This window comes from Capsicum annuum, chromosome 1 (genome assembly GCF_002878395.1).
Source record: "Capsicum annuum cultivar UCD-10X-F1 chromosome 1, UCD10Xv1.1, whole genome shotgun sequence".
In the NCBI taxonomy this organism is placed as follows: domain Eukaryota; kingdom Viridiplantae; phylum Streptophyta; class Magnoliopsida; order Solanales; family Solanaceae; genus Capsicum; species Capsicum annuum.
The window spans coordinates 207,950,262-208,022,350 of record NC_061111.1 but is presented as its reverse complement, the minus strand read 5'-3'; the positions used below and the strand labels follow the sequence as shown (position 1 = coordinate 208,022,350).

At 32.3% G+C, this 72,089-nt stretch overlaps 1 protein-coding gene across 1 annotated transcript; it reads right to left on the bottom strand.

The window, feature by feature from the left end:
- Positions 1-11,635: 11,635 nt before the first annotated feature.
- On the bottom strand, positions 11,636-56,155 carry LOC107848492. Its single transcript, XM_016693271.2, has 6 exons — positions 55,703-56,155; positions 54,928-55,007; positions 54,239-54,324; positions 26,994-27,127; positions 12,938-13,306; positions 11,636-11,830 (listed from the first exon to the last, which is right to left on the bottom strand). Exons 1-6 carry the CDS (start codon positions 56,021-56,023, stop codon positions 11,801-11,803), a joined length of 1,020 nt encoding a protein of 339 aa, XP_016548757.1. The 5' UTR covers positions 56,024-56,155; the 3' UTR covers positions 11,636-11,800.
- Between the last annotated feature and the right edge of the window lie 15,934 nt (positions 56,156-72,089).

Here is a 72,089-nt window from a genome sequence, read left to right as displayed (position 1 = left end):
AAGTATTGGGAGGAAGAAGAATGAGGATGATGTATCTACTATTGTAGTTAGACAGCGGACACGGTCAAGAAGACCAAGTTGCTGTTACCCTCAGGCTCAAACCCAAGTTCATGCCCAAGCTCCACAGAATCACTCCCAAAATTCATTATGCTCCATTCCTTCACCTCCATATCTAGTGTATAGCGCACAACCATATGTTCAACCCTCATCTTACCTATAATGGCATGCACCAACTCTTCAGAGTCACCCTCTAACTCCACAAATATACCAAAGCCCTTTTAAGTTTGATTTTTATCCAAGACAAATAATGAAATGGGGCAGAAGTCAAGAGATAGCTTCACACCAATTAAAGAGTCGTATACCAGTTTATTTTAGAGACTAGTACAACAGGGCATGATCAGTTCTCTCCCAGGGTATACTCCTGACCCGAATTCAAGAAGTTTTGATCCTTATGTATAATGTGCATATCCTTCTGATGTTCAGGGTCACAATATTAAAGATTGTCGTTCTTTGAAAAGAGAAATATAAAAGATGATTCAAGATAAATCAATTATGGTGTAGAATATTGATAGTGAGGAAAGTTTTTGTCATGCTGATATACAAACCAGTGACTAAGATCTCAAGCTCAACAATTGGGAGTCACTCCTCTCCTTATTAGGAAGGGCTCTGGTATTTTGTTTTATTTTCTTTTCTGTTATCCGAATTATTTTAGGATTGTAGTTCGGGATCTATCTTATTTTACCCATTTGTCATTTATATTCAAACTCTTTTACCATCTATTTCAACTAAATAGAGTGTCATTTTTCCCATTGTGTTTTAAATATGTGTTGTTTGTTTGTTTTCTTTACATAGTACATTTTATGTTGGCTCTAGTGATATGACATGCTTGCCAAATTTTCAGCTAGATTTTAAAATCCAATTTGAGCATGAACATTGAATCAGAGGGCTGAAGTTAGAAAAAAACATCTGAGTAAATAGGTAGAGTGGACACATTTGGTGACCATGTTGAAGTCTTCTTTCAAAATTAAGACAATTATTTTGAGAATCACAAAAATAACTTAGTCACCAATTGAAAATCATAGCTCAATCAGGTATCAAATAGTGGACGCGTGTTCCCTATATCAAGAGAAAAAAAAATCATCAGCTCCATGAAAGCATGGATCATTCGATGTGAGGGATATACAACAAAGACGGAGTTGTATGTTTGACAAGTGTTGAGGAAGAAGTAGCACACATGCTCAATTAAAGTTAATGTTGTAAAAGCCGTCACAAATGATCTTCATCTTTCACTTTCATATTGCATGATGTGTACTTTCATTTTTAAAGATTGATATAACAAAGGCATTTCATAATGTTATCCAAACATTGTGTCATCCTTTGTTTACCCCATTTGAGATTTAGTCTTATTTTCTTTCATACACCTCTTTTGGAATCAAAATAAAGTCAGTAAAGCTCAAAAGAAAAGTGTTGAGCAAAAGAATGGAGTCAGAAAAGTTTTAGAAAAAAATGTGTTAAGAGAAAAAAAATAAAGAGTGTAAAAAAAAAATAGAGTCAGAACGGTCCAAAAAAAAAAGAAAACAAAAATCAAAATCAAGCAAAAGAACAAGTTGTTGAAACTACATGAGACCTGATTCTCCTCTCTGGGGGTTAAGATACGTAAGGTGCCCTAATCTGGGCTTGGTCCAACCAAATAAATAATTTACAGTTACCCAGCCAAAAGAAACTGGAGCATAAGTTAATCCTCATTGTTTGAGTCGATTCCAAAAGTTGTAAATTCTACCTCACTTCAAGTGTTGTTTGAGTCTCATGCCATCCTTTATTTCTAACCTTATCCAAAAGCCAAGTTACAACCAAAGAAAGACCTTTAGATCAATCTTTGAGAATGTTAAGACTAAGCATGCAATGGATATGATAACGCATTTTGAGTATTACTTGTCTACCTCAGCATAAGGAATTAGTAGAGAAATAAAATTGAGAGAGTCCTATTGGTGAAAACCCTCACGGGCACCATAAGACGATGGTAAGTCGAGAGATATAAAAATGAGAGAGTCTTATCGGTGAAAACCCTCACGAGCACCATAAAATGACTGTGAGTTGAGAGAAATGAAAATAAGAGAGTCTCATTGGTGAAAACCCTCACCAAAACCATAGGGCAATGGTGAGTTGAGAGAAAGAAAATGAGAGAGGCTTGCTGGCAAAAACTCTTCAAGGCGCCACTAGCTGAATAAGACCTTCGAATGCAATTGGCCCAAGAAAGTAACTCGATTTCAAGGTCATTAACTCAAGAACAATTAGTAGAAAGTTTGGATGGAAAGATCAGACAGCTTAATCCAAAATTCATGGCATAATCATTAGAGATGACTTTCTTTTTTAGATAAATTTTTCGTTTCTTTATTTCAAATGGGGACATTCATTGTCTTTTCTTTCTTATTTTTATTTTTATTTTATTTTCTTGAGTCAGTTATCCAAATAAGAAAATCATTGTTATTTTTTCTTGTGTCTTTGAGTTAAGTCCATGTCAAAACAAGTGAGAAAAAATTTTAAAATTGGCTACCAGCTTCTTCAATTGGACAAAGCAAGACAAAAGTCAGCACATACAAGAGACATAATTGTGGGCCAAAATAAGACATGCAGGAAGTTTTGTCAACAGATAAGTCTGGGAACTCATGAAAATACCAAGTTTCAAAGGGGTTTATCTAAGAAACATGGCAAAGCATAAATACTGTGTTTGTTTTAGAGTCACTCTTAATAATCTGAGTTTGGGTCAATGATACAGCAAGTCAATGACATATGCTAATGGTTGGAAGCAAGATTAAATGTGAATGAGGGTACAAGCGATTGCTGCGAAAGCTAAAGCCATAAACCAGCCACCATATTTTAAACTCACAAGTTTTCTTTGATGAAACAGGAAATATGTCATCTTCAAATCAAGGACTTCAAATCCTAAACATCAAAGTTTTTAATCTCTCATATCTACAAATGCAAGATACAATATTGTTGCACAGGTTTGGTAATCAAAATCATGGTAAAAATCATAATCCAATATCTCTAGGAGACACACTTCCTTGTTCGGGAGACGCATTTCCTTGGCTAATTCAAGTGACATTTGTAGGAGATGCATTTCCTTGGGAAATTCAAGTCACATTTGTAAGGAGACACACTTCCTTGTTTGGATAATTTAAGCGGTATTTGTAAGGAGACGCATTTCCTTGTTTGGGTAATTCAAGCGATATTTGTAAGGAGATGCACTTCTTTGTTCAGGTAATTCAAGTGACATTTGTAAGGAGACGCTTGTAAGGAGACACACTTCTTTGTTTGGAAAATTCAAGCAACATTTGTAAGGAGACACACTTCCTTGTTTGGGCAATTCAAGCGACATTTGTGAGGAGATCGATGCACTTCCTTGTTTGGGTAATTCAAGAAACATTTGTAAGGAAACACACTTCCTTGTTTGGGCAATTAAAGCGATATTTGTGAGGAGATGCACTTTCTTATTTGGGTAATCCAAGCAACATTTGTAAGAAGACACACTTCCTTGTTTGGGTAATTCAAGCAACATTTGTAAGGAGACACACTTTCTTATTTGGGCAATTCAAGCGATATTTGTGAAAAGATGCACTTCCTTGTTTGGGCAATTCAAGCAGCATTTGTGAGGAGACTCACTTCCTTGTTTGGGTAATTCAAGCAACATTTGTAAGGAGACGCATTTCCTTGGGTAATTTAAGTGACATTTGTAAGGAGACATATTTCCTTGTTCGGGTAATTCAAGCAACATTGGTAAAGAAACGTACTTCCTTGTTTGGTAATTTAATCGGCATTGGAAGGAGATGCTCTTCCTTGTTTGGTAATTCAAGCGGCATTGGTAAGGATATGCACTTCCATGTTTGGATAATTCAAATGGCATTGGTAAGGAGACACACTTCCTTGTTTGGTAATTCGAGCGACATTTGTAAAAAGACACTTCCTTATTTGGGTAATTCGAGCGACATTGGTAAGGAGACGCACTTCCTTGTTTGGTAATTCGAATGGCATTTGTAAGAAGACACAATTCCTTGTTTGGGTAATTTAAGCGGCATTGGTAAGGATACGCACTTCTTTATTTTGGTAATTCAAGCGGCATTTGTAAGGAGACGCACTTCCTTGTTTGGGTAATTCAAACAATATTGGTAAGGAGACGCCCTTTCTTATTTTGGTAATTCAAGCGGCATTGGTAAGCAAGGGTAATTCAAATTTTATTGTTAAGTGATGTACTTCCTAACTTAAACCTTCATCTCTAGAAAACACACTTTTTAGTAGGAATTCCTCACTTTAATTCTTAGGAGATGCACTTCCTAGTCATGGTTATTTAATTTTACTCTCAACAGATGCATTTCTTGGTCAGAATCTAGATTCATCATTGAAACATGTAAGTAGTTATGATTGGATTTGACATTCACAAAAGTTTTCTAATAATAATTTGGGGCAAAAATTTAATTTATGTTATTGAAAGCATCATTTAGGATCCTCTTGAAAAATAAGACTTTATTTTTAAAAGTGAGATTTCCATCATAACATTTTTTTAGGATAATTCTCTTTCTAGTTTTGATGTAATTGCAGGAGCTCGCCTGAAGAACGGGGCGAATAAATTAAAAGTCAACAAGTTGAAAATAGCAAGTCAAGAGCCCTCCTGGGAACAGGGTGAAGAAAATGAAAGTCAAGCAACAAGGTGAAGAAGTTGAAAGTCAAGCAATAAGGTGATGCAATTGCAAGTCAGGAGTCCGCCTGAAGAACAAAGTGATCAAACTCAAGTCAAGAGTCCATAAGAAGCTGCATAGATAGGATTTTTGTAATTTTATTTATGTTTTAACTTATAATTTTTCTTTTTAATGTAATGACAGAGTCGCAAACCAGAACCACGAAGGGACCTCACTCGACTCTCCAACTCGGTTGTACTTCTTCCTTCTATTTCTTCCTTTGAATAATGGTCGGATCAAAATTCTGTCTCGTTGTCTACTTTTTTGTCTGAAAACACTTTGCGTTACACCCAAAAAGGGGCATGATGTATACACCTAATTTTTTCCCTCCTAAAATCCAATTTATCCATTTCTTTACCTCACGTTATCGTACACTCTCACCCATGTGATTATACCCTACAAAAATATAAAAAAATAACAAAACTTCAGTAAATCCCTAACAAATTAAATCTTTAATATTCCCTTATCCTAACAAACCTTATCCTAACCAACCCACACACACCCTACCCTCACCTCACCATCACTACCCCGACCCTCTAGCCTTCACATTTTTTGGATTCCTTTTAACAGAATAAGGGACACATATTCAGGGAAATAGAGACAAAAATAGGCCCACGTCACAAATAAAAGAGGCCCACGGAATATTCACACAGCAACAACAAACATGCACCATCTACACTACATAATTTCCATTTTGATTTTTATCTCTTAACAGACGCACACAAAACATAACATTCTCTCCATTTTTATATATACACATACACACTGCCAAGATAGGGGATAGACAATCTTCCATAGAGAGCACAAAAATATATAAGAGAGACTCCATTTTTTCTTCTCTTCTACACAATAAACACACACACCACACACTCAGGGGCGGATGTACAACATAAAGTGCGGGTTCCCAAAAATCCATAACTTTTGTCTGGTTCTTGAATTTATATTGAAAAAACTAGTAAATATATAAGAATTATAAGTTGGGAACCCACAAACAAAGTGTGTTATTGGTCTAGTGGTAAAAATTATAAGTTGGGAACCCACAACCTTTAAATTCTAGATCTGCCTCTTCACACTCTATACTCATAATCTAGAGAACACACATCACCTTTCATTAAAACACACATACAGCTTCATAAATGCGCACAGTAAATAGAGAGCTGGTTGGAGTGAGCAAAATAAAGAGATGGGAAGGTGAGAGAAACGAAATGAAAGAGAGAGAGCAGATCAGTGAAGAAAAGGTAAGAAATGGGAGAGATATAGAGAGAATCGAGAGAGAGGGATAAAAGAGGAAAATAGTTTTTTCGGTGACAATGTCACCGGAATAGTGGCCTCATCACAAATTCCGGCCACCCTTCATCAAAATTTGTCGGAAAACAGCCATTTCATTATTGCTGGAGCTTCGGCGAGCCACTAGTTTCATCCCACCACAAACACGGCTAAATTAATTTTTTTTGCGTTCAAAATTTGTCGGGTCTCATCGGAAGCCAACAAGCTCGACCCACACTCACCCATCCGTAATTAAGAAAAATGGCAGAAGTCACGACGGGCCCGTAGCATCAAAGTTTTCGAATGGGTTTCTGTTCGAATAATAGATTTGGGAGTTCATGATTAAGGTTCAAATAGAGGTTCTTTGGTACGGATTCTGTCATGTCATTGAAGTATTATTGAATTTCAAAATCTTTGAATCGAGGTCTAATTCTATTCCTTCCCTATTTTATTTTGTTGTTTGTTATATTCAATACATTGAATTGAACATGATGTGTTAGTTGATTTGTGATGATGTGAATTGTTGGTTGTTTTGATTCCGAGTTTGATCTACTTGATTGGTGGATTGTGTATTGAATTGGTTTAATCATGTTGAGAATGGATTTGGAGGATGGGAATCGAAAATTGATAGAAGTGAATATTGTGGTATTTTAATTCATTGTTGAATGTGTCTTGAATGTTTTCTAGTTTATTGTACTTGATTCAAGTTTATTCATTTTGACGGGGAATGCCCTGAAGTACCTGTATTATTTTATTTGGAGAATGCCCCAAGAAATTTGTATTTGAAGAAGGCATACGATCAAGGCTCGGAACGTCGGGTGGAGTTTAGTCTAAGACTAGTTTAGAATAGGATTTATATTTTTTCGTATTTTTCTAATTTGGAATGTATAATTGGACTGAATACTATATTTTGAATTTGTTTTGTTTTAATTTTTTGCTTGATTGTTTTATGTGCTTTTATGTGGTTTATACATTCGTAGTGTCAAAATAGCCGCTATACTCCAACGTGGTGGAACCACGGGATCAAAGGGTGCCTAACACCTTTTCCTCGGTCAACAGAATTCCTTAATCGAAATCTCTGTTCGCAAATAAGTTTTAAAGAGTCAAACAGTTTTGAATAGGATTTTTAAGTGTGACTTGGCACACTGAGTTTATGTCAAGTGATGACTCTAAATAAAAGATGTACATAATTCTTTTTCGAAATAAATTTTTATCTTTTGTTATTTTGATAATAAAACTCCTTTTGAACTTAAAATTATAATCTTTTTGGTTAAAAAGGGGTGGGACAACTTAGTGTATCAAAGATGAGATACATGAAAAGATAATATACTTCCCTACACTCACATTCAATTGGTGAAAGGTGTGGTACTTTAGATTGTATCAATTCATTGGAAAATCTTTTTATCTGTGAGAAAAAATTAATTTTACTTATTGTTGGGTTCGAAATGGAGAGGGCGTCATGCGGAAGCTTAAAGTTTGCAAACCAAGACGGTGATAATTCAAATGACAAATAAAAATATACTAAAAACATATTATTGAATATAGTTTGGCCAATTGACCTACATATTAAAAACTAATATTATTAAAAAAACATGAAAACAATGGGGAAGTCTCCCCTAAACAAGACTATTTTAAGGACTATATTGTGGATGTTATTGTCTTATGGTATGAGAAGGGGGTCTTCTATTTATAGATGTCTAAAACCTTTCCTCCAAGAAAGAGGTTAGCCAAATATGGAAAAAAATTATATTTTTTTCTTTCAGGAAAAGTAAAACTAATTATGGTAACTTTTATTTTCCTTCTGAGAAAAATAAAACTTAAACATAATAAGAAAATCGGGGCAAAAACCCTAACAAATCTCTCCTTTTTGGCTTGATTTTCTTCACTTGATCCGTCTTCTCTTCATATCATATGCATGAACTTCGTTCTTGATATAATCTTCATAACTGTTGCTTGCCATGGTTAAAAATAAGGTTTAAAATATCATGGTTAAAAATTAATGTAAAAGTAATATTTTATTTTTATTTTTAAAGATGCAGCAGTAGAAGTGTTGAAAATATGGTTGAAACTTGTTCTCCACATGTAGTTCGACAAAAATCTTCATTATCATCCAAATTGTTGCAGCTTGATTTTAAAACCGCTTTGAACCTGTTTAATCTCATCTCACCACATCATTGAACCATTGAACCATAAGCTCTAATACCAATTCTTGGGTTCGAAATCGAGAGGGCGTCATACGAAAGCTTAAAGTTGGTAAACCAAGATGGTGATAATTCAGATGAAAAATAAAAATATACTAAAAACATATTATTGAATATAGTTTGGTCAATTGGCCTGCATATTAAAAACTAATATTATTAAAAAACATGAAAATAATGGGGAAGTCTCCCCTAAACAAGACTCTTTTAAGGACTACATTGTGGATGCTACTGTGTTATGGTATGAGAAGGGAGTCTTCTATTTATAGATTTTCTTTCCTCCAAGAAAGAGGTTAGCCAAATATGAAAAAGAATTATATTTTTTTTTCAGGAAAAGTAAAAGTAATTATGGTAACTTTTATTTTCCTTCTGAAAAAAAATAAAACTTAAATATTGTAAGAAAATCAGGACAAAAATCCTAACACTTATTTGTGCAATTAATATTTCAAACAAATTCTTTTATAACATGTATTGATAGAAATATTTTAATAAATATCGATAGACAATACACGTGTCCAGAAACTAGTTTTTATATAAGGTTGATACATTATGCAAAATAAAGGTATATTTCATCCGACCTAATTTATGTGACACAAATAAAATTTTGAGAGTCAGCCAAAAAGTTCGACCGAAATTTTTTTATATGTCCTTTATATATTTCAAGTTGTTAATTTTATAGTACTTTTTACATAGTTTTTAAATATGTAAATTTTATTTATAAAATCTTAACGCTTTTATGCCCGAATTCACATCAAACTTTGAATCTTGAAAATTTTATTATGTCACATAAATTGGGATAATAGAGGGAGTTATATTATATATCGAGTGAATAAAAACTATTTTGAAAAAAAAAATGGTCATACGATTGTACCGGCTCCAGCGACTAGATTGAAAGTGTGATTGAGTTGATCCATAGGATTCAAACGTGAGTTTAATATGTTGTATTGGACGTATGTTCTAAAAAAACATAAAATAATTAATATAGGATTAGCTAGCCCTTGAAGCTAATATAAAACTCAGGAATAAATACGTAAGACTATTAGCAACACTATGTAACACCCCATTTTTTCGGACTAGAATTTAAACCGTCATTTCTATGTGTATAGACTCGAACCCAATAATTCTTTGTCAATATATGCGTGATGATCAAATCTAAAGTGTGGTAACATCTTTGGAGGTCAATTACGATCATAAAAATCCCTAAAAACGAGTTGAAAACCTTTCAATCGGTTGAGCTTTTAGTGGATGTTTCAACTTAGGTTAGCTTACAATGACTATTACTCAAGGAATATAGTGAGTTACCTGGCCTGCTATATATCAAATGAAAGATCTTCGGATCTTCTTTCTAATGCATCTGATTTTACCTTTATCCGATATCAGAGTAGAAAGTTAAGATCATTTTACTTCGAAGTGTCTGTCTGTCAACTAGGTGACGACTAAGCTGACAAGCCGTCACTTAGGTGACGACTAAGCTGACGAATCATCAACTAAGTTATGACATATCATCTCTAGTCGTCAGCCTAGGTCAGTAAATGGTAAATCCCAACCTGAAAGTGACGACTAGGGTGACGTGCCGTCACCTAACTGACGGATTGTCAACCTTGTTGTCAACTGAAGAATTTCTGTAATTTATTTTTGTTTTTTTAGGGATATTTTGATCTTTTTCTCACCTCAAACCCCAACCCCCATGAATTAAAAACACTCTTTAAATGTCATTTGCCTATTATATGTCAGTTTCTCATAGTTCATTCTCCTGTCCACTCTCAAGAGAGAAAAAGTTAGAGTTTATTTAAAAACTCATGCTTCCAAGGCTTAGATTCAAGAAATCTCAAATTTTTGTTCATAAAAAAAGGTGTGTGGGACTATCTCAAATCTCATAGGCATGATTTATCGTTTTGCAAGCTTTAAGAATATATAGTTACGTAGACGCAATAGGTTTTGAAATTATTGAAGAGCATCTCCATTTTATGATGAAATCTTGTTTAAATCATGGGGAGTTTCCCTAAATTTGAATTATATTCTTGTGTTTATACGTTGTATTGTTTCAAGAATTGATATGAGAGCAAGATTTATTAAATTTCCCTCTCAACATGAAATTTATCTGATTTAATAAGTTATGGGTTGTTTAATTGCATATCCTAAAGAATGAGCCAAATATTTTATTTTTATTTATGGACTTTCCGTTGGTTATGATTTGATGAGAGGGTGTTCTCTTGTTATATATAAGTGCTCTTTGTGTTAAATGAAAGAATTGCATGCGTTTAATGAAAGAGTTGACCACCTTATGTTGAAATCTTGAAAATATGATATCTTTACAGAGGTTTTGATAAGCTTTTGAAATAAGAACTCTCATGTGATTTGATAAATCCTTTGTTGGTGGTCATTAATGTGCTTTTGAATAAAAAGGGTTATGGATGCGATATGATATGATATGAATTACTTACAAGTGTGGGTATGATGATACCCTGTTATGATATGCCCTTAATAGAACTCTGAAGTAAGCCTTTTTATAAGCATGAAAAGCATGTTTTTAAGAGGCTAAAATCGAAATTAAAGAGGGCTAGCTGGTTACCCAAAAAAGGCACGAGTTCAAACAACTCATTGTCTGAAACCATATTTTGTTGACACGGGTTTATGATGTCCCAAATAGGGATTATACGTTTACTTTGTGCTTTTGGCATATTAGATATCAGAAATTCCAGCCCTTACGGCAAACTTGGGTTGGGGGCTTGGCCGACGAGTTAATGACGGACCCATATCGCCCGTGGGTACTAAGTTGTAGGGCGTACCATCTCGCTCAGAACTAAAATAAAGATGGTTGAGTTTATGTTTTACTAAAATGAATCGAAGCCTTTGAATCATGCCCATGTTTATATATATATATATGTGTGTGTATGTGTGTGTGTGTGTGTGTGTGTAAAGAGAGAGAGAGAGAGAGAGAGAGATAGATATTATGCTAAATTGTTTTCACAATGCCCTCAATTACTTTATATGAAATATATGTGATTTTTTGGTTAGTTCTGCATACCAATACATTTCGGGTATTGCCCGTCCTTCGTGGTAGTTACATTGTCTCATAATGTAGGTTTTGAGGCACAGTCGTGTGGTCCATCACATCAGTAGAACATTTGGATACGACAGAGTTGGTGAGCCATCCATCTTTCGGAGGGCATTTATTCATATGTTGACTTATTTCAGTTTATGGTCCAACCAGGGGCCTTATACTGATCTAGACAATTAGTTTTTAATAGAGGCTTCGTGGACAGAGATTGAGTATTATATAGTCATAACATTTTCAACATAATTTGATTATAAGAGTTTTCTTGATTTCACTATATCTTTCGCACTTGGATGCATGTATGAATTGTATTCATGATAGCATGTTATGGGGTCTCTCGGACCTTCGTGGCTCGGAATACCTATCTCGACTAGGACCTCAGCTCGAATCGTGACACGTTATTAATTCAAATTTATATCCCAAATACAATACTTTTACTACAATATTCATACAATATTAGCATTACCTTTGATGTAAATAAATTGTTTAATATAAAACAACATCAAGAATATATCAGGCTTTGTTATGGCTGCTCCTTCTAAAGCTCAATCACGGAAATAATTCTTAATGGCATCCTGGAAATAAGTGAAAAAAAGAAGACTCAACTTTGACATTAATTTAAGAAAATTGCTAGTAATTGATTACTTGTATTAAAATAATGGTTCACTAATTTATAATAAATAAATAAATTGGAAATCCAGTTAAGTGATGTAGTACCAGATTATTAGTTGTTTGGCCAAACTTCTAAAATAAACTTCGTTTGAAAAACGTTTATTTCAAAAGTAATTTTATTTGGCAAAAAGATCACTTTTGGTGAGAAATACTTTATGTTTGACCATTAAATTTAAAAAGCATTTTTGAACAATAATTAATATTTAATCAAACTTTTTAAAATAATTTTTAAGTGTATTTTTATCAAAGTGCTTTCTAAATAAGCATTTTTAGAAAAAAAATCTTTTTAACTTATGAAAAATAACTTTTTCTAGAAGTACTTATTTTCTCTGGAAGCTTGACCAAACACTTCATCCCTTTTTTTAAATGAAGTAATTATTAGAAAAGATACGTACTTCTTGGAAACGTTAAGCTTGGCCACACACTTCATTCCTTTTTTAAAACGAAGTAATTTTTAGAGAATATAAGTGCTTCTGGGAAACGTTAAAGCTTGGCCAAACTGTATATGATTTTGATTTGGAATCACAAAATTTTCATATATTTCGAATCACACTTGATTCCTTTTAAAATGAAATTAATACTCCCTCCATTTCGAAATAAGTAAATTGTTAGGGTATTTATTGGTATTTCATAATAAGTAAATCCTTGAATTTTTTTTTAAATTTATCTTTATGATTTGACAACCAATCAATTTTTGAAAAGATATTACAAGGTCAGTTTTTTCTTTTTGGGGCTAAAAATGAAAAGTTATGTTAAATTTATGTCTTTATAATATTTTTTTCTTAATATGTATGCCAAAATCTAATAATTTATTTATTATGAAACGGAGGGAGTATAAGAGTTTATGTTTTGTCAAATGGAATTAATATAAGAGTTTAAGTTTTGTCCGTTATAAAATATTTTATACTATCAGATAAATTTGATATGGTATTAAAGATAACTAAACCTACGATAACAAGTCAAGTTTAACTGATAGTATAGAATATTTTATACGGTGCACAAGTACGTACCTCTACGAGGTAGGTAGGGTCTATTGGTCGTAATTCCTCGCTTAATTCACCGGTATATCCTCCTCCTTTCACCGATTGAGGTAGTTGTACCCTTTCATAGTCGAACCGAATAAAGTGCTTTACAGGTTCTCCAAATCCATCTATTAGAAATTTTTCGAACTCTTGCTCTATTAATTTGATGCTTTTTTCATGTTTATCAACATAATCTGGTGTGTGTGTCCTCAGAAAGTACCAAAGATCTTCACTTTTCTCCTTCTCCTTTGCTTCATGAGTAATCTTGTCGATCGCTTTAGTTAATTTTTGACGAAAATGCAGAGGAGACTCATGATGAAACTCATGATGAGACTCATGATTATCATTCACTTTAACCTGTTAAGCACGTACAATATCAGTACTAGCTACACACAAAAAAAAATAAGAATAGAATGTACAGTTTCATATAATAGGAATTTGAGAGGATCGAATGTACTTTGTGTATAATAGACCATCCACAATATAGTGTTCAAACAAAAAAAACATTAGATATCGTGCAGGTATTTTTTGTTTGTATGAGACATCAAGAGAGGGGAATTTTTTTGCTTTTTAAGTTCTGATATTATGAGATTTGAAATTTGTGATTCTAATCTTTTTATTTGTTTATTAATTTGATGTTCGAAATTTACTAATTTGGGTAATCTGAATTTTCTTACTATCCAATCTCAAAGCTTTAACTTGAAATTCCAAAGGACCAAGTGAAAGGATCTCGTATAATTTTAATCAACTTGATTGGAGCTAAGACATAGCTATAATTATTGTTGTTGTGTACATCTTGATGCTCCTGTTTGTGGATCTTTGGGATAAAACTATTTATATACCTCCCAACTTTATTTTAAAAATTAAATTTATCCCCTCAATTTTGAATAATAGACATTCTCTCCACTTTTTCTATTTTTTCTTCTAAAATTTCTATCTTACATTATCATTTTTTGTCTTTTTTACGTTTAGAACTATAGTCTATTTTATATATTTTAATCTCTTAATTAATAAATCTCTTATACAAAACAAATAGATATTATTTTCAAGACAAAAAAAGCTAAAATGATAATTGAGTATATAAGTTATTGACGTTCTATGATGAAATAAATAAGAAAAATAAAAAATTAATTTTATTAAGATACAGAAAACTCTAATATGGTAATTTTATAAACATATTCGAATGTAAGCAATTCAATAAAAAGAGAAGTATATTTTATGATAAATTTTTAATCATAGTTATAATTTAAAAATAGGGTCAAAATCATTTTCCCTCCCCAACTTTGTCTTAAAAATTAAATTGTTCCTTCAACTTTGAACAATAATCATACTCCTCTCTTTATCCTAATTAACTTTTTAAAATTCCTATTTTATCCTTTATCATCAATTTTTTTTATTCTTTTTTTTTAACTTCTTTAAAATCTTCATATTTTCATTTTAAAAAAAAATTCATATAACAAAATTTTCATAAAAACATAAAAATTATCTTTTAGAAAAAAAAGGTAAGAAATACTAATTAAGTATATAAGCTAATGATGATCTTTATGAAGTAAATTAGCATAATAAGAAAATTAGTTTTATTAATAATAATCAAAACTATAATATTTATTTTACAAGTGAAAATAATAAGTAATATTAATTTTATAAACATATTTCAATGCAAAAAATACAAACAATAAATGAAAGAGATATGCCTCTAGTACCACCTCGAACTATGTTCAAAGTTGTTACGACACACTCCAACTTCACAGGGGTCCTATTATCCCCTGAACTCAAATTTAGCGTATTTTGTCTCTTTTTGTGCTAATGTGATACCTTTATTACATAAAATGGAGCTCACATCAAAGGTGTAATCTAAAATGATTGACAAAAGGTATCACGTTAGCTAAAAAGATTGACAAAAATACGCTAAAATTTAGTTTAAGGGGTAATAGGGACCCCGTGAAGTTGACTTGTGTCGTAGCAAATTTGGTCATAGTTCGGGGAACTAGATGTTTTTCTCGAATAAAAATAAGGTCAAATTTTAAAGATTATATTTATTTATATAAATTATAAAATATATAATACTCTATTAATGACAATCACAGCTTATTTACTGATATAGACAATAGAGAATATCGTTTCTTATCACTTGATCCTCATACTAAAAATAGATGTTTTAATTTATCTGCTCAATTTGTGAAATAAGAGAATTGTATTATGTTTTTTTTCTATCCTTTAGTGTTAAATAACTATATAAAGTAACAGTATAGATAAATTTAAAATTTCAAATTATCGTTAATAAGGTTAATTTAGCAAAATATACCTCTAAGTAAAATTTTCTTAAGGATTGTGTTATATCAACAAAAAGTTAAGTAATACGAAATGAATTTAGTAAGAGAGTGATAAAATACGAAAATATACGCACATGTATGTACATACATATATATATACACACACTTAGGGGTGGGTTGTTTAGAAATAAGTTATTCTGGGATTAGTTATTACAAAATAAGTTGTACTAATATGTATGTGTGATAACTTATCTCATCACTGCGGTATAAATGGTGCGACAAACAATTTTGAGAATATCTAATACATCTAATTAAACGCAGGATAAATAATCATGAACTTTATCTTTGAATTATTATAATTATACGTCACACCAAATGACTCTTTAATACATGTAATACTAAAATAACGATCTTAAAAAATAACATTAAATTTTGTGATAAATTTATAAAAAGTATTAATTTCCTTATAAAGTCAATAAACTTAAATAAAATGCTATAAATATTCATGTTAAAAAAAATATTCATTACATATAATATAAAAAGATATTACATAAATATAGGATTGAAATTAAAAGGACAAAATGAACATTGCATGAGATAAAGGGAGAGTATGATTATTGTAAATGTTGAAGGGGGAGTTTGATTTTTTAATGAAAGTTGGGGGATGAAAATAATTTACACCCTTTAAAAATATGTCAAACTTTTCAAGTAATCATTTAAACATCTTAAGTTAGCACAAATGTGTCTAGTGGACACTTACATCTTTAATCCTCCTCTCTCGTTCTTCTCCATTTTTTTTTTTTTAAATTCCTCTACACCCATCATGATAAATTCTTTTTTGCAAGTAACCTACTCTTAATATGGCTTAATTCTTCCATTTTTGCTATCTCTTTCATTTTAAAAAACAAATATTTGAAAGAATGCAAAAGAACAAATATAGACATTGACTATATAAAATTAAACTAGTAAACAATTTTTTTTTCTCTATGTAATTTGCAATTTCAATCACAAGAGTGATATTGTAGGAGAAAAGTTGGGAAGAAGAAAAAGGGGAAAGAGGGTGTGGTTCTATTTTGAATAAACAAATTATAATTTCTTTAAGAAAGTAAAAAATTATTTTAAAAATTATACGTGTCATTCACTAATTTTTCAACGTGCATGACATCAGCAAGTGGAGTTCATGTGTGAGATAGATATTCATGAGAACATTTCTATTAATAGCTGAGGTATTTGTATGATCACTTGGTAAGTTTAAGTGTCAAACTGTCACTTCGGACCAAGTTTGAATGTATGTCTGTGTATTTCACTAAGGTCGTTTGGTAGAGTTTATTAAAAACTTAATGTATGTATTAATTTAATGTGTATTATTAATACCTTATTTGGTATACTTTTGCATCTTATGTATAACTAATGCTTGCAATAGTTATACACTCTATTGTGTATTAAGGTATGCATTACTAATATCTCAAAATTTATGGTATTAGCAATGCAATGGATTCAATACATACATTAACATGATTAAAGACACTATTATCCTTCAAAAAAAATTTTACATCCTTTCCAACATATATATGGGGGATATTTTTGTAAATTTTTTTATTTTAAAAATTATTTAATTCATGTTATTTTTAATACATCAAATCAAACACAGCATAAGAAAAATATAAGCATAACTAATGCAAGAATAGCTAACACAAACATTATTAATACAAGCAATACTAATACACCATATTTTTCATTATTCTTATAAACTCTACCAAATGACTCCTAAGTGAAATTTAAATATACACATAAGTAGTATACATACACATGCATACATTAATAATAAAAAAATAATATAAAAATAAGATCAGGATCGGATCAAAGGACACAGCAAGGGTGTCACAGAGAAGCTTACGAAGCTGCAGAGCATTGGAAAAAGTGGAGATGCAAGTAGGGATGTACAAACCAAATCGTCAAATCAAATCGAAGAATCAAACTAAATCAAGAAAACAAATTGACTTATAGTTTGATTTGACGTTTGAAAAAAAATCTGATCATTCTTGATTTTGTTTGGTGTTAACAAAAAAAAAGTCAAACCAAACTCAAATCAACCCCAAATCAAACCAACATAATATATATATATGTGTATATTTATGTATATAATTTAACTTTTTATACATAAAATATTAATTATAATCTACTTTTTAAACACCTTTTCAATTAGTTTAATTAATTTTCAATATTTAGAAAGTAGATGTATATATATATATATATATATATTCATATTTTGGTCTTTAAATTATAATATTTATCCATTAATTGCTAATAAAATGATCCAAAATCCAATATAAACTTTAAGCCTAAACTTTTCACTCTTCATCTTATTTTTTAATATCAAGAGAATTTTTTGCTTCTCAATTTTTCATAATTGTGGTTTTTCATTAGCACATGAATGAAAACATACTTGATCTAAACTTCAATCACAATATAATTGTAAAAAATAAAGATTATAAAAAAAATTGATAAAAAACAAAAAAATAAAAAAAACCGAAAAACCGACTAAAACCTAAACCAAAAAAATAAATTTTATGTTGGTTTGATTTGGTTTATAGTTTTAATAAACCGATATAATTGGTTTATTTTTTTTCAATAGAAAACCAAACCAATCCGACCTATGTACACCCCTAGATGCAACAGACCAGGAAATTGCATGTCATAGACTCAACTATTGATGACTTTAGATATTTGATCCCAATAAGAAATGTCTTTAAACAATAATCTTCTTTACTTTTTAAGTAAAGTACAAATACTATTTTGCCCTCTACACCTCAAATATATTTTTAACTTTCCAGACTCATTTGTCTCTCAAATTTTATTTTTTATTATTTTCACTTTTTTATTTTTCCCTTCAATTTTATTATTCTATTTTTTATTATTTTTACTTTTATTTTTTTCTTTAATTTTACTGTCATATTGTAATTCATTTGTCTGAACCTTTATTTTTTTCTCTTTTTACTTTTTTTTCTCAAGCATTATCTATTTCTTTTTTTTCCTTTTTTTAATTCATTTGTCTTTAACCTTTATTTTTCTTTTATTTTGGTTTTTATCAGTTCTCTTTTTTTTCCTTTATTTTTCTCGAACTTTATTTTTATTTTTTCCTCTCAATTTTTTTTAATTCTTCGCTTTTTTATTATTCTTTATTTATTTTTTCTTTCCTTTTTTTTCTCAATCTTTTTTTTATTTCTCTATTTTGTTTGATCGTTTTTTCTTTTTACTCAACTTCTATTATATTTTGCTAATAATTAAAAAAATGAATAATCCGCAAAGAGATCTTTTTTTTTACATCAAAACAAACTTAAGGGTATGAATTGTTGTTACGAAGTTCTTTGAAATTTTTTTAGATAAGTCGTGTCTCTAAGGCGAGAGTTGTAGAATAGCTAATAAATAAATACATAACGTGGTAGAGTCAACTCTTGCCCATGAGGAATAATTTATTATTTGAAATTCCTTGAGCTAAGTCTTGCCTCTAAGGCAAGAGTTGTAGAACTTCTCATAAATGAAGACATAATATTGTGATGTTAACTCTTGCTCGTGGGATATAATTTATAGTTTGAAAGTCTTTGAGCTAAGTCTTATCTCTAAGGCAAGAGTTGTAGAACATCTCATAAATGAAAACATAACGTGGTAGTGTCACCTCCTGCCCATGGGGCATAATTTGTAGTTTGAATTAAAGTCTTTGAGCTAAGTCTTGCCTCTAAGGCAAGAGTTGTAGAACATCTTATAAATAAAGACATAACGTGGTAATATCAACTCTTGCCCGTGAGGCATAATTTGTAGTTTGAAAGTCTTTGAGCTAAGTCTTTCCTCTAAGGCAAGAGTTGTAGAACATCTCATAAATGAAAACATAACGTGGTAGTGTTAACTCTTGCCCCCGGGGCATAATTTGTAGTTTGAAAGTCTTTGAGTTAAGTCTTGCCTCTAAGGCAAGAGTGAGCTGTAGAACATATCATAAATAAAGACATAATGTGGTAGTGTTAACTCTTGCCCGCGGGACATAATTTGTAGTTTTAAAGTCCTTGAGCTAAGTCTTGCCTCTAGGGCAATAATTGTAGAACATCTCATAAATGAAAACATAACGTGGTAGAGTCAACTTTTATCCGTGGAGCATAATTTGTTGTTTGAAAGTCTTTGAGCTAATTAAGTCTTGCCTCTAAGGCAATAATTATAGAACATCTTATAAATGAAAACATACCATTGTAGAGTTAACTTTTGCCCGTGGGACATAATTTGTAGTTTGAAAGTCCTTGAGCTAAGTCTTGCCTCTAAGGTAATAGTTGTAGAGCATCTCATAAATGAAAACATAATGTGGTAAAGTTAACTCTTGCCCGTGGGGAATAATTTGTAGTTTGAAAGTCCTTAAGCTAAGTCTTGCCTCTAAGGCAATAATTGTAGAACATTTCATAAATGAAAATATAACGTGATAGAGTCACCTCTTGCCCATGGGACATAATTTGTTGTTTGAAAGTCCTTAGCTAAGTCTTGCCTCTAAGGCAATAGTTGTAGAACATCCCATAAATGAAAACATAACGTGGTAGAGTCAATTCTTGCCCGTGGGGCATAATTTGTTGTTTGAAAGTCCTTGAGCTAAGTCTTGCCTCTAAGACAATAGTTGTAAAACATCTCATAAATGAAAACATAACGTGATAGAGTCAACTCTTACTCGTGGGACATAATTTGTAGTTTAAAAATCTTTGAGCTAAATCTTGTCTCTAAGGCAATAGTTGTAGAACATCTCATAAATAAAAATATAACGTGGTAGAGTCAACTCTTGCCCGGAGAAAATAATTTATTGTTTGAAAGTCCCTGAACTAAGTCTTGCCTCTAAGGTAAGAGTTATAAAATATCTCATAAATGAAAATACAATGTGGTAGTGTCAACTCTTAACCATGAAACATAACTTCTTGTTTGAAAGTCATAAGTCTTGCCTCTACAATGTAGTAGTGTTAAATCTTACCCATGAAACATAACTTGTTGTTCGAAAGTCATAAGTCTTGCCTTTATAATGTAATAGTGTCAACTTTTGCTAGTGAGATGTAACTTGAATGGAAGAAATCAAAGAAAAGAACAAAAATTATTAAAAATTACGAAAAAAGAAGAAAATGAAGAAAAATATTAAAAAAATAAAAATCAAAGAAAATGTACAAGTTGAGAGAGAATAGGAAAAAAAATAAAGATTGATAAAAAAAAAAAAGATTAAATAAAAATAAAGGTCGAGAATTTTTTTTTTTAAAAAAGAAAAAATAAAAATCAAAGAAAATAAAAAGAATATTTTTTTTATAAAAGTAGATGTTGAGAGGTGTAAAGAAAAAAAATAAGGATTGAGAAAATTAAAAAGAACAAAAAAAAGAAGAAAGAAAAATAAAAAGGAAAAATAATATAATAATAAAAAAAGAAATTGAGAGGAAAAAAGTAAAAAAGTAAGGGTCGAGAAAAATTAAAAATAAAAAGAGAACATAAAAAATAAAAATTAAAGTAAAATAAAAAAGAGAAAAAAAATAAAAGTTGAAAGATATAAATATAAAGTTCTTATCCGTTATGAGAATCATTTATATAATTTACTCCATTAATAGGGTAATTTTATCTAAAAAATATTAATTAATAGGTAAAAACTATTTTAAAGAATTTTTTTTATTTGAAGCTAAAATTAGAAAGCTAAATTAATGTGGATCTATTTTTGAGATTTACTCGGATAAATTTAAAAAAAGGGGGGACACTGACTTCGGCCGGTCAGATCATTAATCATGGAAGGAAGGGTACCCCGAAGTCAGTCAACCAATCAATTGGACCAATAATGGTGGCTTCCAAACCCTAGCAATAGCAACTTCGGGAGAAGTGCAGTGGGGGAAAATAGGAGGTTAAGAATGATGAAAGATGACATGAGGGAAACAACGAAAATCCCTGTAAATTTCCATTAGAAGTTGGATCTAACTCAAACGTACAGAAATTCAAACATGGAGCACCTTGTTTGGAGGCAACAACCTTGTTGCCCAAGGGATAACCTTGAATTAGTGTGGAGCCAATTATACAATATTGGAAAAAGGTTATAAAGTTGGATGTACTAGAGATTGAAAAGGAGAATAGTAAATGGAAGCTTAATAGTGTTTGTTGTTGGATATGACTTGACGATTGGTGCAATAGAGAGATTTATTGCTTCAAGCTAGAGTATTGTTACTAAACCAAAGGTGTTCTACCATAATGATGGGTACTTTTTGGTGAGGTTAAATTCATATGGGTATTTTTTGGTGAGGTTAAAGTCAATTGGTTACTTTTTAGTGAGGTTAAATTCAGTGGAGGATCGAGATGAGGTATTATACTCTGGACCATACATAGTAGGGAATGGACCAATAATTCTTAAAGTATGATCAGTTGATTTTGATTTTAAAACTCGGGTGCTGCAAACCATTCTCGTTTGGGCCAAACTTCCCAATCTACCTACTAGTTTTTGGGGTTAAATTCACTTAGTGGGATTGGTAATGTCCTGGGAATGCCACTATTTATTGATGAATTTACAACGAAGGTCGATAGGATATCTTATGCTCGTATCCTAGTGAAGGTAGATACAACAAAGAGGCTCCTGGATGTAATCTAGGTGCTTCATCCCAATAGGAGGATGCTAGAATAGAAGGTCGAATATGATTGGGTACCAGTTTTTTCCCCAACCGATTTGATTGTTGGTCACATATGCTGACCAAAACCATAGAAACCACCAGCACCAAAAAGAGCAGATCCAAGTGTGGTTAAAGCATGGTAAATACTTAAGGATACACCAGTGAAGATCAAGGATAATAAGGAGATTAAAAGGAAACAAGCTGCTCAAACAAAGGGAAAAATACAAGTAGCTAACATATAGGATAGGAGTGAGCAACAATGGACACATGTTGGTGAAAAGGCCACAATAAAGAGAACTACTCAATTGACTATTTCTGAAGTAGTTGAAACTAGGGGTGGGCGTTTGGTACTTCAGTTTGGGTTCGGTTTTTTTATTTTGATTTTTTCGATTTTGAAATTATAAGAACCAAAAGCCAAACCGAATTTGTTTGGTTCGGTTCGGTTGGGTTTATATAATTTTCGGTTCGTTTTTATTGCGGTTTAATAATTTTAATTTTTCGATTTTGGACTTGTTTAATGGGCTACGTAATATTTATAAATTGGGCTACTGGACAGCCAGACAGGTATACAACTAATAAGTAATAACACCAGTTTACAAATTGAAGGAATGGAGATGATTAGGTATATACAGAAAATAAAATATGTACATGGACAAATCAGTGTAATATAGATATATTAATTTAATAAAAGGAAATTTGCCTTCTGGAATGAAATCAATTTACTGATTTAGGGCCTTTTGAAATATATATTAATTTAATAATATAGACATATTAGTGTATATTATTATATTATATAAAGGGCCTCTTAAAAGTTAAATATATATTATATAATTAAAAAAAGTATATTAAAAATTTTGGTTTAAACCGAAAAATCGAATTATGTGAACCTAAAACCCGTAACCCGAATCGAAATACTGATTTTTTTTTTTTTAAAACCAAACCCGAACCAAAGAATCGAACCCAAAAAAACCGAACTGATTCGGTTCGATTCGATTCGGTATTTCGATTTTTCGGTATTTATGCCCACCCCTAGCTAAAACTGAACATGAGTTTGGCATTCTCTGAATCAAGTAAGACTCGAGCTTGTAATGAGAAAGCAAGAGAAGGACATCAACTGGACACTAGACCTTTCATAACACATGAATGCAGTTAGCCACGTGGAATATTACATGTCTCAATAAGAGCTATAAGCAAGTAGAGAGCTTAGTAGATTTTAAAAAATAAGCAGATTGCAATTATAGCAATCATAGAGCATAAAACAAAGCACGAGGATAGTATCAAGAGGGTAGTGACTAAAGTAGCTAGAGGATGGGAGTTGTTCACAATCTACACTTAAGCAACAAGAGAAGGTTGTTAGTACTCTGGGATCCTAAACTGGTGTACTTTACAATGACATACACATTAATATGTTGTATCTATAGGTTCACCAATGTTCATAGGTTGGGGTGGAGAATTAATATATCATTTGTGTATGGTCTGCATAGTGTTGATACCAGAGTAAGCTTATGGGAAAAGCTAAATAATATGGTAGGAAACCAATAACGGCCATGGATTAGCATGGGGGATTTTAACACCCCAATAGTTAATGATAAAACATGAGGGAACCCAATTCTTGATGCTGAGGTGAGGGATTTTAATGAGTTCTTGCTGGAAGCATCCACAACTTCCATGAAGTCTGTAGGCAGGTGGTTTACATGGTCAAATGGACATATATGTAGTCGGATCGACTGGGCAATTGTTGATGTAGTTTGGATGATGTAACTTCCACTAATAGAGGTACATATCTTGGATCCTGGGTGCTTAGATCATTCTCCTTTACGTATCCAGTTGGATGCTAATGTTGAATCTGATCAAAAGACTTTTAAATTCCTCAATTTCTTAGCTAAGAATATTGATTTCAAGAAGGAAATACAGCTGGCTTGAAAGCATAATAATGGTCCAATTATGAAGTGTGGTAAAGTTAAAATGTGCAAAACCGAGGCTCAAGAAGCTTAACACAAATGAATATAGGTAGTCTGGGAAAGTAGTTCACAAGTAGAGAGATAAGTTCAAAGCAAGTTAAGGGATCACCACCAATATTTTACCTTATTTGACTATGAGAAATTTATCAAGGAACAACAGGAAAAATGAAGTAACATAGAGGAACGTATTTGAAGGTAAAATTCTCGAGTGCATACTTAAATTAGGGAAATCCAACTCTGCTTATTTCCTTGCTAGTTTAAAGAATAGACAAGGCCAAAAAAGCATTCAATGTCTTCGAAATGCTCAAGAGGACTGGATAAGAACCAATGATGGTATTCACAAAGAGATACTCAAATTCTATAAGTAATTGCTTGGTAGTGCTGCAGAGCAGCTCCCAACAGTCAATACGAGTGTCATAAAGGAGGGTAGATGCCTTGACAGACAACAACTTAAAATCAATGCTTCGGTGATTTCTGAAGAAATCCTTGTAGTACTTGAGGAAATAGATGAGTTAAAAGCACTGGGTGTGATGGATATAATGCTTTAATTATCAAGGAGGCCTGATATGTGAATGGGATTGGGAAGGATGTGATTAAGCCTGTCCAAGATTTCTTCATAGTAGTATAAACTATACCATTATTACCATCATTTCTAAAGTTTTAAATATGTATAAGGTAACTGAATTTCGACCAATATCTTATTGTACAATGCTTGATAAACTGATATCTAAATTGATTACTAGTAGAATGCATAGTGTTATGGACCATTGAGTTGATAATAGATAGTCAACCTTTGTACCAAGATAGATTACTATATATAATATCATTATGAGCCGCGAGCTAGCTAAGGTATTTGAGAGGAAAGTTGTCTCACCAAGGTGTATGCTTAAAGTAGACATGAGAAAAGCTTACGACTCAATGGAATAGCCTTATCTGAAACAAATATTGAGATTTTTGAATTGACACGAGGCATTCATAAACTGGATCATTGTATGCATTGAAACAATAACTCATTCAACATCCATCGATAGATAACTTACCACTCCATTCCAGGCAAAAAAGGGTTTAAGGAAGGGTGACCCCGTGTCACCTTACTTATTTGTATTTGTCAGGGCGTATTTGCTTAGAGTATTGAAAAAGTTGATCAGTATGCCAGAGTTTAAGTTTCTATCAAAGTGGAAAAAGCTAAACCTTGTTTAGTTGGTCTTTGCTAATGATTTACTTAATGTTTTTGTAGGGGTGACTTAGGCTCTATACAACGGCTCTATTCTTACTTCAATAGATTTTCTTCTGCCTCACGTTTGAAAGCAAATATTGAAAAAGTTCATTCTACTTTAGAGGTGGACCAAGTAATTCAAGATGAGACAATTTACTGCCTAGGATTCTCAAAAAGGAAAATGCCCTTTAGATACCTTGGGTTTTATTTAAGCACAAGAAAGACTACTATAGCTTAATACAAGCAATTATTGAACAAGATAATGGGGAAAATCGCCTTCTGAACTGTAAAATTCCTACTATATCCAGGGTGATTACAGTTGATTAAGTCAGTATCATTAGTCTTCAAGTCCTCTGGTCTCATGTATTTATGATCCCTAAAATAATTTTGTCAACTATTGACGGCTTATGTCGAAGATTCATGTGGACGGGTGGGATTGACATGTAAAAAAGAAGGCCTTAGTAGCATGGGAGGAGTTGAATTAGCCTTAATCTGCTGGCCCTGAATGCACTGCATGTTTAGCATTGGAACATAACTACAATTGCTAAATTATTATGAAATCTATGTAAAAAGAAAGATACTCTATGAGTGCAGTGGGTGCATAGTTACCACATAAAAGGACAAACAGTTTCGGAGGTCCAGATTCCTCATGCACCATGGGTGATAGAAAAGATATGATGTAGTCCAGATGCCAACTTTTTTCATCAAGCAGTTATATAAACAGTTTAGGGGAAATTACCAAAAGGTGGATTACATGAGACTTTTCTTCAACAATTTAGGTGCCTCAAAGTGGTGTGTCATCTTTTATTTAGCCATGAAGACTAGACTTATGACAAGAGATAAAGTGGCTAAATGGAGTAGTATTGATGATCTCAGATGTCCATTATGTAAAGAATTTGATGATTATAAAGCACTTATTTTTTATTTGCCCATATTCCTCTAGGGTCTGGGAGAAAATCTTAACATGACGAGATTAGAAGGTAACCTATAACGTGGACTAAATAACTAAAATGAATCGTCCAGCATGCCAAAGGGACGGGCATGACTACTGAAGTATATGGAATGGCATTGGGTTGTTGTATTTATAAAATATGGATGGAAAGGAACAATGGGGTATTTCAACAACAAAAGGTTGATGCATCCATCTTGGTCAAGTAGACTATACAAGAAATACATAGACATGGCATTGAACATCCTTGGCTATGTAGCGACTATCTTGCTTGAACGTTTATCCTTAGTATTGTATGTTATGAGTGATAGCTGGTAGGAAGGGAAGAGGCTGAGCAGATGCAACTTTGGGGTTTTTCATTGTTGTCACCTTTCAACTTGTTTTGGATGATCATTTGGTAAATAAAATCTTTACTTACCACTATATAAATTCTTTTAAGGAAAAAATTGGGGAGGGGAAGGAAATATAGAGGAGGTGATCATACAAGGCGGGAGAATCAAACATTCACAAACAAGATAAAAACTTAAGGAGTCAATTGAGCTATTACAATTCTCCAATTAAATTTATATTGTTATTCCATATTTAAGGATAATAATATCTAACATAATTCATAAAAAATTATATTTAAAAAAATTATGTAAAAGGATAAAAATATATATACAGTTCTCCAGGGACCAAATGATAACACATGAGTTAAGTAATTGAAGTTGAATTCTTTTTATAAAATGAAAGGTATGAAAATGTCTAGACAGCTAAACAACAATTTTCATATGAGAATTTTTTTTTGCCAGTAGAAAATTAAGTTATTCACTTAAAATACTTCTTTTAAAATTTATATTTAAGAAGTATGGAGATTCTTTTAATTTATTCATGTTTGATTCGAACTATGAATTAAGAAATTTCTTAAAGAAAATATTTTTCTCTTTAATAAATTTTATGCATAAAATATTAGATTAGTCGAGACAGTAAATATCAAATACCATATGATTGATTACCTTTTTAAAAATTGGAAACTCAGCTTTACTAAGAATTTCTTCTACTCCCATAGGAATTTCACCTTTTTCACATATAGAATCTGATTTATCAGTAAGGTCATTCTTGTCATGTAGAAATCCTAGAACCTCAAATCCTACAAAAAGAAGAGAAATTGACATCATATGATTTGCTAATAACATGCATCATGAAACATTAATAGATATAATAATGAAAAAATTATATAAAAGTGCGTCCAACAATGTTATATTACAAAATATAGTTCACTGTACATTATTTCTTCCGTTCCACAATAAGTTAATTGTTAGATTTTGGCACACATATTAAGAAAAAAAAGCAAAGACATAAATTTATGTTCCACAATAATGTTTTTTCTTTTATTGTTTCCCATCTTATATCAGTAAAGAAATAAGTTTTGAACCTAAGTCAACCTTAAGTTAGTTGAAGAGGTGAGGTTGTCCAAATCATATTAAAGAAATCATGCATTCCTTAAAGGGTCGATGTGAAACTCTTCATACACACATACCCCTCATGTCCAGGATTGTCCTGGACATTCTGGTACATGAGCATTTTAATATAGGGTCTCAACATCAGAAAATTAGACTTAGGATAAGTTCTACTTGGATACTAGGTAAAAAATGAATTTTGCGCCTAACTTAACTCTATAAGTTAGGTTAGAATCGTAGGTAATGATTGTCCAAGTTAAAGTTATAGGTAAATAAATAAGGTGTTCTACCAACACAAGGCTTAATTCTTTGCATGAAAAGTCCACCCTTATTCCCTTAAAAGGCCAATGTAAAACCCTACATACACAATCAACCACATTATATTATGATTAAATTTGAATTCGCTCATTGCAATGCCGATTTTTGAAGGTGGAGGTCCAACAAGATTTTTTTTTCTCATTCCAAAAGACGCAAATTCAAGACTTTTTATTATAAATGAATAGATCTCAATCATCCCCTACCACTGATATCAATGATTTTTCCAACTTGCTTTGTAGTAAGTAGTAAAACAGGAAAAAAAAATAGTTCAAACTTAGATCAGCTGCGTCTAGAATAATAACTTTGAAAAAGAAATTTTTAAAATCATTTTTCTGTAATAGTTAACATTTTTTTATTCTTCACTAAGAGCTTCCATCTCTTTTGCATCCTTGATGACTCAACTCACAACCTTCAGGTTGGAAGTGAAGAATGCTTACTATCCAAGAATAGTGTGTTTTGATATCTATAAGTTGTACTCAACTAAAAAAGAATGATACGTTAATCGGTTCTAAAAAAAATAGTACATCTCTAAAAGAACAATTAGACTTGAATTGTCCATCTAATCTTTAATGAAAATATTTTTATAACTACAAAATTTTTAATTTTAAAAGAGAAATTTTAAAATTCACACGATCTTCTAATTGTGATGGCATATTTAAAATCACAACAACAATAATATCGTACTCGGTAAAATTTCACTCTAGAGGATAGTGTATACATAAAATTTATCGTGACCTTGTAGATGTTAGGAGACTGTTTTCGGAAGACCCTCAACTCAAATAGCACATATTAAAGTAGATTTTAAAGAAGAAGATAGAAGTTATGAAGACATTGCAAATAATAAGTAAAACACTCTAGTGCATACAAAGAAAAGGAACAATAACCACAATGAAATAAAATGACGTACTAATAGGAATCGAGACACCATAATCTATGAGAATGGTGCTAATATTACTGGTAAGCAAGGCGACATTTATCTCATTGGACAACGAGACGTTGCTTAACCACCTACTAATTTATCACCCTAATCTTTGACCTTCATAACTTTCTATGTAAGATAATAAGCTCATTAAGCTAGAGATGCATCATGCATGTCCTATCTAATTACCTCTCTCAATGGTTCAGCAAATTTCCTTTTTTCTTTAACTTTTGTGTTCGTCAAATTCCATATAGCACATGGATGTTGTTAATGTTTAATTTTCATAAATGACAACTGTGTAGAAAATGATTTGGAGCTTTCAAAATTGAAATTCAATCAATCAAGGAATAAATAAAGAAGCTATTCTCAATCAAATATTCCTCAAATCAAAAAAGAAGCATGCCCATATTCATTAGGGAAAATAGATCTCCCAAATCAGTCAAAGTCAATCAACACTTCTTTAAAATTTAAAAAATCCTGCGTGAAAGGAAAGGAATCACCAGTCAAGGGATCATAATTAATGGTCCAACCTTATTCATGAAAACAAATATTTTATATTCAATTTTCAAGGATCAAATCTCTTTGGCTACCTTTCATTCTTGGGTTGCCTTTCATTCTAACATCTTCCAATAACTTAATATTAGCCCTCTCTATATAAAGACATGGAAGATCAAGATAAAACTTGTATTCTTCATAAGTTTGTTGTGAATCATGAAAAAAGAGGAGAGAAAAAATATAGTTGGTGAGGCACTGTATCAAAAGAAAGAAAAGAATAGAGTGCAAGTATAAATCAAAAGCTATACTAAAATCTTGTAATACTTTATTTACTATAAAGAGCCAGTGAAATTCCTTGCGACCCAAGAATTCTAAAGTAAGACCTATTCTGGATTTCCACTGGTATAAAATATTTGGTTTCAAGTTTATTTTTCAACATTTTTATCATAGTAATTGTTTTGCTTTCTCAATACTGTTCTGACAGTTGACTAACTGATATAGTAAGTTGACTATGAAATTAAAAATTCACCCCCTCCCTTACTACTTTCAATTAGTATCAAAACCTAGATTCACGCATATTTGCCTGACAACAAAGTGAGAAAAGGTTATGACTCAAACTGATGCTGGAACACTATTCTCAGAAGGTACATCTCAAATCAGACCTCCCTACTCAATAGGAAACATTTCTCCTATTGGAATATAAGAATGGAACAACAAAAACATACCAATGCATCCCTACAAAGTGGGGTTTGGAGACGGTAAAGTGTACGCAATCCATACTACTATATCAGATCAAGCAGAGAGACTATTTTCGATAGATATCCGACTGAGAAAAAAATAACAGTATAACAAATATAAAAACAAGCAATAAAATTGGATAACACGCTATTATATAATAAAAGAAACAAGACACTCACAGAGTAATACTATAAACTATCTATCTGAAATCACAAACATCTCCAAAATACTACGAACAAAAAACTATAGACATACGCAATATACTATGACTACAGGAACAACTAAAAACAAGCACCCATTCGTACTAGGACACACTCCTAACTACTAATCATTTATTCTTATTCAATCCTCCATACCTTCTTATCAAGGATCATGTCCTCCTTAAGTGTAACTATTCTATATCATGACTAATCACCTCCGTCTAATATTTTTTTGGTCTACCTCTACCCTACCTAAAATCATCCATATCCAATATCTCATATCTCTTTACTGGATTATCCGTGCACTTCCTCATCATATGCTCAAACCATCTCAACATCATTTTCTCATCTTATTTTCACTAAATTCACTCCTACCTTTTCTCGAATAATCTCATTTTTAACCCTATCTCTCCTAGTAAGTCTGCACATCTATCTTAATATCTTTATATTTCTACCTTCAACTTTTAGATGTGGGAGTTCTTGACTTAACAACACTCTTCATTATACAACATATCTGATCGGACTACCACTTTAAAGAACTCGTCCTTAAGATTAGGGGGCACCTTCCTATCACACAAGACTCCTGAAGTGAGCCTCTATTTCATAAATTCTTATGATGTGAAGGTATGGAGAGTAATAAAACTTGGTTATCTTCTAATTATTGCTTCAAACAAAGATAGAAAGATATTAGATGATGGTCAAGCATCAATTGAAAAGATCCCAACTTTGGAGGACTACACTGATGAATGAATAAAGATCACTCAAATTAATTCAAATGTAAAAAATATATTGTACAATGCTATCAGTGGTTAAGAATATGAGAAGACCTCATGTTGTGATACTTATAAGGAAATATAGGGCAAATTAGAAGTTATATATAAAGGAGCTAAAAAGGTTAAGCCAAATTTTGTAAGTTAGTTGGGTTACGAATATGAACTTCTAAGATGAAGCAGGAAAAACTTATCTTGTATCAAATCACATCACCAGGATTCTCAAAACTCTATCACCTCAATGGATTTCTAAAGTAGTGTCTCTTGAAAGCACGAATCTACGCAAAATAACCTATAATGAAGTGAGAGGAGATCTCGTTGCCTAGAAGGATCAATTACAAGATGTTAAAAAGGAAATTATTGACTTTAAAGCTACAAATGATGAAGAAAAAGATGACTCCTTATGTGAATATGAACTTTCTCTTATCATTAGAACAGTGGTTGATAACTACTTTGTATCTAGGAATCAAAGAAGAGGAAAATCGAACTACTCAAGAGGAAAGCAAACCACTAAGTACAAAAATATAAATTAAAATACTACAACTATGAACGATATGGCCATATTGCTTATGACTGTCTAGAAGCAAAAAGAGGACCCTCGAAAGAAAGTTAAAAGGCTTTAGTAATTGAGGTTATTAAAATCACTCTAAAAATGATAATGAGAATATTGGAGATGTCTGCTTCATGGCCATCAGGAAATCCAACCAGGTAAGGACTGAATCTTGCAATGAATTCTTTAATATACAAAGTTTATTAGATCATTCCATAGTTGATTTAAATAAAGTTCATTATGAAAATAGAACTTTGTTAAAAGAAAGAAGAGACTAGAAAGTCAGATTTGAAGTTTGTGAAAATGAAAAGTTTTTTTTCAAGAAAGAATGAATAACTTAAAGATTAAAATCAATAGTTCTCAAAAAATTTTCAGTCATAATATTGTCAAATCAAATAAGTCGACTGATTCTTTAAAGTCAGCTGACAAAAAATGTGATAATGGTAGATCTACTTATGATAACAAATATTATAGTTCTGAAGAGTCTCAACGATCAACTAACTCTAAAATGTCAATCAGAGTAACTAATCACAGTCATAATACTTATCAAAGAAACTCGACCATTAAAAAATACTCTCGTCTTTCATGTTTTCATTGTGACAAATTTGATGATAGATATTATAATTGCAAATTCCGTTCTAGAAATCTTGGTAAATGATTTTTATGACAAAAAAAATTAAATCTACTAATCCAAGTACTAGCTCCAAGGGAACCAAGAATGCTTGAGTACCAAAAAATTATGTGATATATTTATTTTATAGGAACAATACTATAAATTCTAATGGAAAATGACATCTTGATAATGCGTGTTCAAATCACATAATAGGTAACAAAATTTTATTTAAATCTATTGCTAACTATAATGAAAGAGATATTAGCTTTGCAAACAATTTCAAAAGTAGAGTAATAGATATTGATACTATATCTTTTAATGAATCATGTGATGTTACTAACGTTTACCTTATCAAAAGCTTGAAGTACAAAATAATAAGTCAGCCATGTGATTCTGGTTTAGAGGTAAGGTTTAAAAAAGGATTGATGTAAAAATGAAAAGCTTGGAAAACTTTTTCTCCCTGAAAATAGACACAAAAATGTATATGTTTTGGACTCTATCAAAAAGACATAAAATCACATCTATTTGGTCTCTATATCAGAAGAACCATGGATTTGAAATAAGAAGATAGGTCATGCAACCATAAGACTCATTGAAAATTTAGCCAAACATGAGTTCGCTACTGAAATTTCTAAATTGGATTACAAAAAAACTCATATTTGTTTTGTTTGTCAACTTGATAAGCAAATTAGAAATTCTTTTTCTATCAAAGATATTATTTCTATTACTAAATCATTGTAGCTCCATTACATAGATCTCTTTGGTCCTACTAGAACTGCTAACATTAGAGGTAAAAGGTATGTCTCTGTTATTATTGATCATTATTCTCATTTTATCAGGTTATATTTTTTCTAACAATGACGACACTTTGATGAATTTTAAAGTTTTCTATGAAAAAGTCCAAAGGAACAAAGGTTACTATATTTTTGCTATAATGATCATGGAAGATAGAGAACAAATGCTTTGAAGCATTTTGTAATAGTCAAGGCTATATCAAAATTTTTCTGCTCTAAAATCTCCTCTGCAAAATAGAGTTGTGAAACACAAAAATAGAACTCATCAAGACATGACAATTATTTGTGAACACTTTCTACCTCATAGATTTTGGACAAAAGCTATAAGTACTGCTTGTCATATTTTTAAATAAGTGCCTTATTAGATCAATTCTGAAGAAAGCTACTTATGAACCGTTGAATAATAAGAAATCCAACATTGGATACTTTCGTCCTTTTGGATGAAATATTTTGTTAAAAATTATGGTACGAACAACATTGATAAGTTTGATCCTTGAAGTGATGAAGGTATATTCATGAAATACTTTAGCTCTAGTAGATATTACAGAGTTTTTAATAAATATATTCGTTTCATTGAAGAATCTTTTCATATTATCTTTGATTGCTTTAATCGTATTTTAGAAAATATTAATAGTACAAATGATGAGGATGAATAGGACAAAACAACAAAAGATACTTCCACCAAAGTCGACTGTCACTATTGATGATCAATTTGCAATAGAAACTATTCCAAATGAATAGACAAGAAATCCTAAATATCCAAATAAGTTCATCCTTAGAAATCCTCATCCTTAGAAATCCCAATGAAGGAACGAAAACAAGAGCCTTCAGAAAAAAAAGTGCAAATGTTTTCCTTATATCTCAACTTGAATCAAAGAAGATAAATAAGGCCTTAAATTATAAAAACTAAGTTAGAACAACGGCAAAAAAGCTTGAACAATTTGATAAAAATAATTTATGGACTCTGATTTCAAAATCAGAAAACACTTTCATTATTGACATTAAATGGATCTTCAAAAATAAGATAAAAAATCAGAGGATGGTTCAAAATAAATCTTGTCTAGTCATCAAGGCTACTCGCAATAAGAGTCGACTATGATGAAACATTTGCACCAATAGCAAGGGTACAGTTCATTTGGATCTTAGTTGCATATGCTTCTTATAAAGATTTTAAATTTTTTCAAGTAAATATCAAAAGTGATTTTTAAATGACTTTATTAAGGAACAAGTTTTTGTAAAAAAACTCCCAGTTTTGAAAACCTCAAATTTTCTTACCATGTCTTTACACTATCAAAAGACATTTATGGTTTAAAATATACACATCGAACTTGATACAATAGATTATATAATTTTTTAATTGATCATAATTTTACATGAGAAAAAATTGACACTACTTTTTTTATAAAAAAGAACTTGTTCTTAAAATTTTTTATTCAAATTTATGTTGATGATATTGTTTTTTAAAGTACTAATGCTAAATTATGTAAGGAATTCTTTGAGTTAATGCAAATAAAATTCAAAATGAGTATGATGAGTAAGTTAACATTCTTTTTGAGACTACAAATATATTAATCAACTAAAGAATATTTTATTTGCCAAAGTAAGTACACCAAAAGAACTTATTCATAAGTTTGGCATGACTAATGCTAAATCTACTAGTACTTTAATAAGATCCATATGTATTCTTAAGCTAATGATGAAGGTAAGGTTGTTGATGAGACTAGGTATCACGGTTTGCTAGACTCACTCCTATATCTTACAGCCAGTCGATCAGATATTCTGTTTAGTATCTGTAAATGTGCTAGATTTTAGTCGGCTCTCAAAGAATTTCATTTGACTACAATCAAATGCATCATCAAATATCTCATTGAAATTGTATCTTATAAACTATGGTATTCTAAATCTAATAATTTTGAGCTAAAAATATTTTCATTAGCTATGTAATTATTATTTATGCTTTAAATCTATAAAAAAAATTTGATAATTTTTGTGCTATCTGTTTATCTAAAACTCATGTGCATTATTTTAGATCAAAGCATATTGATATTAAACATCATTTTATTAGGAATAATATCTTAAAAGGAGACATTTAACTATCTTTTGTTAGAACTAATTGTCAATTAACAGAAATTTTTACAAAACCCTTGTTGGAAGAAAGATTTTATTTCCTTCGAAAATCTCTTGGAGTTTTAACTAAAACATTTTAAAAGATTCATCTTGATTTTCTTGTCATTTCATTTATCGTTAAGTACCTGTATTTATTACCTTTCATTGATTGATGTACTTGACATTATGATTTCTCTTTTTTGATTTCAGACACACGCCTTTTTAGCATATTATTATAACCACTCTTCATTTACCCTTCTAAACTTTCTATTCACAATCGTTACACATTTTTTTCCTTTCATTGCTTTATCTTTTTCTCTCTTTTATTATATATTGTGCTTTGTTGTTGTTTTTTTCTCATTTGCTCTTTCTTTTTTTTTCTCATCTCCATGTCTAAGAACACCAATTCCTCCTCCATGGTCTCTTGAAATAGCAATTGATTCGAAAAAAAAGGCCTCCACCCCTATTCCTATTGATTTGAATGTTCCAACCAAAATCATGCTAAAGTTTTTACTAAATTCTCTAGTTCTTTCCTATTTAAGAGACATATTCAAGCTAATAATTCTAAAGACTTAAAAAAAGAAGTGAAATTCAATTTGACAGTTTTCTAAATGTTAAAATTAATTTTAGAGATCTTTGAATGAGACGTTGTACTACTCTCTCAAATATCTTTCCATTGTTAATGGTAAAATCATTGATCTAGACCTATTAAAATCTCTGTGTTGCCCCATTAATCCCCTTTTGAAGATGAAGGATGGGCAAATATTTTCTCCTCCACTTTAAAATTTATTTATGATTCTTTAATTCACTTGTTTTATGCCAACCTTCGCTCTTTTAGGGTTGATGAGTTGGAAACTCTTTGTTTATGAAAACATATCTCTTTCGACTATGCTATGTTCGACTTTGTCTTTGGTGTTCACAAATCTGGCACTCTATTTCTTTTAAAAGTCTTTGAACATCAGATTTTAACATTCTTATTAGGCAAGAAAAGAAGTTTATTGCTTTGTACTTACCTGAACCATTTATCCTCTGCCCTTGGGCCTAAGAATTTACCATTTGTGGCTCGTGTTGTTGGCCATATCGTACCTACCACCCTTTTACCTCATGCAGATTCTCTCTCTACTCTATACCTTATTCATTTATTATCTACTAGCTTAGCATTAGATCAAACTCTTTTTCTTCATTACTAATTATATGATTAAAGTTTTTTAGATACCTCGAGTCTTTCGTATGACTTATTTATCTCTACAGTCCTTAAAGCTAACAATGTTCCACAGGAAGATATTCGCTCTTTTTTATGTTAAGCAGTGTTATAACTCTGAGGCCTTTGTAATAATAGCTTTGTACATCCCCAATTCTAAAAGAAACCCTATTAGCACTCCAACCCTTCCAAAATCAAGGAACTCACCTCCTGTTCCTCCTCCTCATAATCCTAGTTCCTTCATAATATCTAATAATATCCCTGCTCGACTGACATGTATTATCCTTAAGCAGGATGCTTTGAAAAATTTTATTCTTAGTACTCATTTGCATATGGAAAAGATCAAGGAGTCTACAAAGAAAACTTATACAAATGTATACGAATCCAGATCAAGTGATAAAGTAGGCTATCGAGGTTGTTGATAAAATTCAGTCCAGTTCTAATGATATCTCCAATGTCATTACATCCCAGTTCCTTGATCTTAAGGATGCTACTGCCAATACTTTGGCTTACTTTCTTTGTCGCTCTGCTCCTCAAAATGCTGATGGCCCTTCTAATGTTGCTCGTCCCTAGTTTATGTGCTTAATTTAAGAAAATATTTTTTTGATTATGTAAATGATCTCAAGTTCATAGCTGCTTTCATTTTGCTCTATGAACCTATGTGATGTTAGTTCTATAGTGTCTTCTCAATGTTGTATTAGTTGCAAATTTTTTTTATTCTTTCTTTTTGATGGATGTCGGGAGAAGGGATGTGTGGGGTGAAAGAAGAACTTATAAATTGCATATGTTGCAAGTCTACTACAGATAGCTCACATATTTAGAGGGAGCGAAATTATTCAACCACTTAGGAAAATTTAAAACAGAAAGTTAACTACATTACAAGTTTGAAGTTGTCATCCTAATAAGGAGGAGATTGTTAATATTTAATATTGATAAATGACAACTGCGCAAGAAATGATTTGGAGTTGTCAAAAAGGAAATTCAATCGATCAAAGAATAAGTAATAAAACTGCTCTCAATAAAATACTTCTTAAATCAAAAAGAAGAATGTACATATTCTTTAAGGAAAATAGATCTCCTAAATCATTCCAATAAAATCAACAATTCTTTGAATGTAAAAAAAGATTTAAAGATCCTCTGTGAAAGCAAAGGAATCGCCAGTCAAGGGACCATAAATAGTGGTCCAACCTTATTCTTGGATATTTTACATTCAATTTTTAAGAATTAAATCTATTGGGTTATCTTTCTTTTTAAGTGTAATACCCCACATTTAATAAGGACATGTTCTTAGTTAGCAATAAGTTAAAGAAGCAATTTGAAGAAAAAAAGAGAAAACAATCAATTTAAGTATTTGGGCTAGGCCCAATAGGAAAGCAACCTTCCAATAAAATGATAAACAAAACAAAAGATTAGAGAAATAGGACTTATAGGTACTGCTATAGAATCCCAAACAAAAAAAGTTAGATACTGAGAAAGAGAAGAGAGAGATAAAGGGTGAAACAAGGATTATATACACTCCTAAAAAAAAAAAGAGGCTTCATCAGAGGTATTTGGGCTTGAGGTAAGTCCTTTCTACAACCTAGCCATGAGTATTAGTCAATTAATTTACATTGGATATTGAAAATTATTTATCAGAGACAAGTATTTATGGGTGGTAAGCGTAGTTCCAATAAAGAATTAGACAAATGAGTTCTATTAATTTGTTAGCGTCAGTAGATTACATACCCATTACAATACACATTGCTTGGTAATTATAAATTGGCAAATTGATGGTCAAGTATGAAACCTGGGGGATGGATATTTTGGATCAATTTTGAATTTGAATTAGCCTAAATGAGAAAATTAACACGAGATTGATGTGATGTGATTATAGATTCGATCGAGGAAATTCATATGAATCATTTGAGGTGAGAAGTTTGGTATTCCGATAAGTGTACTGTGAGTAGTAACCTCACTATAATTTGTGTTTTCATAACTTGCATAGTTTATATATGATTTGTAAGAATGATATTATTGAATGATATAAAATTGCATGTGAGTTAAGTCATTACTTGATATGATACTGAAAGAGTTATTTGATATGTTCTCACTATTATAAAACATTTACCATTATTTAGGATATGATTACTGATATTTTGAAGGTCACTTACTTCAGAATATGTATTTTGGCATATGTTTTATTCAAGTTTATATGCAATATGTTTACTATGAATTTAAATACCCTATATTATTTTAAAATAATTTCATATGAGTACTTACTGTTTACAAAGAAAGTATAAATAGGAATAGACCCTGATTTGGATCCTGTAGCTAACAACGGGTTGGTTAGATCTAGTGCACCTTATATTTATATATTACCATTACAACCCTCACTAGTGAGAAGGTAGAACTAACATACCGTTACTGATCTCTCTCAAATAGGGACCTACTTATAAGATATTTGACTTTTTTCCGGGGAGTCCATTGTTATTGGCTATTCCAAGAAGTGGAATACCACACTAATAATATGATTCATTCTAGGAAACCTCTCAAAGGATAAAACTTGATATGATAGTCTTAGTTGGTTATTATCAAACTAGTAAGCCTGTTTATGACTTGTCCCTACTAAAATAATTATGGTTAAATGTTCTTACTCACTAAATTAGCATCTCACTCATCGCTATTTGTTTCAAAGAACATAGGTGATGTTGAGGATTTTGTTAACAAGAGCATACGAGTTGGCATATTCCTGGTGAGCTCTACACTTGTTCACGTGAGTAAAGACTCATTTATCTTTTATTGTCTTTTTGAAACTCTTAGAGTTTCTCCTTAATCATTTCCTTATTAGATTCATGAGTATTATTTTGTTATTATGGACTTGTGGAGTTTTTGACTTCTTCTCATACTTTAGAGATGAATTTTGCATTGTTATTTTATTATGAATGGGTTGTTAGTTTTATTGGTGAATTGTTGGTGTTGATTGATTGGATATGATTTTGAATTATGAGATAGGAAATTTTTGGATAGGTCTAAAAATAGGAGAAACTCTACCCGATTTTTTGTAGAATATTGATGAGGCTTGGTTTTGAGTTCTAACCTCCTTAGTTTCAGTCATGAGCCCAATTTAAGTCTTAACAAAATTGGTATCAGAGCCTAGGTTATTCCTTTGACTAATGAGGCACACTTTAGTAGTAGAATCTCAATTATGATTATGTTTCTAGTCATTTGTATAATCGTGATAAGATATGTCTTGTCTTATTTCTCATTCTTCCTTGAATTTGTGACGTTATGACCAATCAGATGAATTTAATTATATTTATTTTGTTAATCAGATGGTTCACATCAAGCAACTAATGGCAGAGCTACACTAGATGACCTGAGACAACTAATTCCACCCCTAGCAGGCAACACAACTTTCATAACTAAGGAAAGATATAGAGTTCACAAAAAGGGTTGAGACACCACAGGGAATCACACTACCACTTTGAGAATTTAAAATGAGTTCATTCCTAAAATAAATGCTAGTCCATCTTTACCATTACATGAGGGTAATACTGATGAGGCACTTGCTTCTATAGAAAGAGTTATAGAGGGCTTGGTCGACTGACTTAATAGATATGAAAGGGTTGGTCAGCATATTTCTGCACATCTATATCCATAATTCCAAGTACCTACATAGAATTATAAATTTGAAAGCAAGGAGGTATCCTTGCAGGAGTTTCTGAAGTTGAAATCACCAAAATTAACAATTTTGGATAGTTTAGCAGATCCTCAGAGCTTTTTGGATGGTACACTCAGGGCATTGTATGTGCTAGGATTTTCTAGTGAGAGGGTCATGGAGCTTACATTGTACAAATTCAAGGACATGGCTAGCACATGATATGATACATTATTGCTAGGAAGGCCTAGTGGAGAAGCACCACTAACATGGGATGATTTCACTAAGTTTTATATGAATAACTTTCTTCCTGGTAGTCAGAAAAAAAGATGCAAATCAATTTGAGAAACTAATTTAGATTCTGAATATAGATATGTCGACTTATATATGTTATGTAATCTCGCTAAATATGCTTCCTACCTGGTGTCCATAAAATTATCTCGGGTCCAAAGGTTTGTTAATGGGTTGGTTGCTCGTCTTTATAATGCAGTAGCCCACAGATAAAATTTTTAACCTGTTATGAGGTAGTTTATCTTGCTAGAAAAATTGAGGACAAGCTTTGTATGGAGCTTGCAGGTTATATGTTCGTAAGAAGGCTAAGATAGGGGGATCTTCCAGTCTTATTACAAATCACAGAGCGAGGAATCAGCAAAAATAATAAGGACATCAGACAAGAAAAATTTGGTTTCACATCTTCATTCAAGTCACCTCCTAGATAGGGTATAAACAGGGCACTCAGATATCTTTAGCCTCTCATGGTTATCGTAGTTTTGGGTAGATGTACACCAATGCTCCATCCCGCCATACTTACGACAAGTCTCATAACCATCCCGCCATACTTACGACAAGTCTCATACGGGAAGTGTCATGTTTTAATTGGAGAGTATTTTTTGTATGCTCAGTTGGATCATCGCATCAGGGATTTCCCACAGCCTCTGAGAAATATTAGCAAGGTTTTAGTTAGTTAGCTACATCTATTCAAGTTACTCGTAATACAATAGGTACTAAAAATAAGATTAAGGTAATGAAGATCGTGTTGCTGGAAATTGAATTAAGGAAATGCTGGTAAAGGTCAATCGAATGTTTTTACACTTACTAGATAGGAGGTTCAGGCCTCAAATATAGTGGTTACAAGTATTCTTTTAGTCTTCAGATTCGATGCATTATGATTTGATTGATCTAGGTTCTACCTACTCTTATGTGTCCTTATACTTTTCTGTGAGATTTGATTAACAATTAGAGAAGTTAAATTGCTTTTTCTTATTGCTACTATCGTGGGATATTCTTTGTTAGTTGAGTGTATGTATCATGATTTCCATATTATAGTGGAAGGTGGGGATACTCATGGTGACTTGATTGTACTTGATATGATTGACTATGATTTGTTGATGGACTTGGATTAGTATATTTTTGCTATGCTACTATAAATTATCATGGATATTTTGATTTGAGATATCCAACGAATCTAGTTTTATATTAAAGGGGGTTAAGTAAGAGAGGTTGGTAAAGTTATATCTTTTATAAAGGCTCGATACTATTGAAGAAAGGTTACATGGTCCTCTTATCCATGGTAAGCGATGTTAGAAAGGGAATATTTAGTTTAGAGTAGCTATTGTTATGAAGGAATTTTCTGATGTATTTCCTGAGGATTTGCCAGGATGACCTCCAATAGGACAGATAGACTTCAATATTGATTTGGCACATGACACTATGCAAATATCTATACCCCCATATCGTATGGCACCAGCAGACTTGAATAAGCTAAAAGAACAGTTGTAGGGCTTTTTAGATAAGAGTTTCATTAGAATGAGTTTATCATCATTGGGTGAAGCAATCTTGTTCGTAAAGAAATAAGATGTATCTCCAAGAATTTGTAATAACTAAAGGTAGTTGAACCAGGTAACAATACGTAATAAGTATCTATTGCCTCGTATAAAGTACATATTTGATCTGTTGTAAGGGACTGTCCATGTTTTGAAGATTAATATTCGATATGGTTATCATTAACTAAGAATCAGGGAGGAAGATATATCCAATACAATATTCAAAACTCAATATGGACATTATGAGTTCCTTGTGATGCCTTTTAGGTTAACTAATGCTCTAGCTGCATTCATAAACTTGATGAATAGGGTGTTCATACCATTTCTGGAAAAATTCGTGATAGTATTATTGATGATATTCTATTATATTCTCGTTGCTAGGAAGAACATGGGAATCATATTATGACTGTATCACAGACATTAAGGGAACATAATCTCTATGTTAGGTTCTTAAAGTGCGAATTTTGGCTAGACTAAGTATTATTTTTGGGGCATATTATCTCTAAAGATGGAATAATGATGGATTCTAAAAAGACAGAAGTTGTGAAAAAAATGACCTAGCTTACTTCGCCAATAGAGATTTGCAGTTTTATGAGTTTAGCCAACTACCGTAGGCATTTTGTGCAGGATTTCTCTAAAACAACAGCTCTATTAACCAAGTTGACATAGAAAAATATGTAGTTCCAGTGGAATGTAAGTAGAGCTTTCAGAAACTTAAAACATGTTGAACCACCGCACTGGTATTTGTTTTACCATCTGGTTCAAGAAAATTTAAGGTATTTTGTGATGCTTCAAGAGTGGAATTATGTTGTGTTATCATGCAACATGATTATGTTATAGCCTATGCTTTGAGAGAGTTGAAGAAACAAGAGCAAAACTGTCCTACACATGTTTTGGAGATGGATGCAATGGTATTTGCTTACTTTATATGATACTGAAAGGGTTATTTGAGATGCTCTCACTATTATAAGACATATTTATCGTCATTTGAGAGACGATTACTGATATTATGAAGTTTATCACTTACTTCAAAATAACTATTTGGGCATGTGTTTTGTTCAAATTTATATGTAGTATGTTTTGAAGTGAACTTAAATGCCTTGTAATATTTTGAAAATGCTTTTAAATGATTACTTACTATTTACCAAAAAGTATAAATGAAAGTAGACCTTGATTTGGATTCTATAGCAAATGGTGGGTTCATTAGACCCGGTACACCTTGTACTTATAGATTGCCGTTATAACTCTCTCTAGTGGAAAGGTGTAAGATCCCATAAAAGTCATAACCTAATTCAGTCCTAAATAGCATGAAAAAGGGCGGGTCCCAGACTTATAAATTTCAGCTAAGTGTCTACACTTAGAATTATTTTAGACTTCATAACTCAGTGATCTTAGTTTTGATCCTTACAACCTTAAAATATCAAATTTTTAAGTTGATTCATGATCAGGGATGTCAATAGGTCACTTCAGGTGAGTTTTGGATTTTTCAAATGTCGTTTAAGGCATGTTTGGGAGTCCAAAATAGTGGATCAACGCATCGAATTGCCCATCGCATCAACCAAAACTTTTATCTAGCCTTTAGTGCAAATTCTAGTTAGCTAACGCGATATCGATGCGTTGCGTTGGCCATTGATGCGTTGCGTTGGCCATTGATGCGGCGTGTCGCCCAGAACGTCATTAAGTATCTTTTTTAGTAATTAAAAGCCCACGTCCAGAGGGATATTTGGGCCATTTTCCTTTTTATTCCACCCTAAAACATGAAATTAAACTATCCTAAGGCCAAAAATCACTTATTCTCTCTCAAATTTCTCAAGAACAAACCCTAGGGCATCTAAATTCAAATTTAAGCTTTAAGAAACACACAATCAATCTTCACGAATTTGATTACCAAGGTATGTTAGGTGTTCATCCAAGGGTTTTCTTTCACTCTTAGAGTTCAAGAACCCCTTTTAAAACTACAAGTTGATTGCTTTCATGAATTTCATGCTGAATTTGATTGTATTCATGTTTATGATATTATTTGGGTTTCAATCCATGATTTACTACAAGTTTCATGAAATTAAAATACCATGTGTGGTGTATTATATGATTTGCATGTTAAACCCTTGAAATTACAATTGATTATTGTGTCCATGATGTTCATGTGTTGACTATTATTATGTGAAATAACCATACTCTCTAAGTGTTTGATAGAATGCCTATGTGAAGTAAATAGGGAAATCATGACATGTCATTATGTGGTCCCATTCATGTACAAGTTCATGTATCTCAAGTGTTTGACAAAATGTCTAAATGAAGGCATTGTTAACAAGCTACTATTGTATGTTATTATGACCATGCCATGTTTTACTGTCAATGCTATCGAGCCCAGAGAGAATTCAATACTCAAAATCTAGTTGTTTACCTAGAATTACAGTAGCTTCAGAATAGTCTCAGTGATGTCACATAAATTAGTGCTTAGTCAGTTACAGAACTCAGTGTATTCAGCTAGTTAACAGAGCTCAATGAACTCAGTCCAGTTCAGTTAGTTAGCATGATCAGTAACAGGTCAATCAAGCCTCGTACAGTCTAGAAATCAATTCAGTGTCTATTCAGTTGGGAGTAGGAATTAGCACCGAGCGAACTCAGGGATGGGGGCATTCCTGTCAGTGAAGGGTTTACCCTTAGTAGCAATTCCTATGTTACAAAACTACATAGCCAGCGTAGGTTGAGATATCTTTCTACCACACAAGGGTTGATATATGTCATATGAGTTTTCCTACCAGTGAGGGTTGACAAAATGTCTTCTTGCTAGATAAGGTTAACTCACAGCCATTGTTAGTATCCCTTGGCAAGGTGCTAACACCCTTCTAACTGGGTCACAGGTTTGACCCCAATTCAGTTTATAATCGGGGTATGTCGGTTAGGTAAACACTCCCACAGGACTCAGTATAGAACTTAGTTCAGTTCTAAAGAATTAAGGTTGTCAGACACAGTCACCCAGCTCAATATAGAACTCAGTCAATTCTACAGGATCAGGACTTTCAGAAACAGTCACTCAGTATCAGTAATTCAGTTATCAGTAATCTTAGATATCAGTTACTCAGTTATTAGAACTCAGTACTCAGTTTCAGTAAAAGCTCAAATGTAATATATATATATATGTATGTATATGCACAGTATTACGTACTCAGTATTTTACAGTAGTTCCAGTTATTCATGTACTCTTATTCATTTACTTCATACCATTCAGTCAATTATTGTTCATGCATATGAACTCTTGCATTCAGATTTACCTCATCTATCATACCAGTACATTCCACGTACTAATGAATACTTTCTCTTTGCACTATGATGTCTCATATCATAGGTTAGGATACTCAGTGTCCCAACCACACTTAGACAGATTCAGATAGTAGTAGCAAATTCAGTTATGAGTCCTCATCTATTGAGGCTATGCTTTTATTTCAGTATTTTAATAGTCGGAGTTAGTTGGAGGCTTGTCTCATCAACTTTATATTCAGACAGTTAGAGGCTTTCAGACTAGATTATTTCAGACAGATGTTCAATTTTTAGTATTTATTTATCAGTATTTAGTATTTGTTATTCAAAGTATGAACCTTATGGCATTTTAGCCTAACTTCCAAATTATTACAGTATTATTATCCAGTGCTCACAACAGGTACTAGTCATGGGTTAGCTTGTGGTCCTTTAGGGTCATAAGCACCGTGTGGCATCCATGGTGCAAAATCGTGGCGTTACAAACTTGGTATCATAGCCTAAGGTTCAATAGAGTCCTAGGGAGTCTGAAAGCCGTGTCAAGTAGAGTCTTGTGCATGGGTGTGTAGCGCACTACACTTATGGACCAGAGGCTATGAGGCATTCTTAGGAAAAGTTTTCCTTCTTTCAGTGTTCATATCGTGCGAGTGAGCATGACCTCAAGTTAAAATTTCTATCTAATATTTTTCTTCCTTTCATTTATAGAACATACCTCCTAAAAAGAACAACAAAAGAAGAACAAAAAACCAGCCAGTACCTCCGCCCGTTTAAGCAAATCCCTCAGACGAGAATGTCTCCTACGCAGAATTCAGAGCAGCTTTCACCACTTTGGTCATTCTGTGGCAGCCCAAAATGAACTCCTAGGTACCGTTCAGGCCAACCCAGTGGCCAATACTACTGCACTAGAATTCGAGACTTCACCTGAATAAATCCTCCATCATTTATAGGGTCTAAACCTGAGGAAGACCCACATAAATTCCTTGACATAGTGCAAAAAGTTAGATATCATGGGAGTGACTTTCAGTGAGGGTGTTGGGTTAGCTGCATATCAATTACAGGATATAGGTCATACATGGTTGAGGAAGTAGAAGGTAGATAGGGGCACAGATGCAGGGCCCGTAGAATGGAAAGTGTTTGCTTCTGCTTTTCTTAATAGGTTCTTCCCACTGGAGTTGAGGGAAGCTAAAGTTTTGGAGTTTATTAATCTGAAATAGGGCAACATGACAGTGAAAGAGTATTCTCTCGGGTTTACTTAGTTAGCCAGATATGCCCCTCATATGGTAGCAGATAGTAGATCTAAGATGAGTAAGTTTATGTCGGGTGTATCTAACAGTGTGGTCAAGAAGAGTAAGACCACAATGTTGATTAAGGAGATAGACATATACAAGCTCATGGTCTATGCCCAACAGATAGAAGAGGCTAAGAATAAGGAGAAGGAGAGAGAGAATAAGAGATCTAGAATAGGTAGCTTCAACTTCACTCATTCTAAGTCAGAGAGTGGAAATCATTTTCAGTTCCATCCAAAATATTTAGTTCCAGCTCCATCCTCAGCCAATGCTACAGTGCCAAAATTTAGAGATGATAATAAAGATAAGGAACCAGGCCCTAAACCCCAAGGTAGTATTAGCAGTGCCCGAACAAATCCTCTTTGCTAGAAGTGTGGCAGAAACCATCAGGGTATCTGTCGAGCTGGCATTAACGTATGTTTCAAATATGGTAAGCCAGGCCATAGGGTCAAAGAGTGTCCTCGGGTGGGTTCACAGAGTCAGCATAATCGTCCCCCAGTTTAGTTCGATCGCCTGAATCAGTAGGGTGCCACTTCCAGTGCCACCAGTGGGCAAATTCCAAAAAGGATTTATGCACTTTAGTCTCGACAAGATCAGGAGATTTCTCCTGATGTAGTCACTGATATCTTAAAAAATTTTCATTTGCATATTTATGATTTGCTAGATCCAGGATCTTCTTTGTCCTTTGTAATTCCTTATATAGCTGTTGACTTTGGAGTCAGTCTCGAAGTCCTAGAAGAGCCTTTCTCAGTCTCTACCCTAGTGGGTAAATCTATTATAGCCCGACGGGTATACAGGAACTTTCCAAATATGGTATCTTAGATAGTTACATCAACAGATTTAGTAGAGCTTGAGATGACGGATTTTGATGTCATTCTCAACATGGATTGGCTCCACTTACACTATTCTTCAGTTGACTGTATAAACAAAATTGTATATTTTCAGTTTTGAATGAACCTGTCCTAGAATGGAAGGGTAGTACTTCAGCACTTAGGGGTCAACTTGTTTCCTACCTAAGGGTGAGGAAAATGATATCCAGGGGGTGTGTCTACCATCTTGTTCGAGTCAAGGATTCTAGTTTTGCGACTCCTAGTCTTGAGTCAGTTCCAGTAGTATGTGAATTTCTAGATGTGTTTCCTGAAGATCTTCTCGGAGTTCCTCCCGAGAGATAAATTGACTTTGGAATAGACTTTCTTCCTGATACTTAACCTATATCTATCCCGCCATACAAAATAGATCCAGCAGAACTCAAAGAGTTAAAAGAATACTTGAAGGATCTCATAGATAAGGGATTCATCAGACCCAGAGTATCCCATTGGGGTACACCAGTTCTATTCATGCGTAAGAAAGAGGATTCTCTTATAATGTGTATTGATTACCGTTAGTTGAACAAACTCACTGTCAAGAACAAGTATCCACCTACCATAATTGATGACTTATTTGACCAACTTCAGGGTGCTAATTACTTTTCTAAGATAGACCTCAGATCAGGCTATCATCAGCTCAGAGTCAGAGAATGTGACATTCCAAAAATAGCTTTTAGAACTTGGTATGGTAACTTCAAATTTCTAGTCATGTCATTTGGTCTTACCAATGCCCTAGCAACTTTCATGGACTTGATGAACCACATATTCAAGCAGTACTTGGACATGTTCATCATAGTCTTAATTGATGACATTCTTGTCTACTCCTACAATAAATATGATCATGCAGACCATTTTAGAATAGTGTTACAGACCCTCAGAGCCCATCAGTTGTTCACCGAATTCAGTAAATATGAATTTTAGCTAAGGTCAGTAGCTTTTCTTGGTCATATTTTTTTTGGCGATGGCATTAGAGTTGACCCTCAAAAGACTGAAGTAGTGAGAAACTGGCCCAGACCCATCTCTCCATTAGAGATCAGGAGTTTCTTGGGTTTGGATGGCTATTACCGATGGTTTATAGAAGGGTTTTATTCTATTACATCCCTCATGTCCCGATTGACTCAGAAGAAAGTTAAGTTCCAGTAATAAGATTCTTGTGAGAAGAGTTTTCAGGAATTGAAGACTCGGCTCACTACAACCCTAGTTTTGACCTTACCAAATGGTTCAAATGGTTTTATGGTATATTGTGATGCTTTCAGAATTAGTTTAGAGTGTGTTTTGATACAGAGAGGTAAGATTATAGCCCATGCCTCTAGACAACTTAAGCCCTATGAATAGAATTATCCCACTCATGACCTTGAGTTAGTAGCTATAGTGTTTGCCTTAAAATTTGGAGACATTATTTGTATGGTATATATATTGATATGTTCATAGACCATAAAATCCTGTAGTATGTATTTTCCCATAAAGACCTAAACCTGTATCAAAGAAGGTGGTTAAAATTATTGAAAGACTATGACATGAGTGTTTTGTATCATCTGGGCAAGGTCAATGTAGTGGTTGATTCTCTTAGCAGGATGTTTATGGGTAGTGTTGCTCATGTGGAGGATGGTAAGACGAAGTTAGTTCAGGAAGTTCATCATCTTTCCCGACTAGGCATTCACTTAGTCGATTCAGCAGAGGGTAGCATATGGGTGAAGAATAGTTTAGAATCTTCTCTAGTTTTTGAAGTAAAAGAAAAGCAAGACAGAGATCTCAGTTTAGTAAAACTAAAAGAGTCAGTCAGAGATCAGAAAGTAGAGGTTTTCTCCCAAGGAGGAGATGGTGTGTTACGCTCCAGGGTAGACTATGTGTGTCATGTGTAGATAGCGTGAGATAGTGGATTCTTGCTGAAGCACATGGTGCACACTACTCGATTAACCCAGTGGCCACCAAGATATACTATGACTTGTGAGAAGTCTATTGATGGAGTGGAATGAAGAGAGACATTGAAGAATTTGTAGCTAAGTGCTCAATATATCAGCAGGTTAAGATTGAGCATCAGAAGCCTAGTGGAGCTATGCAGGAGTTCAGTATTCCTACTTGGAAGTGAGAGGAGGTGAATATGGATTTTATGATAGGTTTGCCCCGTACTCGTCGCCAGCATGATTCGATTTGGGTCATTATGGATAGGATGACTAAATTAGCTCATTTCTTACCAGTTCATACCTCTTATTCAGCCAAGGATTATGCCAAACTCTATGTTAGAGAGTTGGTTAGATTGCGCGGAGTTTCATTGTTCATCATTTCAGATAAAGGTATACAGTTCACCTCTTATTTCTAGAAAGCCGTCCAAAAGGGTCTTGGTACCCAAGTTCACCTTAGCACAGCCTTCCATCCTCAGACAGATAGTTAAGAAGAAAGGACCATTCAGACTTTAGAAGATATGTTAAGACTATGTGCCATAGACTTTAAGGGTAGTTAGGATGACCACTTGCCTTTGATTGAGTTCACATATAATAACAGCTATCATTCTAGCATTCAGATGACTCTGTTTGAGGTGCTTTATGAGAGGAGATGTAGATCTCCAATTGGTTTTTTTAAAGTTGGTGAGGCCACAATGGTAGGGCCTGACTTGGTATTTAATGCCTTAGAAAAAGTTCAGTTGATCAGAGAGAGGCTTAAGACAGCCCAGAGCTGACAGAAATCATATGCAGATGTGCGAAGAAAGATCTCGAGTTTGAAATTGGTGATTATATGTATTTGAAAATCTCACCTATAAAGGGAGTGAAGAGGTTTGGTAGGAAGAGGAAGCTCAATCCCCGATATGTCAGTCCTTACTAAATCCTCAGCCATTTTTTAACGGTAGCTTACGAGCTTGAGTTGCCTTCAGACTTAGCTTCAGTGCACCCAGCGTTTCACGTCTCCCTACTTAAGAAATTCATTGGTGACCCAATAGTTGTAATCCATATAGAGGGTATAGATGTTCAGAACAATCTCTCGTATGAAGAAGTTCCAGTCAAAATCCTCGATCATCAGGTTCACAGACTAAGGAACAAATAAGTTCCTCTAGTCAAAGTTCTTTGGTGGAATCAGTCCGTTGAGGGAGCTACTTGGGAAGCAGAAGCAGATATGCGGACCAAGTATCCTCACCTCTTCTTCGCAAACTCAGACTCAGCTCAAGGTAACAGTTTTTCTTGAATTTACTCAGTTCCATGCTCAGATTACTTTTACAAACTCGGTATCGGTTTCAGTTGCATAATATCCTCATATCATGCATACCATCATGAAATAACTCATCATGTGTCATTTCTTCAGAATTCGATCATGCTTCAATTATGCATGTTCAATATGAAAACTTAGTTTATCAGTAGTTTCAGTCATGTGATCACGTTTCAGTTGTTCATGCCATTACTAATACAGTTCCTCAGTATTCTCAGGTCAGTCTCATTTGAGAATGAATGTTTCCAAGGGGAGATATTGTAAGAGCCCATAAAAGTCATAACCTAATTTAGTCCTAAATAGAATGAAATGGGGGAGGAGGGGGAGGGGGGTCCCAGACTTAGAAATTTCAGCTAAGCGTTTACATTTAGAATTATTTTAGCCTTCATAATTCAACGATCTTAGTTTTGATTCTTACAACCTTAAAATGTTGAATTTTTAAGTTGATTCATGATCAAGGATGTCAATAGGTCACTTTGGGTGAGTTTTAGATTTTTCGAATGTCGTTTAAGGCATGTTTGGGAGTCCAAAATAGTGGATCGATGCGATCTCGATGGGTCGTGTAGCCCATTGCATCGATCAGAACTTTTCATCAGCTTTCAGTGCAAATTCCAGTGAGCTAACGCGATATCGATGCATCGCATTGGCTATCGTGTCGGCCATCAACGCGGTGCGACGCCCAGCATGTCGTTGGGCATGTTTTTCAGTAATTAAAAGTCCATGTCCAGAGGGGTATTTGGGTTATTTTTCCACTTTTATTCAGTCCTAAAACACGAAATGAAACTATCTTAAGAGCAAAAATCACTTATTTTCTCTCAAATTTCTCAAGAACAAACCCTAGGGCATCCAAATTCAAATTCAAGCTTCAAGAAACACACCATCAATCTTCACAAATTTGATTACCAAGGTATGTTAGGTGTTTATCCAACGGTTTTCTTACACTCTTAGAGTTCAAGAACCTCTTTTAAAACTAGAAGTTTCATGAAATTAAAATAACATTTGTGGTGTATTATATTATTTGCATGTTAAACCCTTGAAATTACAATTGATTATTGTATCCATGATGTTTATGTGTTGACTATTATTATGTGAAATAACCGTGCTCCCCAAGTGTTTGATAGAATACCTATGTGACTTTGAATAGTGAAATCATGACATATCATCATGTGGTCCCATTCATGTACAAGTTCATGTATCTCAAGTGTTTGACAAATTGTCTAAATGAAGGCATTGTTAACAAGCTACTATTGTATGTTATTATGACCATGTCATGTTTTACTTTCAATGCTATCGAGCCCAGAGGGAATTTAATACTCGAAATCTAGTTGTTTACCTAGAATTACAGTAGCTTCAGAATAGTCTCAGTGATGTCACATAAATTAGTGCTCAGTCAGTTACAGAACTCAGTGTATTCAGCTAGTTAACAGAACTCAATGAACTCAGTCTAGTTTAATTAGTTAGCATGATCAGTAACAGGTCAATTAAGCCTCGTACAGTCTAGAAATCAGTTCAGTGTCTATTCAGTTGGGAGTAGGAATTAGCACCGAGCGAACTCAGGGATGGGGGCATTCCTGTCAGTGAAGGGTTTACCCTTAGTAGCAATTCCTATGTTACAAAACTACATAGCCAGCGTAGGTTGGGATATCTTCCTGCCAAATAAGGGTTGACATATCTCGTACGAGTTTTCCTGCCAGTGAGGGTTGACAAAATATCTTCCTGCCAGATAAGGATAACTCACAACCATTGTTAGTATCCCTTGGCAAGGTGCTAACACCCTTCCAACTGGGTTACAGGTTTGACCCTAATTCAGTTTATAATCGGGGTATGTCAGTTAGGTGAACACTCCCACAGGTACAGTTTTAGTTTCAGATTCAGTATAGAACTTAGTTCATTTCTACAGAATTAGGGTTGTCAGACACAGTCACCCAGCTCAATATAGAACTCAGTCAATTCTACAGGATCAGGACTTTCAGAAACAGTCACTCAGTATCAGTAATTCAGTTATCAGTAATCTCAAATATCAGTTACTCAGTTATTAGAACTCAGTACTCAGTTTTAGTAAAAGCTCAAATACAATATATATATATATATATATGTATATGCATAGTATTACGTACTCAGTATTTTACAATAGTTCCAGTTATTCATGTACTCTTATTCATTTACTTCATACCATTCAGTCAATTATTGTTTATGCATATAAACCCTTGTATTCAGCCTCACCTCATCTAGCATACTAGTACATTCCATGTACTGACTCATACTTTCTCTTTGCGCTATGATGTCTCATATCATAGGTTCGGAAACTCAGGGTCCCGACCGCGCTTAGACAGATTCAGATAGCAGTAGCAAATTCAGTAGTGAGTCCTCATCTATATAGGATATGCTTTTATTTTAGTATTTCAATAGTCGGAGTTAGTTGGGGGCTTATCCCATCAATTTAATATTCAGACAGTTAGAGGCTTTCAGACTAGATTATTTCAGATAGTTGTTTAGTTTTCAGTATTTATTTATCAATATTTAGTATTTGTTATTCAAATTATGAACTTTATGGCATTTCAGCCTAACTTCCGTATTATTCTAGTAATATTATTCAGTGCTCACAGTAAATACCAGTTATGGGTTAGCTTGTGGTCCTTCGGGGTCATAAGCACCATGTGGCATTCGGGGTGCAGACTCGGGGCGTTACAAAGGGTACTAGCATACTATTACTGATCTTCCTTAAGTAGGGATCTACTGATAAGATATTTGACTTCTTTATAAGGGGTCCACTGTTACTGGATATTTCTTGAAGTAGAATGGCACATTGATCACATGATTCATTTTAGAAACCTACCAAAGGATAAAACTTGATATAATAGTATTTATTGGCTATTATGAAATTGTTAAATTGATTTTTTATATGATGGTTATTACTTTTTGAAAGAGCATTATTTCATGATATTTTTTAATTTTTCTACTAACCTGTTTTATGACTTGTCCCCATTAAAATAGTTGTGGTTAAGCGTTATTACTCACTGAGCTAGCGCTTCACTCCTCGCAATATTTTTTTTAAATAACGCATGTGATGGTGAGGATTTCGTTAACTAGAGCATACGAGTTGGCATATTTCTGATGAGCGCCACACTTGTTCATGTGGGTAAAGACTTATTTATTTCTTACAATTTTTTTGAAACTCTTAGAGTTGTTCCTTAGTCATTTTCTTATTCGAGTCATGAGTATTCTTTCGTTATTATGGACTTATGGAGTGTTTGACTTCTTCTCATATTTTGGATATGTATTTTGTATTGTTATTTTGTTGTGAATGAGTTGATGATTATATTGGTGAATTTTAGGTGTTGCTTGGTTGGATATGCTGTTGAATTATGAGACTGAAAATTTTTTGATAGACCCAAAATAGGGAAACCTCTACCTGATTTTCTGCAGAATATTGATGATGCTTGCTTTGGAGTTCTAGTTTCCTTAATACCGATCATGGTCCTAATTTGAGTCGTGACATTAAGATCTTCCAATGACTACTTTTCAGCCTTCTATATATAATGACTTGGAAGATCAAGGAAGAGACACACAACTTGTCTTAACCTTCTCTTGATTTTTTGCTCTACTTTTATTAAATATTGTATTCTTCATAAGTCTTTTGTGTATCAATAAAAGAGGGAGAAAAACATGGTGACGTACCGTATCAAAAGAAAGAAAAGAATAGAGAGTGTAAGTATAAGCTAAAAAAGTTATCTCAAATGTTATATTACTTTATTCGTCAAAATGAGCTAGTAGAATCCCTTGCAATTTAAGGGGACTGATGTAACACCTATTCTGAATTCCAATCATATAAAATATTTGGTGTCAAATTTATCTTGAAACATTTTTACTGTAGTAATTGCTTTGCTTTCTCAATATTATTCTTGCAATGGACTGACTAATATAGTAATCGATGAGAAATTGAAAAATAGTAATTCACCCCTCTTACTAATAACTAAGGAACAAAGAGTGCCATTTTCCAAACGATAATTAAAGTGTGAAAAATCATACCACGTGGTCCGTATGAAGATGATTTGTCTCTGTATTTTCTACATAGACCATTGAGAAACTCAATTTCCGATCTTGCCCATCTAGAACTGAAAGAAAAAAATTGTGAACAGATATAGCAATGGAGAAAAAAAACCAAAAATAACATGTAATTATATACGCATATAAATAATAATATTTCACTATAATTATTAAGTTTTCTTTGAAATCAATATCTCAAAAGGTTATTTAACATTGAGGAATTGTGTACATTTTAGTTGGGTCGGGTCAAGGTCGGTTCTAAAGGGTAAAAAAGTGAGTGAGATAATCTTTTAAAGCTACGTGATATTTTAGGAATTAAGAAATAAGTTTTTATAATTTAATCTATTAACAAATAGGGTAAGTATGCGTCATTGTAGTTATTAGATAACAAGGATGTATAGCATCATTTGTTAGAAGGTGGGGGTATATGCATAACTTTTTAACAATGAATATATCTGCTTTAAATCGCAAGTTAAATATATTTCCCCATTTTTCCTTAAAAGAATATTGACATGACAAAATAAATATTTTTTATGTCATGTAAATATTTTTTATGTCAGGTAAATATGACAAAATAGAGTTACGGGAACAATCTTATGATGAAAGACTATTTTCACATGGCCACGATAGTTGTTTAGAAAAAAAAAATATAGAATTAGAGATATATATACCCATTATCAGGAATATTTACAATTAGCAGAACCTTCTTTTCGTATTCATCACCAAGATGGATATATTTTCCTTCTTTCTCCTGTAAAATATAGCAAACAATTGGCACATTACTAATTGGGAAAAAGAATTAATTATAAGTATAATAATGAAATAATTAATTATTTTGGCACAAATGTGTGTGTATATATATATTAACATAAGATTTTTAAAGGTTAACAAATGTATTAAAATAAAATTTAAATCCCTCGGTCTCAATTTATATGGATTTTTATATTTATTGATTGATATTTTAAAAGTATTTTTTCATCATATTGACATGAGAAGCCATCCAACTTATATTACTTTTTATATTATTTTTAAATATCTAAATTTGAATGTAAAAATATTAAATTGATCTAATTTGATTTAACTATCTATTTGTCAAATTCACTGTCGCCAGATAATGAAAGTAGTAGTATCTAATTATTTAAGAATATACAAAAGAAGAACAAATGAGAAAGAAACATAAACTTATTGCTTAAGTAAGGTAGTTGCTTCATTTTCGTTTTTGGGCATAACACTTTACTTTAATCGCATATTGTAAATTCTAATATTAATAATAATATATCCAGTAAAATTTCATGAGTGAGGTATGCAAAAGATAGAGTATAAACAAATTTTACCACTACCTCGTGAAGATTGATTATTTCCAAAAGATCCTCAGCTCAAATGCGGTAATATCTAAGAATATTTTCAAAATCATTAACATAAAATGAAAGGAATTCAAGTTCTTACCTTGGGACTCCGAAAGATTGCTCCGAAATGATATATGTTTAGTTTACCACAAGCTTTAATAATATTCAAAGATGGAGATAACGTTGAAGCAAGTCTTGGAAATTTTGGTAATGGAAAAGAGAAATTCACATCACCCTTGGTAAATGAAGATTTGAATGAATCAATATGAGAACTACTATTGTAGGATAAATGTACATGAGAACTTTTTGCCTTAGAGGATGAAGGAATATAACAAGAAGAATTAGGGTAATTTGAATTTGTTCTTAGTTTGACAAATGATTGAACACTCAAAAGTGGTGGTGCAAAAATCATAGAGGCCATATTTTTTTTTTGTTTTTGGTTGGGGAGTGGGGGTGGATGGGGAGGGGAAGGGTTTTTTCTCTGTCTATAGTTATATTGATTTGAATAATGACTACTTTATATATTAAAACATAAAATGCATGAAAAGGTAGGGTAGGGTGTAAACCTTCATGAACATGCTGGTATTTATTCCGTTGAATGATAATAATACTCGATCAAATAGTGTCTTAGCAAACATATGCTATGCATGTAGTGATGTGGTATTCTAAGAAAAAAAATATTACTCCGTCCGTCATAAAATATTATTTTGTTCGTCTCATTTTATGTGGTATACTTTGATCCTGCACAAAGTTTAAAAAATAAGGAAAGACTCGGTGATGTTTACCAAATTATCCTTAATTAAAGAATGTCCTACTACTATTTTTAACTAAGTGGGATCGTATAATCAATAAGGGTACAAGTGTAATTATATCTTTAACTAGTTACCAAATAAGAAAATGTAATATTTTTTTTGAGACAGACTAAAAAGAAAATGACGACATACAAAATGGGATGGAGAGAGTAATGGTATTAGCATCGATTCCAGGAAAAATTTTACAGTCGAATAGTTGAGATATAAATGAGTTGGTTTAGTAAATTCTCTGCTTCGTTGTAACAAAAGGTTATTTGAATTTCTGTTTTCCCTACTCGGATTGTAATTGCTGCTGCTGCATTATTTAACTTTTTGAGACCGTTTATGCATGCATTAATAAATTAAGCTAAGGTTTTCTCTTGTAAAAAATAGTTGAGAGACGCATAAATTGGCTTGGATATTGTCGTTATTAAAAAAGTACAAAAGAATGTGCATATATAATGCTCAAGTCTTGATGAATAGAATTATGAATTATCTAATACCATTATATAGGTAAAATATAAGCGATAATTGCTTAAACAGTTAAGATACACACAAATTAATCTGAAAACCGTCGTTACAAAGAAAAAGTAAAAAAAATAACATGAATATGTGGGTTACAAGTAATTCTCATTGATTATGAGTTGGCTTTCTTTATTCTTGACTTGACATAAACAAGAATCTGTGATGTATGGGACCATTAGGAGCAATGTGTTTCTTGTGATCTAACATGGCAGTAGTTTTCAACGGAAAGCCCCTTTAAAAGTCTAATCTACAATATTGTAAAAGTTTAGTAAAAAAGTACTTAAATAGTAGTAGTTGTTAAGCAAAATTAAGTAATGTCTTTGGACACGACCTTGTTTTATACTAAGTTTGGCTTTCTAAGAATCAACTTCACTAATTTCTAAAGCTAAAATTACATTAATTAATTTGATATTTCAAAATTAAAATTTAGATATTCAAACAGTATACGATAAATTGCTATAACGAAAACTTACACTTTAAAACGTTCGTCAAAATTTATATTATTTAACTTTTCAAAAAGACATTATGACAACTAAAAAGAACGAAGGAAATATCAATCTACTAGTAGAAGTCGCCTGAAGCGTGAAAAGAAGATTCAACAAAAAAAGAAAAACTTTTTTAAATTTCATAAAAATAAATATGTAAAACTTATTATTTCGTTTTAATTTGTTTCTTAATATTTGTATTAAACATACTTAATATTTCTTATGCACAATCTTTTCTTTTTCTTTTTCTTTAAACACAAAAAAAAAAAAAAAAAAAAAGAACAAAAGTGGCGTACCAAGTGTGGGGTTATAAAAATATTCTTCTTTTAGAAAAGACATACCTTCGTCTTTAAATAATAAATCGATGCTATTATGCCTTACTTGTGAGTGGCTTTCACATTCAATGTGAAAAATGAACGCTCAAAATCAGTAGAGAGGACCACTTGCGGAGAAACGTTTTTAGAGTTTATTTATTGTCAACTTATAATGAATTTTTCATTAGAGCCTAATTGCATGTTTGATAAAATTTCTAAAATATTAGGAAGTGTTTATTCTTTATGTTTTTTTAAAAAATTTTAGAAAGTAAAATTGTTTTGGTCAATCAATGTTATAGGTAAAACATACATTAAGTAAACTCCCTCGAGAGCCGCACAAATTTGTCTTTCAAGTTAGGTCATATTGAATTTCAAAAGTTGCATATTATGTGACCTTGAGTTAAAGCTTAGCTCTTTACTTTTATCTCTGATTCCGATGTGGGTTCACCTATGGTGTTATGGGCATTCATCTTTGAAAGTTTGTCAGCCTAGAAGTTCGGCAGTAGCTCAGTTGCGGGATTTACTGACCAACTTCGAGGCTGGTGGGACAATTTCCTAGACGACGATAAACGCGAGGCTATTTTTAATTCCACCAATGATAAACCTGGAAAAGATAATCTAGGTCGACCACTTCAGGCAGGACGATCAGATGCTGTCTATACCCTTATGCTTACCATTATTGAATACTTTGGAGGAAGATTTACCAATCAGTATAAAAATATTAGAACTCTTCTTAATGGTTTAAAATGCAAACACTTAGAAGAATTCAGATGGTATAAAGACACCTTTCTTAGCAGGGTTATGGATTTACCCGAAAGTAAGTATGACCATTGGAAAGCTAAATTCATTGATGGCCTTCCACCTTTATTTGCTGAAAGAGTTAGAAAATCACTTAGAGGATCTTATGGCGAAGTCCAGTATTCAAAAAAAACTTATGGTCAGCTTATTGTAGCTTGTACTCAAGAAGGCTTAGCCCTTTGCAACGAGTTAAAATTAGCCTGACAAATTAAGCTCGATAAACTCAGAGAAAAATCCCAATTAGGAGACTTTTGTGAACAATTTGGTATGGATAAACCCTTATCACGAAAAACCCAAAGATTTTCCAAGCCTAATAAATCCTATAGAAATAAACATTCTAGGCATAGAACCAAAGAAGAACGTGAAACTAGAAAATCCTTTCGTAAGTCTACCAGATTCACGAAAAATAGATCAAAAAGAGAGTTAGCCAAAATTAAGTGCTATAAGTGCAACCAGTATGGTCATATAGCTCCAAACTGTAAATTACAAAAACTCAAGTCCTTAGGACTTTCTGAAGAAGTTCATGACCAAGTTTATAATTTATTATATACCTCTGATTCCGAATCTGATTCTACATCTGAAAATGATTTTGAATTACCTAATTCTGATAGTGAACTCAATCAGGTTGATAAATGTAATGATTATGATAATGATATTTGTAATTGTGATGAAATGATGTATAAACTTCAAGCGCAATTCGAAGATCTTGATTTAAATTTTCAAACTCTTACTGCTGATAATGTCCTTGAATTACTGAAAGAAGTTACTGATGAAAAACTTTGTGAAAAAATCATTAATTTTGCTACTCAAAAAACTTCTGTTAATACTAGTATTTCTAAAGAAAACTCTTATGATAATTATCACATGTTATATTCCTTAGCCGAAGTTAATCGATGTCTTACGTTGAGTCAAACTTCAGGTAGAGCTACTACCTTTAATGATTTAAAAATCGAAGTTGAACAATTAAAAAAGGAAATTGTCTCCTTAAAACAAAATCATATGATCTCCGATCATAGAATTTTGAAAATTGAAGAAAAGATTATTGACATCCCTGAAACTTCTATTACTTCAAAAGGAAAAGAAAAGAATTTGGAATACTCTGAAAATTCTGAAATTGATAAACTTAGTCCAACAGAAGATTTAAAAAGGGATTATTTCTTGGGGATGATGCAAATAGTTACTGCTCATAAATGGTATATAAATTGCACTATTCTAATAAATAAGGAATTTTCTATCACTAATATTGCTATGATTGATAGTGGGGCTGATGTTAGTTGTATTCAAGAAGGACTAATTCCAACCAGATATTTTGAAAAAAAAACTCACATAATCAAGTCTGCATCTGGTCATACTCTTGATATCAACTATAAATTACCAAATACTCATATATGTCGAGATAGAGTCTGCATTCCACACTTCTTCTTTTTAGTAAAAAATCAGTTATATCCTCCTATTATCTTAGGAACACCTTTCATAAATGCTATTTATCCTTATACACATATTGATGTAAATGGTTTTAAAGCTACTTATATGAATAAACAAATCTCTTATCCTTTTGTTACTAATCCTGTAACAAGGGATATAAATGCCCTTATCAGTATGAAACAAAAACAAATTAATTTTTTACAATTAGAACTAATGAGTATTAATATTTTTGATACTTTAAAATCAGTGAAAGTCCAAGAAAAAATAAAAATAATTTCTAATCAATTGATTCTTGATATTTGTGCTGATCATCCAAATGCTTTCTGGAACCGAAAGAAACATATTGTTTCTCTTCCTTATGAAAATGACTTCAGTGAAAAAAAAATTCCAATAAAATCTCGACCCTGTCAAATGAATACAGAGTTAGTAGAATTCTGTAAGACAGAAATTGATAGTCTTCTGGAAAAGGGTCTTATAAAACCTTCAAAATCCCCTTGGTCTTGTACTGCTTTTTATGTCAATAATGCTGCTGAAAAAGAATGAGGAGTACCTCGATTAGTTATAAATTATAAACCTCTGAATAAAGTTTTAAAATGGATTCGATATCCAATACCGAATAAAAAAGACTTACTTTTCAGATTATATGATGCTAATATATTTTTTAAATTTGATTTAAAATCTGGTTATGGTAAATTCAAATTGATAAAGAGCATACTTATAGAACTGCTTTCAATGTCCCTTTTGGACAGTATGAATGGAATGTTATGTCATTTGGTTTAAAAAATGCTCCTTCTAAATTTCAAAAAATTATGAATGACATTTTTAATCCCTATTGGACTTTATAATTGTCTATATTGATGATATTTTGGTATTCTCAAAAACCCTTGAATCTCATTTTAAACATTTGCATACGTTTAAACAAATAATTATACAAAATGGCTTGGTCATCTCCAAACCAAAGATAAGTTTATTCCAGGCAAATATTAGATTTTTGGGACATAATATTTCTCAAGGTTCTATTGAGCCTATCCAACGAGTTCTAGAATTTGCTAAACAATTCCCTGATATTATTACTGATAAAAAACAACTTCAAAGGTTCCTCGGTAGTCTTAACTATATTTTCCCTTTTTATGAAAATCTGTCTAGAGATTTAGCTCCTTTGTATGATAGATTAAAAAAGGATCACAAAACTCCTTGGACTCAAATCCACACTGATTTAGTAAAATTAATTAAGAACCGAGTTCAAACTCTTCCTTGTACATCTCTTGCAAACCCTAACTGGTTGAAAATCGTTGAAACTGATGCTTCTAATATTGGGTATGGAGGAATACTTAAACAAGTTAATCCCCATACAAAAACAGAATGTTTGACTCGATTTTATTCTGGTAAATGGACTGAAAGTTAGAAAAAATACGCCACTGTTGCCTATGAAATGTTAACTATTGTAAAATGTGTTTTAAAATTTCAAGATGATTTGTATAACCAAAAATTTATAATTAGAACTGATGCTTAATCCGTTAAATTTATGTTTAACAAAGACTTTAAACATGATGCCTTTAAATTAATATTTGCACGGTGGCAAGCTCAATTAGCCCCTTTTGATTATGAAATACAATATAAAAAGGGTAGTGAAAATTCTTTGCCTGATTTTCTATCTCGCAAATATCTAACATGAATTTTTACACATACTTCCTCCCTGAGAAAACTATAATTACTATTATCAAATGCATTTATTTAAACGAAGATATTCATTTTCTTATTTTAGAAAATCTAATTCGTAGCATAATAGAAGAAGATTTATTCCTTAACCACAACGAATTCCTTGAAAATGAAATTTATTGGTTTGATATTGACTTAAGTGATTAATGTTTACAGATATAATGAAGTTCTTTCTACACTTCTTCTCTGAAAAGTTCTTAATCACCTTTATAAAAGCAGTTCCTCAAAATATGGATCTACACATGCTCATACTTTGGAAAGTCATTGATGATCTTATCACAAAGGACACACTTTATGTAGATCTCTCTGAATATATGTCATGGTATGCTGATCAAATTCCTGATTATTAATACAGTATGGATCCTCCTTGGCAAATAGCCAAAGGAAGAGGACGGGGTGGAAAGAGTCAAAACTCTTCATATCAAGGAGGACGAACAAACCCTTCATATTTTGATCAAAGAAATTCTGCACATAGCTCTGCAAGTTCTAATTTTCCTATATTACAACGAGGAAATAGAACTTTAATTAATTCAAAAATTCCTCAAGATGAATCATCATCATCCAAAACATTGAATATTGGCTCTTCCGTACATTTTAGAAGATATTCCTGAAAATCATCCGTTATATAAACAACTGCAATCTTATCTATCAAATCAACAAAAAACTGCAGATTTTTTTGTGTCCGTAGTTCAAGAAAATTCTGAAGATAAGCCTTCATATGAAAAATTAGATGCTAGAGAACTTATATTATATATTGAAAATCAGCATATTCCTGGACAAGAAAATTCTGTAGAAGCATGGCGGATACTCAAAAATGATCTTACTGCCAACGTATATTTTACTGGCGAATCATATAAAACTCGGATTTATTATGAACACATATTACTGCAAACATTCAGTGCAACCTTTGATCACAGCCCCCTCGGAGAAACTACCCCTGGGGTACACGGATACTTCAAAATGGTAATTAAAAAACTTATTCCTATTGAAGAATGGGGTATTTTGTCAATGACTCAACGATCTATGCCAATGGGGCCAATGGGACAAAAACTTGCCAATTTTACCTACTGGGATTATATTAAAACCTTTTCTCAGGTATTTATTATAATAATTATAAGCACAAACACACTTGGTTTATAAAAATTTGTGCTAAAGTATTTGAAAAGCCTATTCCAAATTGGTTTATTCAATGGTGGACTCAACATGGACCTACAGTCAAAATATTACCTCCAAAATATTCTTCTCTGTACTATTCATGGAAAAAATTCTCCCCTTTCTTAACAGAATTATATCTTTCAGATCATATTTGTAAAATCGATACTATTGATCAGATGTATTTCTACATAGAATTCTCTATCCCTTGGATCCATCGATGGTCCGTAGAAATAGTCTATGACACTCAACGAATTCCTGCCTTATACCGAATATTCTATTGTAATTTTTGGGACAAATTGCTTTGAAAAGATACAGAAACTAAGCTCACCTATGGTCATGATCAAAGGGAGGAAATAATCAAGAAAATTGCTGAATATGAAAAGACTCCCAAAAAATCAATTTTGGTTGAAGAAAAAAGTCTTAACTATGTTTCTAGAATAATATCTGCACATGATAGGAATAAAATGCAAAATGATAGAAGAATATTTATCAGAAGTAAGAGATAAATTACTTCAAGATGTTGAGCAAAATTTAGACATCTCAATGAATAGTACCGAAGCAAATACTAAAGATATTACCGATTCCCAACCTCCGAAAATTCTAATAGAAGAAGAAGAAATTGAAAAGGCTGAAGCATTCATCAAGAAATGGAAAGGAAAGGACAAGACATGACTGTTTGATAAAACCCCTCTAATTTTTCCTTTTTGTAATAGTAAAATCAGTGTGCACAGGGACCCATCCATTACTGTGCAAGATTCCCCTTTTTATTATTTATAGACGCCTCATTCTTGTGAAGAGGCAGGAGTTCAAAAATTCTCTCCTTTTGTTTTCTAAACTCTCTCTCTCTCTCTCTCTCTCTTTGTAACATATTCAAAAATTAAATAAAGAAGAAGCTACTGTTTACTACTATTTCAGTCTGGTTCTCGGAAAATCAGGTACATATTTCTTTCTTACTTGTGTACATTCAAATAAACTTCTACCCTACCCAGCCGTAACTATGTCGGCTGAAAAGTTTCTTATATCTATGTTAAAGATCTAACTTCACTAACATGTTAACTATGAAAGCTCCAGACTCTATCAAAATATAAAAGAATCTTTCTAATTTCTTTACTTGGTTCCAAAATGGAGGTACAGTCGAGTTCAATACACTTATGTTAGCCTTGTCTCTGTATAATTAGAACTTCTAGACACATGGGTTTAACATAAGGATATTGAATCTCTTACAGGCCCCATGTTTGGGTAAAAGAGCCCATACAATCATTAAACTATTTAATAGTTTTTTCTATTTCAGTTGGTGCTTTGGTTTGGTCTTCCGACTTTGGCTTAATTCTCTATTACTATATGGTCTGGTAGGCTGAGTGGCATACCCCAGCCTAAGAGATCCTGTTATATAGTATAATATAATATAATATAATATCCTCCTTGGCAAATAGCCAAAGGAAGAGGAAGGGGTGGAAGGAGTCAAAACTCTTCATATCAAGGAGGATGAACAAACCCTTCATATTTTGATCGAAGAAATTCTGCATATAGCTCTGCAAGTTCTAATTTTCCTATATTACAACGAGGAAATAGAACTTTAATTAATTCAAAAATTCCTCAAGATGAATTATCATCATCCAAAACTCTGAATATTGGCTCTTTCGTGCATTTAGAAGATATTCCTGAATATCATCCGTTGTATAAACAACTGCAATCTTATCTATCATATCAACAAAAAACTGCAGATTCTTTTGCGTCCATAGTTCAAGAAAATTCTAAAGATAAGCCTTCATATGAAAAATTGGATGCTAGAGAACTTATATTATATATTGAAAATCAGCATATTCCTGGTCAAGAAAATTCTGAAGAAGCATGGCGAATACTTAAAAATTATCTTACTGCCAACGTATATTTTACTGGCGAATCATATAAAACCCGGACTTATTATGAACATATATTAGTGCAAACACTCAGTACAACTTTTGATCACAGCCCCCTCGGAGAAACTACCCCTGGGGTACACGGATACTTCAAAATGGTAATTAAAAAACTTATTCCTATTGAAGAATGGGGTATTTTGTCAATGACTCAACCATCTATGCCAATGGGGCCAATGGAACAAAAACTTGCCAATTTTACCTACTGGGATTATATTAAAACCTTTTCTCAGGTATTTATTATAATAATTATAAGCACAAACACACTTGGTTTATAAAAATTTGTGCTAAAGTATTTGAAAAGCCTATTCCAAATTGGTTTATTCAATGGTGGACTCAACATGGACCTACAGTCAAAATATTACCTCCAGAATATTCTTCTCTGTACTATTCATGGAAAAAATCCTCCCCTTTCTTAACAGAATTATATCTTTCAGATCATATTTGTAAAATCGATACTATTGATCAGATGTATTTCTACATAGAATTCTCTATCCCTTGGATCCATCGATGGTCCGTAGAAATAGTCTATGACACTCAACAAATTCCTGCCTTATACCGAATATTCTATTGTAATTTCTGGGACAAATTATTTCGAAAAGATCTAGAAACTAAGCTCACCTATGGTCATGATCAAAGGGAGGAAATAATCAAGAAAATTGCTGAATATGAAAAAACTCCCAAAAAGTCAATTTTGATTGAAGAAAAAAGACTTAACTATGTTTCTAGAAGTATATCTGCACATGACGGGAATAAAATACAAATGATAGAAGAATATTTATCAGAAGTAAGAGATAAATTACTTCAAACTATTGAGAAAAATTTAGACATCTCAATGAATAGCACCGAAGCAAATACTGAAGATATTACCGATTTCCAACCTCCGGAAATTCTGATAGAAGAGGAAGAAATTGAAAAAGCTGAAGTATTCATCAAGAAATGGAAAGGCAAAGACAAGATATGACTGTTTGATAAGACCCCTCTGCTTTTTTCTTTTGTAATAGTAAAATCACTGTGCACAGGGACCCATCCATTACTGTGCAAGATTCTCTTTTTTATTATTTATAGACGCCTCATTCTTGTGAAGAGGCAGGAGTTAAGAAGTTCTCTCCTTTCGTTTTCCAAAAACTCTCTCCCTCTCTCTCTCTATCCCTCTTTGTAACATATTTAAAAATTAAATAAAAGAAGAAGCTACTGTTTACTACTATTTCACTCTGGTTCCCAGCTAATCAGGTACATATCTCTTTCTTACTTGTGTATATTTAATTAAACTTCTACCCTAACCCAGCCTTGACTATGTCCGGCTGAAAGGTTTCTTATATCTATGTTGAAGATTTAACTTCGCTGACATGTTAACTATGAAAGCTCCAGACTCTATCAAAATATAACAGAATCCTTCTAATTTTTTGACTTGGTTCCAAAATGGAGGTACAGTCGAGTTCAATACACTTATGTTAACCTTGTCTCTATGGCTCCGTCTAGTAAGTTATGCCTCTCTAGCCCATTGTGCTGTTACGAAAAGGGCGAATTCTGCACAATTAGAACTTCTAAACCCATGGGTTTAACATAAGGTTATTAAATCTCTGACAGGCCCCACGTTTGGGTAAAAGAGCCCATACAGTCATTAAACTATTTAAGATTCTTTTCTATTTCGGTTGGTACTTTGGTTCGGTCTTCCGACTTTGGCTTAATCCGATATTGTTATATGGTCTGGCAAGCTGAGTGGCATGCCCTAGCCTAAGAGATCGAAAAAAATTCTTTCTGAACATATTTTCTTACCTGAGAACCAGGACTAAAATCAATAAGTTGTGTCATCATAGTTAAACAGAATTGATATCAAAATCCATCTCAGATGGGGTAGGATTTTCATTATCAAAATTTTGAACTGTATTAGTTTTAGAGTTGATTTTTATCTTTTCTACACCTTTAGGTGTAACATGCGAATCTGCAGAATTAATAGTATGTAGGGATGCCGCTCGATTCCTAGCTGGACCATAATCAGGTTCTATAGGAGAAATATGATGTATAGAAGGAAGTCTTCTTGGTAGTGAAAAAGAATTTCTATAGACTGGGGGATTATTATCAAATTATAGACAAATTCGTCCATCTAAATTTTCAATTACTTGAGTTAACTCTGAATTAGTCACATCCTCCGCCAATTGTTTTGGAGAAGTGATTGATTTTAAAATCCATATTTTGGGGAAGTCAATTTCATCCCATCGAAGTCATTCATAATTTTTTGAAATTCGGAAGGAGCATTTTTTAAATCGAATGGCATAACATTTCATTCATACTGTTCAAAAGGGACATTAAAAGCAGTTCTATAAGTATGTTCTTTATCAATTTGAATTTGTCAATAACCAGATTTTAAATCGAATTTAGAGAATATATTAGCATCATAATATAATATAATATAATATAATAATAATATAATATAATATAATATAATATAATATAATATAATATAATATAACATATTGATGCAAATGGTTTTAAGGCTACTTATAAAAATAAACAAATCTCTTATCCTTTTGTTACTAATCCTGTAACAAGAGATATAAATGCTCTTATCACTATTTACAGGATCTCTTAGGGCTGGGGTATGCCACTCAACCTGCCAGACCATGTAACAATATCGGATTACGCTAAAGTCGAAAAATCAAACCAAAGCACCAACCGAAATATGAAAAAGAATTTCAAATAGTTTAATGACTGTATGAAATCTTTTACCCAAACAAGGGGCCTGTCAAAGATTTAATATCCTTATGTTAAACCCATGTGTCTAGAAGTTCTAATTCTGCAGAATTCGCCCTTTTCGTAACAGTACAACGGGCTAAAGAGCCATAACTTACTAGACGTAGTCACAGAGACAAGGCTAACATAAGTGTATTGAACTGGACTGTACCTCCATTTCGGAACCAAGTCAAGAAACTATAGAAAGATTCTTTTATATTTCGATAGAGTCTGGAGCTTTCATAGTTAACATGCCAGCGAAGTTAGATCTTCAACATAGATATAAGAAGCCTTTTAGCCGGATATAGTCACGACTGGGTTAGGGTAGAAGTTGAATTAAATGCACACAAATAAGGAAGAAATATGTACCTTAATAGCCGGAAGCAAGGCTGAAATAGTAGTAAATAGTAGCTTCTTCTTTATACAATCTTTAAATATGTTACACAGAGAGATATAGAGAGAGGAAGAGCTTAGAGAAATAAAAGAAGAGAACTCAAGAACTCCTGCCTCCCTAGCAAGAATGAGGCGTCTATAAAAAAATAAGAAAGAGAATATTTGCACAGTAATGGATGGGTCCCTGTGCACAGTGATTTTATTATTACATAAGACTTTATTATAAAACGTAGAGGGGCCTTATGTCGAGGTCAGACAGTCATAACTTGTCTTTGCTTTTCCATTTCTTGATGAATGCTTCAACTTTTTCAATTTCTTCATTTTCTATCAGAATTTCTGGAGGTTGAGAATCTGTAATATCTTCAGTATTTGCTTTGGTACTGTTTATTGAGATGTCTGAATATTGCTCGACAGTTTGAAGTAATTTATCTCTTACTTCTGATAAATATTCTTCTATCATTTGCATTTTATTTCCATCATGTGCAGATATCTCCTAGAAACATAGTTCAGACTTTTTTCTTCAACCAAAATTGATTTCTTGGGAGTCTTTTCATATTCAACAATTTTCTTGACTATTTCCTCTCTTTGATCATGACCATAGGTGAGTTTAGTATTTGGATTTTTTTGAAGCAATTTGTCCCAAAAATTACAATAGAATACTCGATATAAAGCAAGAATTTGGTGGGTGTCATAGCCTATTTCCACTGACCATCGATGGATCCAAGGGATAGAGAATTCTATGTAGAAATACATTTGATCAATAGTATCGATTTTACAAATATGCTCTGAAAGATATAATTTAGTTAAGAAAGGGAAGGATTTTTTCCATGAATGGTACAGAGAGGAATATTCTGGAGGTAATATTTTGACTGTGGGTCCATGCTGAGTCCACCATTGAATAAACCAATTTTGAATAGGTTTTTCAAATACTTTAGCACAAATTTTTATAAACCAAGTGTGTTTGTGCTTATAATTATTATAATATAATACTTGAGAAAAGGCTTTAATGTAATCCCAGTAGGTGAAATTGGCAAGTGTTTGTCCCATTGGCCCCATTGGCATAGATTTTTGAGTCATTGATGAAATACCCATTCTTCAATAGGAATAAATTTTTTAATTACTATTTTGGAGTATCCATGTACTCCGGGGCTAGTTTCTCCGAGGGGGCTGTGATCAAAAGTTGCACTGAATGTTAGAACTAATATCATAATAAGTTCGGGTTTTATATGATTCACCAGTAAAATAAATGTTGGCAGTAAGATAATTTTTAACTATTCGTCATGCTTCTTCAGATTTTTTTTGATCAGGAATATGTTGATTTTCAATATATAAAATAAGTTCTCTAGCATCCAATTTTTCATATGAAGGTTTATCTTCAAAATTTTCTTGAACTATAGATGTAAAAGAATCTGTAGTTTTTTGTTGATCTGATAGATAGGATTGCAGTTGTTTATATAATGGATGGTCTTCAGGAATATCTTCCAAGTGTACGGAAGAGCCAATAATTAGAGTTTTGATGATGATGATTCATGTTGCAGAAGTTTTGAATTAATTAAAGTCCTATTTTCTTGTTGTAATACAAGAAAATTAGAACTTACAGAGCTATATACAGAATTTTTTTGATCAAAATATGAAGGGTTTGTTCGTCCTCCTTGATATGAAGAGTTTTGACTACTTTCACCCCTTCCTCTTCCTTTGGCTATTTGCCAAGGAGGATCCATACTGCATCAATAATCAGGAATTGAATCAGCATACCATGACATATATTCAAAGAGATCTTCATAAAGTGTGTCCTTTGTGATAAGATCATTAATGAATTTTCGAAGTATGAGCATGTGCATGCCCATATTCAAAGGAGCTGTCTTTATAAAGGTGATTAAGAAATTTTGAAAGAAGAAGTGTAGAAAGAACTTCATTATATCTATAAATATTAATCACTTAAGTCAACAAACCAATAAATTTCATTATCAAGAAATTCGTCGTGGTTAAGGAATAAATCTTCTTCTATTAGGCCACGAACTAGATTTTCTAAGATAAGAAAATGAATATCTTCGTTTAAAGGAATGCATTTGATAATAGTAATTGTAGTTTTCTCAGGGAGAAAGTACATGTAAAAATTCATGTTAGATATTCTCAAGATAGAAAATCAGGCAAAGAATTTACACTACCCTTCTTATATTGTATTTCATAATCAAAAGGAGCTAATTGAGCCTGCCATCTTGCAAATATTAATTTAGAGGCATCATGTTTAAAGTCTTTGTTAAACATAAATTTAACGGATTGAGCATCAGTTCTGATTATGAATCTTTGATTATACAAATCATCTTGAAATTTTAAAACACATTTTACAATAGTTAACATTTCATGGGTTATTGTGGCATATTTTTTCTGGCTTTCAATCCATTTACCAGAATAAAATCGAATGAAACATTCTGTTTTTGTATGGGGATTAACTTGTTTAAGTATTCCGCCATACCCAAATTGAAAGCATCAGTTTCAACGATTTTTAACCAGTTAGGGTTTGTAAGAGATGTACAAGGAAGAGTTTGAACTCGTTTTTTAATCAATTTTACTAAATTAGTGTGGACTTAAGTCCAAGGTGTTTTGCTATCCTTTTTTAGTCTATCGTACAAGGAGATAAATCTCTAGACAGATTTTCATAAAAAGGAGAAATATAATTAAGACTACCAAGGAACCTTTGTAGCTATTTTTTTATTAGTAATAATATCAGAGAATTTTTTAGCAAATTCTAGAGTTCGTTGTATAGGCTCAATAGAACCTTGAGAAATATTATGTCCTAAAAATCTAATATTTGTCTGGAATAAGCTTATTTTTAGTTTGGAGATGACCAAGCCATTTTGTATAATTATTTGTTTAAATATATGCAGATGTTTAAAATGAGATTCAAGGGTTTTTGAGAATACCAAAATATCATCAATATAGACAATGATAAAATCCATATAGGGATTGAAGATGTCATTCATAATTTTTTGAAATTCAGAAGGAGCATTTTTTAAACCGAATGGCATAACATTCCATTCATACTGTCCAAAGGGGACATTAAAAGCAGTTCTATAAGTATGTTCTTTATCAATTTGAATTTGCCAATAACCAGATTTTAAATCAAATTTAGAGAATATATTAGCATCATATAATCTAGAAAGTAAGTCTTTTTTATTCGGTATAGGATATCAGATCTATTTTAAAAGTTTATTCAGAGGTTTATAGTTTATGACTAGTCGAGGCATTCCTCGTTCTTTTTCAGCAGCATTATTGACATAAAAAGCAGTACAAGACCAAGGGGATTTTGAAGGTTTTATAAGACCCTTTTGCAGAAGACTATCAATCTCTGTCTTGCAGAATTCTACTAACTCTGTATTCATTTGACAGGGTCAAGATTTTGTGGAAATTTTTTCTTCACTGAAGTTATTTTCATAAGGAAGAGAAATAATATGCTTCTTTCGGTTCCAGAAAGCATTTGGATGATTCGCACAAATATCAACAACCAATTAATTGATTAGAAATTATTTTTATTTTTTCTTGGACCTTTACTGATTTTAAAGTATCAAAAATATTAATACTCATCAGTTCTAATTGTAAAAAATTAATTTGCTTTTGCTTCATACTGATAAGAGCATTTATATCTCTTGTTACAGGATTAGTAACAAAAGGATACGAGATTTGTTTATTTTTATAAGTAGCCTTAAAACCATTCGGATCAATATGTGTATAAGGATAAATAGTATTTATAAAAGGTGTTCCTAAAATAATTGGAGGATATAACTGTTTTTTTTTTTACAAAAAAGAAGAAATGTGGAATGTAGATTTTATTTCGACATATATGAGTATTTGGCAATTTATAGTTGATGTCAAGAGTATGAATAGATGCAGACTTAACTATGTGAGTAGTTTTTTCAAAATATCTGGTTGGAATTAATCCTTCTTGAATACAACTGACATCAACACCACTATCAATCATAGCAATATTAGTGATAGAAAATTCTTTATTTATGAGAATAGTGCAATTTATATACCATTTATGAGAAGTAACTATTTGCATCATTCCCAAGAAATAATCCCTTTTTCAATCTTCTTTTGGACTGAGTTTATCAATTTCAGAATTTTTAGAGTGTTCAAAATCCTTTTCTTTTCCTTTTGAAGTAATAATAGTTTCAGGGATGTCAGGAATCTTTTCTTCAATTTTCAAAATTCTATGATCGGAGATCATCTGAT

Bases quoted from the DNA above. Each gene is read 5' to 3' on its own strand.
- LOC107848492 (XM_016693271.2), bottom strand. From the start codon at position 56,023: ATGGCCTCTATGATTTTTGCACCACCACTTTTGAGTGTTCAATCATTT. The intron at 27,128-54,238 runs GTATGATTTTTC...TTCTTTTTGTAG, and splicing joins ATCTTCATACGGACCACGTG to GATTTGAGGTTCTAGGATTT. The intron at 13,307-26,993 runs GTAATCAATCAT...CGTGCTTAACAG, and splicing joins AGTTTCCAATTTTTAAAAAG to GTTAAAGTGAATGATAATCA.